The sequence below is a fragment of the Phaethon lepturus genome, unplaced genomic scaffold, assembly GCF_000687285.1.
Source record: "Phaethon lepturus isolate BGI_N335 unplaced genomic scaffold, ASM68728v1 scaffold37320, whole genome shotgun sequence".
NCBI lineage: Eukaryota > Metazoa > Chordata > Aves > Phaethontiformes > Phaethontidae > Phaethon > Phaethon lepturus.
In genome coordinates, this window is record NW_010510552.1 from 5,281 (window position 1) to 58,779 (window position 53,499).

The following is a 53,499-nucleotide window of genomic DNA, read 5'->3' on the forward strand; positions in this document are numbered from 1 at the left end:
CTAACCAGAATGATTATTTCTTATGAGGAAACAGCTATTTTATAGGCCATTGCACTTGTATAGTTGAAGGTGCTTTTCACTAAGCGCTACCCCAGATTTGACAGTCAACGTAGGTTCCGTAATCCTGCGTAACCGAGTATCCCAACATTTTCCCTTTCCTACTCGATCCCTTCTCCAGATCCAGCAGCACAAACCTCTGGATGACATTGCTAGCAACTTGTGGAAACTGGTGAAAAGATAAGAAACAGAACCAAGAATAAATGGTCACATACTAATCCTGATAGATTCCTCTTCCTATGATGACTAAGACAGCAATGAGCTAAGACTTTTTGCTAATGGACTTTCCTATATCTTCTGATAAGTGAAGTATACCATCCTTTGTCTGCATGATCATTCTGCATGATCATCAACTCCTAAGAACAGAGTTAGAAGTTATAACTCCTCTTTATCATAAATCTATGTTCTATTGCTGCATATAATAATGCTTACTTTTAGTTGTAGCTTGCAGCCCGTCCTACAATAAAAAGGATATCAGAGCAACTGTTGGATGGTCCCAGATGGGAATCATAAATTGTGTTTTAAGGAAGGGAACTCCAAATCAATTCTGTACTGTGAGAAAAGGGTTGAGTTGCTAGCTTTGTCTTGAGGAAAGACCTACCAATATCATCCCTTTTAACTTCTGAGCTGAAATACGGAGTTTATATTTATGTGTCAAGCCACAGTAAGTTTTACACAATTATCAATCAAATAAGAAGAGGCCACATATTTCTGACTTGCCCACAGATGACAAATAGGATCATTTGTTCCAGTACAGCTAACGGTATAACTCCACGTAAAACACTGAACTCCACAAAGGCTAGCAACACCGTGTGCCTCCTACTTCCCAGTGACTCCAAGTCTATGTGAAGTAAGGGATTACTAAGAAGAAATGGAAAGATGAAGTACTTTGCTGACCTAGGACGGTAACACCACGCTCATACCTAACCGGAAGCTTGTTGACCGAGCGGGAGCTCCAGGCAGCACTAGCATTTCTTCTCTTTAGAAAGGAATGGCTGGATGAGGCTTTAATCAGCATGCTCAAACAAAGCTGAAGTTACTGCAGTATCTTGTCCACACAACTGAATGTTTAGCTAAGTATGTACACAAATCAGCCAGTGGCAGAAAGCCCAGCGGGTGTTTCTATTCCCCCTCCTCCACTACTACTATCCCCACAGCATGGAGAGCTTTCACAATATTTTGCTTTTTCTCTCTTCTCCACCCACTGTTGTAGTTAAACGGTAATCCCTTGCCATTTAACCTCACTAGGATAGTGAGGTCCCAAACTAGGGCTCAGAGCACCTGCCCGCCATCGTTGCATTAATTGCTTAAGACCAAAAAACCAAGCCCTGAAACCACAGAGATGCTGTCCTCCTTAAATCCTCACCGCTTAAACTGCAAATACCGGAAAGGTTGTTGTTGCTGTAGCTATCAACACAAGTCAAGAGGATGTATCGGGGAATACAGTATTATATTCCAGATCTGCTGACCCTCTGCTTACAGTAATTACTTCAGCGTTGTTAAAGACATTTGGTGCAGTAGCACCCAATTTCTTGCACGCAAGAAAGAAACACTATCTGTAGGAAGGATGGGACTTAATATACGTTATGGCCCACCCCCAGCTTGAACCTGTCGTACCACGCAGGCTTTAGGTGCTTTGATAACAAGGGAAGAGAAGTTACCGAAGGTTTCCGACAGAACACGTACCGTAGCAGTCTTCGTCAGGGCAGCATGATACGCTTTGGATACCTAGTGCATTTTTATGTTTGAAGTAACCTTAAGACACCTCCTGCAACCTTGCTGATGTGTTCGTATCTTAAATGACAAGAGGTTAAGAGTTCTGAGAAGGGTAGACTGATGAAAACCCAGTAAAATGCTGCTTCTGATTTTCTGCTTCATGAACAGACAGTAACGCGCATCCTATAACTGCCAAGGAAAGGCACAGCAGCCTGTCTCCCTTAAAGGAAGGAAGTGAATTTGGGACATCCTTAGGATGGCTTATGTTCTCCTTGCTCCACCAAAACCAGCTCTGGTTTATATCCCTTTCTTTAATTCTGATATCCCAAACTAAAAATCAGACAAACTTACCTCAAGTGACCCCTTGTGCTGGAAGCTGCTACTTCCCAACAACTATTACTGCTGGTATGATCCAGAAGAGCATCTTCTGGTATTCTGCTTTCTGGTGTTAATCTCTGCCAATATCAAGGCATTCAGCCAGGCAATTTAGGACTGAAATTCAGAATTGGGCAGTGGATAGTAACCTCCTCGATTCAACTAAAATCTGGAAATAAAATTCATGATTATGTTATGACATGGAACTTCACGACCTACTTCTCCCTGCCTCTATAAAAACAACTTCAGAGATTTCACTAGTTAAAAAATAAATCCAAACTATTTCTTATAGCCTAAAATTAAGTATTTTATCATTGCAGTAAACCCTTTTAAGTTGAGCATTCATATTCTCTGAGGGGATGCAAATCTGTTTTTTTTCCAAATAAAAGTGCGAAAGTGACCTTTAAGAGCAGTATTTCAAATTACTACTATCTAATTAACCAAATGTGCATAAGCTAGCAATGTAGCATAGCTTTCACATTGTGGTCAGGCACAAATGTGTAGTCTGACTATTCTGCCCCTCCCCTTCTTTTAAAACTTTATCTCAAATATGTTTATACGGGATGCTTTCAAACTCCAAAACGTTAAAAAAATGCAGGAAACTAGAGGCATTAGAAAAATAAATGAAAAGGGATTATGTTAACAAAAGCTAGAACTAACCTAAATGTTTTTAATTTCCCCAGAATGAAGATTGCCGCTCATTTGCATGCACCACTACAAATCCTTTCTGGCTCTGTACTACAGTATATGAACCTGGTAGGGGCACTGGCCTTATCCATACCGGCACAACCAGGTATTCAAAAAGCCAGGGCTTCTCTCCCTCCCTGCAGACACCTTTCTACACCACCAAGTTCCCTGATGTAGGCACTGCAAGCAACCTACAAAGTCCTCCATCCCGGTATAAATCATTACGAGCCATCTTTCCCAGTTAAGTTTCAGTCCCTAGATAAACCTTCAAACCACTGGGTTTGGAAGTCTGCAATACCATGTAGGTTGGTCCAAAATAGATGATGAGCAAGAAAGTAGCAAAGGATAAAGGTGTATTGGATAAAGCATCCAAACCAAATAGATCATTTTATTACCTGAAAATCTGAACGGATTCTAGTACTTTATCACAAGTGTTTAATTTCCATAGCAAAAGCTTGTATAAACTGCAGGTATCAAATTAAGATACGAAATTTCATTTGAGCCTGCAACATGGATTCAAATATAATTGGCCAGACATTTAAAGCCTGTTTGTATGTATGCACATGTTGTAAGACACCTCCGTATTTACCAGACTAATGTTACCCAAGAACTACTTTCAAAATTACTGAAGGCTTTTAGATTCAAGAAAACATAGTAATGATGTGAGATTTTTTTTTTTTTAAATTGTTCAAAATCACTTGCCTTGCTCTGGAATGCAAGTTGGTGCTTCCCTGTGAAAGCCTTTGATTTTTTTTGATTGATTAGGATGGGGTAGTTTAATCACTTTTGCATTACCCCATTGCCTTTATTTTAGGATAAGGTATGCAGAAGTCCACAAAACTTCTCAGTGTTTAGGACCATAAGATGAAGAGTAACAATTGTTTACCGTGCTGTCCCCACAGTAAAGCCGCCTGTTTAGGCCATTTCCTGGCTTTGTAATTCACTATTTCCTCCATACTTTCGTTCTCTTTCACTTTGCAGGCTTACTTCTACTGGAAGTTATTTTTCAGAAGAGCACTCCCAAAAATCCCAGGCAAAGAAGTATCCGTGGTTTCTCACTGCCGCAATGTTAAACCCTCCTCCCCAAACTCAGGAAGCGAGACCCTCCTTCTGCACTGCAAATAAGGTTTACAGGGGCTGCTTCTCACAAGGGGGATTCTTCAATACAGGGACATTTGAAGTTGTTATTCTACATGTTTTTCTCTTAGGAATGTGCTCACGCCACTAAGCAGCTCTGCCCTACTTTCTGTGACTGATCGTGGCCGAGATCGTATATACCCCAAACGGACTATGTGTAGCCTGCTTTCCTGCTGGATGGTCTCTGCCTCCTGCTCATGGTTTCTTCTCCCTTGCTTCTAAGTTTGCGCAGGTCATGAGTTCAGTATTTTGTTCAGTTTCAGGAATACTCCCCGCTGACGCATCTGTAAGTTCTCTGGTTTCTCCCCGAAAAAGGCGCTCCCCTCACCCGCATCTTAAAGAAAAGCACATGAAGTTGAGGCTTCTGGTTACTCAAATTCCATTCCCACACTTGTGCAGAGGCAGAGCCCATCTCTGCCAAGGCTGAGGTCAAGCATGTTGTTCCTGTGAGCTACTTCAAACAGAGTTAAAAGAAACACTGAACCTTTCTTCGAAAAGCATGTGAAGCGTATTAGTTTCCAGGGTTTTACTGTTACGAATTAGACACAAAGAAGCTCCTCCGACCAATGCTGTCTGAAGAGAGACTGCAATTCAGGTTAAATTGAACTTAACACAAGAAGGGCCCTGCTTTCCACACCAATCTACAAATTGTCTCACCGATTATAAAGATTAAAATCACAGGATCTGACCGCCTACTTATTGTAAGCTGCTCATGCTTTCTATGAAGGTTGATAGACTTCCTGCTATGAGGTCTTTCCTTTCCCCCAGGAGTACAACATAGTAGCCATCATATTAGTAGACGACATCATTTTAACCTTTGCTATGTACTTGTTTCAGATCAGCTCTTTGGAAATTGAGCCAGAAAAGCTTAGATTTTTTTCCTTCCGTTAAAATTTCTGCAGTCCTTTCCCCAAAGGCAATTCCTTCAGTGTAAGAGAAAAAATTTTCGGTCCTTTTGTAGGCCAAAAAACTTGCATCCTTGGGACAGGGCTAGACTTGGTCAAGCACCAAGTATGGGATACTTTACCCTTGTTCAGTCTTTATCAGAAAAGGCAGCTTACACCGTACCCTTTTTCTGCATAGCAGACGTGCAACGTACAGCACAAATACACTTGTCATAGTGTTCCTCCTTTCCGATAACTTGAGATCAGAGTATCGGAGCAACCGCTGAAGCCAGCGTAAAGCAGCGCTTTGAACACCTCTCACAAAAAGCACCCTGAAAAATCCAGGCTATGCCTGTGTTTGTGGCGAGGCTGCTATGGTAGTGCTCTTCGCAGTCACAGGGTCTATCTGCTCATAGCTACTCAACTCTAACTGATAAACTGCCCCGAGTCCCGTGGAAGTTAAGAGAATTTGCTCTTTTGCACAAAACGTGTGTAGTGTTGTATGGGCGACTCAAAACACAATTAACTAGCAAGAAAAGCACAAACCTGCCAGTTTTCTAGATATTTTTTGTGTTTTTCTAAATGCTGTAAATTAAAATCTTTCTCATTTCCTGCCACCAGACGTTATAAATGAATACACAGAAGCGTTTAGGTAACTTTTTGGTCCGTTGAAATACAATGTTAGTGTGCTGCTTGGGGATTGCTGTGGCCTTTAACACAAGTTAATCAGACAGACTTGTTTGCATGGGAATTCAAGCAACTCCAAAACAGGCTTGCCTTACTGTCAGTATCAGCTTCTATGAAGCACTGAAATTAAATTAGGGACTTCATTTTGTCCTTCTCCAGGGATTGAAGTTAGCAGATTCCTTGGCAACTTTAAGTGAAGATTTTCAGCAGTAAGTTGACAATGCAGCAAGCAAAAAATCTACGAGGAGAAACCACTCAGTCCCAAGCACAAGGGCAGTCACGTAAGCTGCAACATCCTATGCTGGCATAGCAATACTTTTTTCAGTGAAGACCATCTTACAGGTTTCCTTTTTCAATTTGTAGAGGATACTTACATGTATTAATTGCTGTTCATTACAGTCTGAAGCTGTATTTTCTACTCAAAACCTCACACCCAAGTTTATAAGAGAATACACAGCTGCTGGTTTGGTCAAGTTCTTGCCAGCTCAGGATCTTGCTGGAAAGGAACTGAAAGTGGCCTGAACTATTCTTTCGAAAGGCTATACACAAGAAAAAAGGATCTGTTAGAGACTGGGTGAAATATGCAGTGTTTCAGGACAAAGAGGGAGGTTTTTTGTTGTTTTTCCCACTTTTTCAGTAAAGGTGTCCCTTGGGAATTTCGTATAAGGGTCTGTGTCAGTAGTAAGGAGAGACTAGACGTTATAGCTTACCCTTTGTTGGCAGTGAAGTCCGATTTCGGAGGAAGCCTTAAAATGAAATATAGATAACAATCAAGGAATAAAATTTGTTGTTATAATATACAAATAAAAATTAAGCTTGGGTATATGGGCCTCTCCTCACCACATTGGATAAGGTTAGACTATTATATTCCTTACCTCTCACCAATGATCCATCTATTTTGGCTGCTCTTTCACAACCACATTTTGGGCTTACTGGTGAACTTCATTGAATTGTATATTTTTGCTATGGGAATTAAAAACACAGACAGAGAAGCACCTGCATTGGGATGGTTTATTCATGCTTTCAAGAGATTCAGTCTTCCTGAGGAAGCTAATGAAACAGAATTTCTACTTCCAGATCTGTACCTGATCTTTCTTCCAAAGAACAGATCTCTCTCTGCATAAGGCTCTGTCTTTCAGTCAAAGTGATTTGGTAAGCTTCAGCTTCAAGCTGCATGTAAAGATTTGCCTCACTATATTAAGTCCATTTATTTTGGGTAAGTTTCACTGTCCCAACCCAAAATTTGGTTCATATGACTCAGCTAATAACTCTAAATGTTGTAGAAGTCTCAAGTCCTCACTCAACATTGACAGCATGGGTCCCAAAGACTTGTCCAAAATGAATGCAACTGGTTTTGTAATTTAGGAGGAAACTACTTTTTCTACTGCTGGAGCACTTAGAAAAAGAAAAAAAGACAAAACAATCCATGTAAACAGTACAAATAGCATGGACCATTGCTATCTGCTTTTTCTTCCTTGAAAGCAGAGAACTGAAAAGGATTTGTTCTGCTCAGAGATCTTCATCTGGGTTTGTTCCTCTTTACCATGTAAGAGCAGAGTTCAGACTGTATTGCATTTCCAATTTTTTCACAAAAAAGCTTCTGGTTTTCTTCTGTCTCTTTTCTTAATGTCAGACAGTCATTACAGATCAATGCCCTTTACAAATTTACCTTGGAGGGACAGACAAGGACAGACAAGGAGGTAGATCACTCATTAGAGAACACATTTGAAAGAAAGCAGACTAGACAATATGACTGCAATGTTTCTCTGCAGCAGTAAGTTCTCGTACCAAAGTTTGCCCGTTAAGTTTAATAGTTAAGGAAAAACAGAGTGGGTGTTTACTCACACACAATTTTATGAGAGGAACAACTGAAACGGCAGCAAGAAAAATGACACTTTTTAGACAAACTGATATTACATCACATTAGTAGGCCACAGAACTCTTTAAAAAAATAAACTTTTTGAGACATAAGAATGAAACCACATTTTAGCATGCTTTAAATAGCTGAACTGGTCTTCGAAGCACATGTTTTCAGCTATTGGCAAAGACAATGGTATCTCCTCATTTTGAAATTAGAAAGCATTTAGCAATAAGTTAAAGCTAGCCTACGTGTAAGTGGGCTAAATATTAGGCAAAGATTATTCCCTTTTCACATTTAAGATGATACTACAGTTCATCACTTCTGTAGCTTATATGTTGTTGTGCAATGCCCCACATCTACTCTGTGAAAGAGAACAAGAGTAAACACCTTTCTTTTAGTCACAAATGGTAAAAAGCCAGCGGTATTTGTTTGTCCATTTAATTAGATGTTTGCTGTTTGTCACAGAAAAGAACTGTAAGCAGAATCCATGGATTCTTCTGTGCAACATGAAACCTCATGGTTTCACACAAGTTCAATACTGCCTCTTTTTTTTTTTCCCCCTTTCCCCTTCTTCCTTTTAACTGCTGTTTTCCCCAGCTGAAGATATGTTTCCAACTACCTTCAACCAATTTTAAGAACCTTAAGGGAGAGAAAGTTTTACCACATGACTTCTAATTGAGAAACCCTGGCTCTGGGCTTTTGTTGGGTCAGGTATGTCTTAGACCACAGGAAGTTAGATGTTTTTCTTTTGAGGCACTAGAAGTTAGGCTAATAGTAATAGTCAAGATGCCCAAAGCTGAAGGGACAAGTAGGTCTCATTGCCTTCCTATTTAAACACATGGCCAGTGAAGAAATCTTTTCCCTTTTTTCCCTGAAATACGTTAAGTACAGCTTGCAGTAACAGATTGCCCATGGAGTCTTGCATTAATGCACCTGTAGTCCTAATGTACACTGTCTCATTTTACCTTATAGTCTCCTCAGCCTCACAAGAGAAGTTAACAATGGATCTCTCCACATTCAGATAAGCACACATCCTTTTTTTATCTCATAATAATTATCATGTTTGCATTTCTTCTTTCACATTCCCAAGCTAAGCCAAGACAAACTCAGTTCTATGACAATGTTTTCATGTACCTCTCTTCAGAGAGAGCTGCTGCAGCTGAACAAGACAATTGCAGCATGCTAGTTATACTTGGATTCAATATGCAGTTGAAGAGAGAATGATCAGTTTTCTCATTCATCTATTTTCAGACATTCAGAAAACCCCACTGTCAGCATCTTGAGTAAAAAATAGGTGACATCTTCAGATCCTAGTAAAATCACTTACGCACGTTAATTTGTTTAAATAAACATCCCCACCTCAAGTGACACAGTGGCCTGCAGTCTTCCTTGATCCATCCACAGAGCAAGAGTTATTTTTACTGAGTCAGTAATCATGCATTGTCTTCCAGAGGAAATACTAGCCGGGTACCCCTGCTTGTAACTTCATGATCTGCTGCTCCTAAATCATGTTCCAGTGCTTCCTCTGAACTACTTTTTGTTCTCCTGCCGTCAAGGCTAGTGGTAGCTGTATGGGGGCCAGAAGAACCGTTTGCCGTTATTGTTGTATCACCATATGTCACAGTAAGGTCACCATCATTCAGAATAAAATCAGAATCCTCTTCTCTAAGCTGTTCTTGATTCTGGAAAAAAAGCAGAAAAAAAAAAAAATCTTTGTACAGGGTACAACATCTGGTCTTTGCCAAGAAGGTAACTGAACACAAGAGTTTACCTATGTGTCAATACAGATGCAGTAAGTGGTAAAGTTCCACCTTATGAAATGTTAAAAACAACCTTGAACTCAATGTTTGCAAATCAGCTTACTGCTCCCTGTATAACTACTACTATTGTGGAGAGATGAGGGGAAGCTGAATCCAAGAACTAGATTATGAAACAGGTAACTAGGGATTTAATAGCACTGGAAGTTTACCAGAAGTACCGGAGAGATAAGCTGTATGCACTGGTTTTGGCATGACAATTTAGAAGGCAGTACAGGAAAAACACTGGAGACCAAGCACAATTAAGTCACAATTAAGTCACCAAGCACATTAAGACACAAAGAAGTCAGAGCTGCATCTGTTGCTAATTAGTCAAGTCCGTTAGTAAAAGATTCATGCAAACTGGTAAAAACTCATTAGGCCCAAATTCTTTACATTCAAGGTTTCCTCAACAATTTTTTGTTATAGTTTAAAAGTCTTTTAGCTAGGTTAGTTTTTGATCTATCTGTTTACTCTTACCTGGTACTAAATAGAGAATTACTTGACCTAGTTCTTTGGAACACTCCTGACCCATAATAGTACAAAAGACTGATACAAGAAAGTGCTTGCTTCATAGTTTTGTAACTAGTTTGGATATGTTTTCTTTTCAAAATAATTTAAAAAAGCGGCTCACGAAACCCTGTGAATTTATTTTGGCAGAGATGGGACAAAATATATGGTCAGAGACTAGAAATTGCTGAAGTGTAACAAAACACTTAATTTCTCTACAACAGCAAGTAATTGTACCATGTTTCACTCCTGTTTAACATGGTCTTGGTAAAAGGCAAAACAGCTGAATTGGTCAGAAAATGGGGCTTCCTCATATTTGAAGAAAATTCTACCCGTACTATAAGCTTGCCTTCTTGCAACTGAAAGCAATTATTTTCCCCCTGCTTAGAAAGAGCTGAAACGCAAGTGTCTGTTTTCCTTGGGAAGCTGGACATCAATCAGGCTACATTCTCAAAATATATAATTTTCTTCCACTTTGGTGAAGGAAGGAGGGCACAGGCTATGTGAGATAGAACGCCTGTGATCAGCCTGACCAGAAAGCCCCACCTGTATTGCAGGACCGGAGTTCAGGGCACTTAAGATTGAAAATTCTGATTAACCTGTCCATGATGAAAAATGCAGTGCCTGGCTAAATAAAACTTCCTGGCAAAGCTTCCTGTCATTATTTCAGAATGATAATCAGCCAAAATAAAGCCACAGAAGTCTCTAGATGATACAGAATATTTAACTAATGTGAAGACTGGAAGAGATGTCAGAACTTTACAAAAAAACAACGAAAGAAATGGTGCAGTTCAGTGTCAGGTGCAAGACAAGCCCTACTTAGGATGAATGCTAATTTCTCAGAACCTTCTTGGCATCCAAATTTATCATTGCTTATTAGAGACAGGGTTACTGTGATAGAAAGCACTGTTCTCAAAGAGAAAAATGCAGTTTAGGCCACTTGCTTTCTTTAATTGCAAAGAAAACACTGAACTGTTTAATATAGTGAACTACCGTCCCTATATTAAAAAGAAAAAAGGCAGAAATTAAAGGGTTCAGCTATAGTTGGCAGAAAAAGCGTTTACAAGCTTTCCATTGCAAAAAAGTGAAAGTCTGAGGGACAAGACCAAGATGATTAAAAAAGGTACACAAAATAATCAGCTGTTTAAGAAACTCTGACATTCCTCTACCTTCTGTTTTTGAAGAAGAGACATTCAAATAAAGATGAAAAGCAGAAAAACAAGTAAGCAGCAAGCAGTTTACGACTGTTGACTGGTTACGTTCTAAGAAGTCAAAGAAGCTGAGAAGCTGTATCACAAGTTGCCTTTCACAGTGTTTGCCCTTGGAGAAGCACCAAGGAGGGGAAGGCAGGGCTAACAGTGTGCCAGGAGGCATTGCGGCACCAGGGCCGCCTGTGAAGCAGCTGCAGCAAGCTCCTGAAGCATTTCCCGTCTTCACAATCCTATTTAACAGCAAATCGTTGCAGCCACCTATCAGGTAAGAACTGGTAAGAACACACACTACACTTGAGTTTCCCCAAAAGGCCGAAAAGCTCTTGGAAGCACAACAGTGAAAGGAGAAGGCTGCAGGCTTTATGCTATATGGCAAGTCCTAACTCAGTCTTTGCTGGTTTGTCCCAGGCTATACTTACATGTACATAAACATGATCAGTTCCAGAAAAAACACTGAGCTTTCTCTCAACACAGCGAACAAACATTGCCTTGTACGAGCCAAGTTCCACTTATTTCACTTCGGAATAGCGCTGTAAGCAGCAGGCAATTTATTTAATATATTTCCCTGGAGAACATCCATGAGCAATCCCATGTAGTATACGGATTTGCTATGTTTGCAAGCAGAGAGGATGGGTGAATAAACCTACTGTGCTTCATGCAGCATGAACAATTCTTTCAAGAAAGACAGGAAATGTATCCAAGTAGATCCCTAGAGACTTGAAATTCTTCCAAGAATAACCCTAAACTGGCCTCTGCAGTCCCCTACAGTTCTGAAGGAATAGCTTCAATTCACTCAAGAAACATAGGTTTGAACTTCACTACTTGAACTGACAAGCTAGAATGGCTAAGTACCTAAATCCAAAACCCTATGGAAGACTACATTTTACTTTGATGTGCTGACCATAACCCTGAGGGACCTCATATTCTGTCTCATTTGTGGTACAATCTACTCATGCTCCTAAAATTGCATGCTGGAGACGTTAAAACAGCTAAAACTTAAGAGTTACTGCTTACAAAGCCGGTCTATTTTCTCTTAAGGCAGTGCAAAAAGAAGCACATGCAAAGTACACCGCACATACAAAGCACTGGTAGTGCATACCACGTATGCTGCTGGTGCTGAATACAACACAGGCATCACGGATGACAAAACTTGCATCAGAAGTTAGTTATTTTGTAGCTCCAAAACAAAAGCATGAAGTAATATGCATGCAAAATATATTACTGATGCTCCGCTTAGAGTTTCTCTATCTCCCAGCTGAGTTCAAATTCGTCAGGGAAACTAAACAATTTTTGCTATGAAGCTAGAAACACTAAGAAAGGGGAGGGGGGGCATGACTGAACAGTTTTCTTACTCATTTTGAGAGTTACCTCCTCCAAGACTTATATAGACTGTAAATGAAGTTTTTTTACTGGGTTTGCATATTTAGAAAAATAATTCAATTCCCTCTACCTTCATACCAAGTTGTCACACTGTGTATGGTGCAAGAACTAAACTTTCAAAAAAAAAAAATTGGTGGGAGCATGGGTAGGACATGAAACACATCCCTGAACAAACAAGAGAAAAAAAAAAAAATTCCCCAGGAATGCTTCATCAGGAAGAGCAGGTGTTAACACAGCTGCTTCTTCCAAATGGGATAAATGCTTGATGAAACAGAATTACTAAAAGTTTCAAAGGACATGTCAAAAGGGAAGAAAAAAGTGACCTACATTAGTTTGGGATAAATTGTAAAGCCCTGTCAAATGGTCATGCACTAAAGATAACACCAGGAGAGAAAAAAATAGGAGTGAATTTCTGAAAATTATAATTTTAAATACTGTAACTACTGCAGCCTTTCATGCTTTTAAGTTCCAATTTGGCTTCTCTTTGGGTAGGAAACACTTAATGGTGAGCCTAGCGGCACAGCCTTAAAGCAATGGGAGAACATCAGCAAGTAATAGTAATGACAGCTCTGGAAAAAATCCTCTGTACCTCACCGCTGCATGCTGACTCAGAACCGTACATGTATGCCATGCAAATTCAAGCTTAGAGGACATGAGCTCATACTTAGGAATAGGTTGTAGGTGGACTATGTAATAAGATTATTTGACTTTCAGATTTTAAAACACCCCTTCAGCATCTAATTAAAAAGATGTACTCCCACTCATGGAAATTAAAATTATTTCTAAATAAGGTTGTACTAAAGCCAGAGGAAAAAAACCAAACAACAAAAGCTGAAAACAATACACAAATACACAGGCAGTACAGCCATATACTTGTGGGCTTTCTTCTCTATGCAGATGTCATAACTGCTTAGACATGCACTTGAATGAGATCCAGGAATTACTACTACTTTTTGAAACACATTTTCCAGCTATGTTACATTCTGTTGAGTATTTACAGACTTTTTTGTTTTTTTAATTCAAAGTCTTCAGTCTTTCATTCTTTCAGATGTACCATTCAATTTTCCTGGAAATATCTCACAAAAGCGTAATTATTCCAAGCAGTTTCTCTCCCCCCCAAAATATGGTGCTCTCAGTTGCTTTGCCCGCATTTAATAGGAAGGCAAAAAGATTCCAGTTTTTTAGCCAGTAATAAAACGGTATAGGCAAGTGCTGTAGCAAAGCCAGCCATGCAAAGAAAAGCAATAAAGCAGCTGCAGAGTTCCTAAATCTTGAAAAGAAACTAGAAAAAAAAATCTTGAAATTATATTCTTTCCCAAGACTAATGCAGCAATGCACTGAAATAGGAATATATATAAAAATGTAACTTGAAATTTCCACATTATATACCTTTAAAAAGTATGCAGCCTTGTAAGCAGTTTTAATGATGACATTAACATCCCAAGGAGGGTGTGTGTGGGGGTGTGTCACAGACCCAATCCAATTAAAGAATAAGCTTCCACATGCAGTAGCAGCTAAGAGTGAGGAATAAAGAAGAAAAAAAGAACCCAACTATTACAGAAAATGAAGGCCAAATCTTGCATGTTCATTCTGGTTAGATCCTCAGTTACTGGATAACTGATCTTACAAGATCGTACGTAGACGGACACGTGGGTAACACACAAGTAGGCTAACTGGTCTGATGGATGCCTTCCAGCCCAGATCTGTTTTAATATCTCCAGTGGCATTGCACAAATGGGAACAAGGCCAATTTCCTGCATCACTAATAGCTCCAAAATGGGCAGCAGACATATAAAACTTCTCTGAAATTTTTCTAACCAGGTAGAAGTAAGATGCTAATGATACAGAGAGAAATACAGGGAAGTATTTCAAAGTTACAAGTGGAATTCATAACCTTCTAGGAAAATTTTAATAGAAATCTGGTCCAAGACTACTTGAACATAGCAGAGATGTTACCATTCCAGAGAACCTGAAAATTTGAGTGATCTCACATAGTACTACGGTTTTATTTACAAGCGGCTCAAAAAGTTGTAGATTCCAGAAGCACTGTACAGATAAGAATAACATGTATCGGGATCCTGCAAGAATAATAGGAGAATGAAGCATTAATTATTGCAAGACATGGCTGTAAAGACAGTATAGTGGCCTGCTAGACTGAGATAAGTAACTGATTAACAGTTTCTGAAATGTGATCTCAAATTTCACAGTGGAAACAATGAAGGGAAGCTCTACCAGATTTCTTTCCAGCATGGGTAAATGTGTCAATGTCTTCTCTGAAGGAGACCACAATGCAACCTTAACACTAACCCGCAAAGAATTTTGTCCAAAAGTGTTAAAAAGGGACTGAATATTGTGAAGTGATTCACTAAGAACTGGCTTATTGATTAGGCCTGTAATTTTCTAGTATCTTTAAATATTATTTTTTTAATGTAGTATTTGAACAATAAGATCATCTCTATTTTCTACTAACAGAAGGTGTTGCCTTAGGGAAGAGTATCTTAACTCTTTTCTGCCTAGGACAAACCAGCGCTTTCTTGCAATACGCGTATCACACCAACCTTTTGCCTAAAAAGAAAAAAAAATGCTTTGATACCTGCTTTGATGAAGTTAAATAAAAGACAATACACAGAATTATTGAGTCATTTTACTTACATCATAAACCTGGGGACTTGTCAGACAGCGGGCTATCAGGCCACACCAGCTGGGTAGAGTTGTGGTTAACGGAGGGCCACTGTGAGTGAGAATTGGCTTTAAATAACTTAAGAAGTTAAGGAAAACACATCAGTGCTTGAAAACCACTATTGAAAATAAAAAGACAATGGTACAGAAATGTGGCTCTGCCTTTGATCTATGTACTGTGCAATAATTTTATATAAAATATCAATTGAAAAAAATCTGCCTTTGTAAATAAATAAATGAAAAACATCTTCCCCCCAACATTTTCCCCTTGATCCTTTCAAGGGCAGTTTCTTTACTCCCACATTTTCTGCAAGGGAAACTAGCTAACTCCCTTGTTAAAAGTTTCAAACAGTTGCAATGTTTCCAGCGGTAGGTTCTGTGGAGCCAAAAGGACCAAGCAGAAGTACAGGTGCTTTAGTGTTAATAGGTCCAAGGGTATTTCTGCTCTGAAGATGGGAGCATGGTGTCAAGACTGCAAGGTAGAGGTAACAAGGAGACACACCTATGTGGATCAACACAGGGAAATAAAGAAATACTGTCCAGCCAACATCCTCCAGGCAATGGAGCCACCTGAACTGTTCCACTGCTAGCTAGTCACTGAGCCACAGAAATGCAACCAGAGATCTTACTCTGGTAAGGCTCAAAGACATCTCTGCAGTGCACATATACATACCACACAGAGTCTCGAAAAGGCAAAGGGAAAACTGTATGGCAAGAACTACGTAACACAGCGTGGAAGGAACGCATCTGCCCAGGCAATGCTACCTAGGTTACTTTGAAGGGGCACAGGGGTGGGAAACCTGTCTTTACAGCTCTCCTCGTAGGTCTGCCCCCAGGTAAATCCATATTTGTTCAAGCTAGTATGCCAGACTAATGATATACATGAGGAAATTCCCTGGAGTCAAAAAAGGTGTCCCTGCTACAGAGCACTATGCTGATCTTGAGTGGCACAAGAACAGTGCTCAGGAGGAAAGTGCTACAACTTCCAAACATTGTCAGGAATCAGGAGCAGAAGGGTTGGTTTGTTTAAGTCAGTCTGATTATTTTAAAGGTAAATATATATTGCAGGTATTCTGGTTACTTTCTTAGGCCTCTAAGCAAAGAGAGAATCAAGTCCACTTCTGAAATATAACATTGTTTCCCTGACACTCTCAACAGATCAGGTGCTTTGGGGACAGAGGGGGTTAAAAAAAGGGTCTGTTTTAGCAGAGATGTATCCCTCTCCTTTAGCAGAGCCTGGCATAGCGTGTTTACTTGAGCACATAACAGCGTGATTATGCCACTGCAGAGTTATATTTCCTCCCTCCCTCCCCCAGTAACAGTGTGGCTACACCCAGTTCTGGAAAGAAATAAACTGTTCCCGTGCACACTAACCTACCAGCCTCTACGTTGTCCTGTGGCTGACAGGCACGCAATGACTCGGTTGTAGTAAACAAACCCAGTGAAAGAAATCTAATACTTCAAAGTTGCAGTTTGCTTCTTTTCTTGCTTCTAACTATTGTGGGTGAACCCAGGGAACAGCCCATGACATTGAACGAACTCTGCATTCCACAGGAATGAAGTTCCCGGTTATCCGTCCACACAGCGCTCTGCAGGCGGTAGCCAGCGTTGGAGCATGCTGCCAAGTGCATTTTGCTCGCATCTTTTTCAAGTTAAGTTCCCTTGCAAAGAGTGAATTTTGAGACAATCTGCTTTTATACCCACAAACCAAATGACTACATCAGCAAAAAATATTTTGACATTTAGCCATGGGTACAGAGGTGGCAATTCTAAAGACCATCCCTGCCATGCAATTTCAGCCCACCCAGCCAATGCCCCCTTGCAACAGATGGAGCGGAATTTTGCTTCTAACACACAGTAAGACACCTCTGCTTCTGGATGTCAAAGTTTTCTTGGGACAAACTTCACAGAAATCTTCCCCACAGATTGCTAGTCACCACTGAAAAAGCAAGGGCACTATCAGCATCTTTTAAGTTTCTGTGAAACAGCTAAGCAAGCTGTAATTTTCACCCAGCACTCCCCCTGCCCTTGCTGCAGCTGCTGGGGACTGCACTTGTGCTAGTAGCAGCCGAGGGGAAGTCAGCATTGCCAACTACTCTCCCCAGCCCATCAGGCACATCCCTTTTGTAAAGGCAGGGGAAGAGGATAGCTCTGCTTCCTTCTTAAAAAGGAAACAAACAAAAAAAAAGGCAGTCAGCCACAGACAGGTCCTTCTGTGCTCTTACCACAGAAGTCTGTTTTTTAAATAACAAAAATTGACCTCAACAGACTGACACCAGCCACTACAACTCAAAGGGTTAACCTGAAATTACTAACTTTTATGAATATTTAAAACTAGCACATACACTCCCTTCTGGGCTTTGGCCCAATACTACTGCCTCTGAAAGCATCAGTCACAAACAGATTTTATTCTGAACAGGCAAGTGCTATTAGGATCTGAATGCTTTCAGCACTATACCTGGGTTTCCCTGGGCAGGAAATCTTGATGCACAAGGCATGGAAGGAAACTACTATGCTCCAGCCAGGCCAGCAGTATCTCAACCACCAATGGACAAGACCCCAGTGAGAAGACTCACTTCTCAGATGCCAGCTGCAACAAGATTAAGACCCTGTCACAGATATTTACATATATTTAACTGCCCCAGAAGTTACTAGGACTCAAGAACTGAAACATCTTTGAATTTCCAGGTATAAGTGACTTGCCATGGCCACAAGATTAGCTTTCCCATTTTCGACTAAGTAAGTGTAAGCTGTTAAGGAGGGGCACCTGTATGATATACTGATTAAGAATATGCTAAGGAGATTAAAAAAACCACAAGCATGAAAGACAGGACAGCTACACAAAAATTGCTCAGAAGCTTAAACAAGGCTATCTAAATAGTATAATAATAGCTTCAGAAAGGTTGTACAGTACTATATACACACAAGGACACCCTCTGTTTTAACACCCATAGGAAATTCTGGATATAGTGAAGGGAATAGGCTGGGATCACACATAGATTTTTAGTTCCAGAACTTCCTCTATCAATGATGGGCTTCCAAAGAGGACTTCATCACAAAAGCAGATGGCTCCTCAGAGCAATGAGTTTGAGGTTAGGCATGTACAATGAACTGGAAAACTAGTTTGTGCTCTGAGCATCAGTGAAGATGAAAACAGCTTAATAGAACAGATCAGAGTATCAGAAGTAGTTAATTGGCTGTCTTATTGTTTAGGAGAGAACTTCTGCTGCTAGGACGGACTGATTTTCATCCCCTGGCAAGTGTGACATACCATGCATCAAAGAAAGGAAAGGTCCATCTTCTGAGTCAGCAAGTTCAAGCTTCAGTTCTGTGCCTTGAACCTGTCAAATACTTGATCTTTCTCATGTTTGACTCCTCGAGTGCTTAAGCCTACATATGGGTACACGGAAAAGAAACAAACTCAACAGTTCATGTCTTGAAGCTAAGCTGTGTTTTCAAAAGGATACTTATGGTCAAAGCTATACCATAGCCTGAAGAGCCAAGCACTTTCCTGTTTTGTCCTGTTCCTTCTTTCAGAATCCAGGCCATCCTAAAAATAAGATAAAACATACTGCATTATTTCAGTCAGAAAAAAAACCCAAATCATATATTCCAATCGTTCGCATTACAATGTCCTGTCCAAAAAAAGCCAAATTACTTCAATACTGTACTTAGATTACATTACTTACATTACTCTACTTACTCTACTGCAGAAGAAAGCTATTTAGAGACATGCTTATACTGAGAAGGTTATTTTCCCTAGAAAGACCAGAAATAACCGTGCGGAGAAGTAGGATCTCTTCATTATCCTAAAGTTACCTTAATAAGCCCTCTGCCACCAAGGTCCCTTGAGTCTAGAAGTTTATTGCACAGTTAACGCAGTAATGGAGATAGAATTAAGTCCAAACCTGACAAATAAGCCTCACTGATATTCTGTCCCCATAGCCCTCCCCAAATAAATGGAGTAATCCAGACTGATTCCTATTCATTGCTTGGTTGGCTTCCTTAACTCTAGGCCTATTTCATTTTCTTTCCCTAACCCTGTTGCTTCCTTGGAAGAAAAGAGAATTTACCATACCTGACAAACTCTCGCAAACCTGATGAAATATATCGCACTTAAAAGAAACATGCTTAACAGAGAATCCATATAAAATCACAATTGAGGAAGGTCATGCAAATTTCATAAGGGCTAGATCAACCTCAGAAGTGCTAACAGTGTTAAATATAATCCCTTTACTAGCTGTGCTGCAAGTCATTCCACCAGCTGGTCTGCAGCTGCATTTGTTTTTACTTTTGTTACTTTTTTTTTTTTCTTTTTTCTGTCCAGAGGCCAAGGTTAAATGCAGGAAAACAGATGAAATGACAACGCGTTGCATGAGTCATCTTCCCAACTACTGGAAAAAGAACAAGACGGGATTGCCCTGTGTACTTCTGATCTGAAAAAAATCCATGATCCACCAAGAGTTAAAGCTTAGTACATTTTCACACCCTCCCCACCCCAAATGATATATTTTCTTTAATTGTGACATGCTGCTAATCTTGGCTTGGTGAAAGAAAAAGTAATCCAAAGGGAACTGACTAATGGAGTTCATTAGGAATGCAACGCACAGCTAAAGAGGGAAACAAATGGGTAAGTGCTTTATGTTTACATGGGAAAAAAGCAAACAAGTTATTTCCACCCAGACACTGAATGAGAACAGAATACCCATGCTCTGTTTCCTGTTAAAGCAATTCCTCAAATACTGACAAGCTCAGCCTGAACTGGCCAAAGCCATCTTACCATGATGCCACTTCCTAACCTTGGTTTTATGCAGTAACTGTGGCCTTCATTGTAGAAGGTGTTTTGAGACCTGGCCTTCTGGTTGCTTCCAGATAGCTACAAAACCAAGTTCACCCCTTTTGGTACCCAAACCCACCATTTCAGAATCAATTTTTTTGTGCTGGACACAGCCTTCTTCAAAGAACACAGAGATGCCTACTGCAGTTTCTGCAATGAGAGAGATGCTTCCTGAACAAGTAACCCTTATCTGTACAATCTGTGACAAAAAAAAAGGCAAGGCAGAAGAAACCACTAATAAGAAAGCTGATCCCAAATACAGCAGGTATCCCATGCATGTCTGTGACCAGCCTGAACACCAGCATCATACAACCTGAGCTTTACAAAGCAGAGTTCACACACTTGCATCCATCCTCTGGGTCCAAAGTCATCTGTCTTTCCTGCCATTCAACCTCCTCTAGCAGGTTTCTAACACAAGCAACCAGCTGTGCTAGTGAACAGTTAGTGTCAAGCATTACTCTGGGAGAGTGTAAACTAAGGTCTGGACAGAGGAAGCCTCAGGAAATGTTCTGTTGTTTGGTTTTGGGTTGTTGGGTTTGGTTGGTTGGTTGGTTGTTTTTTTCCAAGACCTTTCACTACTCCTGTGAATTCACTCAGTTTATAGATGAAGAAAACTGGAATTTCTGCTATGAACAATTTTCTTTCATAGAATAGTTTGGGTTGGAAGGAACCTTTAAAGGCCATCTATTTCAACCCCCTGCCATGAGCAGGGACATCTTCAACTAGATCAGGTTGCTCAGAGCCCTGTCCAGCCTGACTTTGGATGTTGCCAGGGATGGAGCACCAGGGATGGAGCACCTACCGCCCCTCTGGGCAACCTGTGCCAGGGTTTTGATAGTCTTGCTTGCCAATATCATATTGCAGGGAAAAAAAGTCAACCCTTGGGTTGTTACTGACACATAGAAAGCTGCACTAAAGATTCACAGCAACAGTTTCCTGAATATAAATATTCTAGTGCTCCTTTTGCCTCATACAGGTGGTAGGTAGTACAGGTCAGATCCACCTGGCTTGTGGTACAATATACAGGAGCTGAAATCAGATTAGCGAACCTAATCTTTGATTCTAAACAAGTTCAAGGGCCAAAATTTGGTATCAGTTATTGAACAGAAGCCAAGAGGGATTATCTCTGGGTCAGTCTTGGGGAAGACTGTTTATGCTGTAGCATGTTAAAAGCAAGCTCGTTGGGTGGGTGGGGGTGAGGAAAGCATGTTGTTAAAGAGAGTGTTTTAGTAGATTTGGGAAGATTTTTGATGCCTTGTTATATATAGTACACACACAAATTTGAATGCTGCAGCATTATACCCAACACCACAGAATGTTTTTTGGTGGGCATTACTTGAATATTATAAAGTAAAATGCATTACTGACTCGCCAGCTAAGAGAGAAAAGTTTTATCCATGCACATCGCTTCTGCAGTTCTTTATCGTCTTAATTATAAAATAAGATCAGCCTAATTGAGAAGTTACGTAATTACTTACTCCTTGTAAGACTTGAAAGCTGTCATTAGTAGGTGGAGGATCCTGATCTGGGTCAACCCCAACCCTACAGAAACATTAGGAAAACAAAGCAAGTGGTGTTACTGAGGGTTGAAAACGCTGCAAGTTTGGCAGAATGCATTTTAAAAGCACTTTAAGCACCCAGCAAAGCTGCATTCAGAGAGGTTATAAGAATAGTTTGAGGAAGAGCTGTCCATTATTCCCCTGCAGTTACATAGTTATAAAGAAGATATTTTCACTCAAGCAGCAACTACCGGTAGATAACAGCTTTAACTCCATCTCAGCATCAACTTTAACTGCTTACCTTTGTTGCCAATTCTTTTAGGACACTGGCAAATGTTATTTTTGGCTTAAAAGGTGAACTGTGGTAGACATCCTTTTCAGTGGAGAACACCCCTCATGTCCAGCAGCAAGAAACCAGAGACTAAGGATAAGCCCAGCCTGAATATTTGACACAGCAAATAACTTAGCTGCCAGACAGGCCTGAGAATGGCTCAAATATACAATTTTTAAAAGCCACACACACACACCCCCCCCCGTTTTAATGCACTGTGTGAAACAATAAAAGTATTTTATAAAGACTGATAATATTAGTTTACTGCAAGTTTAATTCACCTGACACAACACAGCCACAGTGGATTAACAAGAGGTCTGTCTAGTCCAGCCTCCCACCTGTGTGAGGGAGGGTCTGTATAATGAGGTGGTGAATGATTGCAGAATAATGTTAATAAGCAACTGCCTACTCACTTTTGCATAGTTTGCAAGCATCTTATTACTGAACTGTCCTTTCACATAGTGCTGCTATCCAAGATGGATATTTAATCCTTACAATTATGTTCAGGTTTTTCTGGTTTGTTTTGGGGTAGCTATTTGTTAAGATTAGACTTGTCTAGTTTTAAATCCTATTCATGCTTTAATTTCTGTGCTCTCTTGTAGAACCTAGACCTCCAACCTCAAATGTTAGGTAAGATTGTCAGTCTCAAATGCGTTGCATTTCAGTCCTACCATGTTGCATAATAAGTGCAGGAAAATGCATACAATAACAAAAACATAGTGTCTGAAATGGCTAGCTTCATCTCCTCTCTCTTGGAAGGGACTGAGCTCGTTTAGTGCAATTTCTTTGTTACCTAGACTTTGTGTTAGCTATTTCTAGCCACAGTGTTTGTGCAACATCCCTGAGGGTCACCAGAAACCAGCAAAAGCTTGCTGGTTAAGACCATATAATTTGTGTGTCCAGGGACACGTGCTTGCATAAGGCAGGCAGTGATCCAGACATGATTTACCTTCAGGCAGAGAAGATGGCAAGGATTAAACGAAAAGGAAACAGCTTCAAATAACTTCCAGGGCAGCACTTTCTAATAGAACAAAAGAGGAAGAAAAGTAGGCACTGAACCGAAGTTTTAAGTCATCATTGTGGGCTCAAGACCAATCCAAGGCCTCACATGACTTAATGTAGTTCAGGGAAAACCTAGAAGGCCCCTCTAACACAGCCTGCAGCAGCCTCACACAGAGCTAGTGCTGACCCAGTCCTCTGCTTGGATTTTTTCCTGAGTCTCTTTTCTTTCCTCATCGCTTCCTTTTTCCACACAGAGTCATCTTAACCCTTAGGCACATTTGGCCTGGGAATTCACTGGCACTGACCAGCCTCAGGACTAAAAATCTTCATCAGTTTAAGGGAACACTGGACAGACAGATCGGGATTGTAACACATGCTAAAATAAAATGCCACACACAAGGTTACAAGGGCTTAGATGTTACTGCTTAGGCTATCACTAAGCAATGAAGACATTGTAAGAAGTGTTTGCTCCAGACAAACTAGTTACCTAATGAAGCCTCACGCAGAAAGCTGACAAGCAACATCAGGAAACCTGCTCAGTATGGCAACGTATATAAGATTGTGCATTCCTTTATAAATACACATAAACAGATTTGTGGCTTTCCAAACCCCAGCTGCACCCTGGGGAAGTTCAACACGCTACACACAGCAACACGCTCATGTTAGCCGTGCAGCTGCCAATAGTAACGGGGAGCTCAAGAAGCTTGTTCCAGAAGATGAACATAGTTTGCATTCCCTAAATAGTTTTAACTCACTGGGCTACCCATTTACTTCACAGTACATAAGAAAAACAAACAATACAGAATGTCTCAGCTTTTACCTGACTTACAAGGTTGTGCATTTGTTTTGGGGATTTTAACTGCCCTTAGGCAGGGGAAGGGGGCTTAGCGGAGGACCAAAGCAAGGATGACCACACTGTTCAGAGAAAGGTCATAGTACATCACAACACTGTTGGACTGGAGAGGAAAAGAGAGCTTTTCTATATTAAAAATGTTCAACTTTTAGAAAAAAATTCTTACTACAGACATTTCTTTCAATATTGAAATAGTACAATGACACAGACTTGTCCATTTTAATTTTTTCCCCCCAAAATTTATTCTTCAGGTGATTTTATATTTTAAGTATTTCTAATTAATTTTTTCTATAAATCACTTTTTTTTTAACTTCATGTTTCAAAGTGTGTTCCTCTGTTCACAGATTAACACAAAATACATTATTATTTTGAATTCCTATGACTGTTTTTTATAGGTTTTAACCAGCACAGTGTCTCTTATCCTCTCTCTAGCATGAATTGTATAGGAAGCTTTATTTTTTTGTAGCAAGTCTACCTGTTTAAGTTTCAAGGTATATACACCCTGGTCTCATGACAAGCCTCACATTTTTGAGGGACCTGCCCCCAAATTTCTAAGAAAGTCTCATCTTTATCACCTGAACAAAACAATACCAAAAACCAGTCAAGTCTCTCTCAACCTCCTTTACAGTGAAGAGAAGAACAGAAAACATTTAGTTACTTCATCCTTACTTAAGTGCTTCTCTAATTAAAAGTACAAGTAAAGCTGATGCATGTATGTCTTCAACAATTTTTTTCTGGTGGTTAAAAGAAAGAAAAAAATCCATCTCACATCCTTAAGTATTTAAAAAGCTTCCCATAATTTACATGTGCCGGAAATGCCAATATCAGTTCTCATTTATTTAAGCAGTTTTTAAGTTAAGAAAAATTTTTACTGGATTTATTTATGCCAAGCCCCTCTCAGAGCTCAGGAGCACAGAGAGGGTAGCCTTGCTAACGACTGTGGTGGTTTGCTCAAACCCTGTAGCAGAAAGGCAGGCGAGCAAGATCTAGTTGAAAAGAGTATTTTGTTGAAGAGGCACAGTCTATGTGGTGGGGACTGAGGGGCACGTTGGCTGCAGGACAGCCAAGGCCACGGCAGCGCAGGTGACAGCAAGCATTTCATTTTCCCCTCCACCCCTTCTGAAAGCCCATTGCAGCAGCGGTGTGTGGATTCCCTGAGGGTGTGCAGTAGCAATTCAAACAAGTAACTCTTAAAAAGCAGATGCTAGATGAAGAGTATGAGCAGTCTTTCAGATGTAACAATGCATGTATATCCCAAAACTGGTGAAAAAAATTAATCTATTTCCTCCATTGGAATCAACTCAGTATTTGACAGATACCATAATAATTCATTGCAGACAGTTACTAGTACATAAAGTTCAGCCATCTTTATTTTTACCTTGGGAAGTTTACTGGAATCTGTAGACAACAGTATTCTACACTAAAAATTAAGCCAATTTAAGTATATTACTTCACTCCTCCCTAATTAAAATACATTTTTGTTTTTAAGGCATAAAAGGCTTTACATGCTTTAAGAGCTCACTTAAGGGACTACCACTGAGCTCCAAATGCCCAGTACCAAAGCACCACGTCTCTGCTCCTAACTGACTCCTGACTTTCTTGGTCCTTACTCTACAGCTACAACTCCAGCATCACACATAGGAGAACAGTTACTCAGACCTGATCCCTCAAACACTAAGCTTATGTATAATACCAAAGTATACATAATACTGAATTTAAACAGTGTGGTAGAAAATGGTTAACACACAAAATGTGGAACGCAAAGTATATGGAAATGTATGGAAAAGAATGGTAAAAAAACAGATAGTGGAAAACTTGAAGTAGTTCTATGTCATTTTAACATGAGTAGAACCATGTCTTCTGATACTTCAAAAACCTTTCCGAGGCCCAGCAATACACAGATGACAAGTTACCAAAATACCAGGCTTTATTACATTTTAGCATATGTAATTACTGTGGCAACAGCCAAAAATGACTGTAAGAGATAATAGTTCTCAGATTCTCTATACAAGCTAATGTACTGCATCTCTGGCAAATTTAGCAGCTAGCTGTGAGCCTTCAAGTGTGACAGAATACATCAAAAACTTACTATTGCCCCATCCCAAAGAGTTTTCTTTACATAAATGTTCTGTATGTATTTTTATATACACGTATACACACACACAAAAATGCACATTCCCTTATACATGCCAGTTAGAGATTTATTTGTTTTTTTTTCTTCTCTCTCTATCCATACATCAGTTCTAGAAGCCATCAACCAGAAGAGACTAGGATTCTGGTTCATCTCCACTCTTATTAGCGTGTTCCTATCAAACAATGTGATAACCCTCTGTTTTTAAAATGCATCCCCAAAGAGGCTGGGCTAAATCACCTATGAAGTCCCTTGCAATCTGAACAGTTGTACAAAATAACCCCGAGGAATACTTAAGAATACCTGTGTCATTAAGGATCACAGGATTGCATCCATGATTTCTCGGCTTTCAAGTCTTCCCAGACCAGAGATGCCAGTTTTGCTTCATTAAGTACCCATATACAGAGTTAAAGGATGTGGTGTTTTGTGGTTTTTGTTTTTTTAAACTAAAGGCATGATGTGTGATCCACACTCTCCCAGCTCAGAAAAAGAGAACAGATTCAGAATTGAGGAACATCTACGGCACTCTTCTGCAGAAAAGAAGCAGCAGCAGCAGCATGCCATAGTATAGAAAAAGAGCACACAGTGTTATCAAGAAAGCCAAGCACCACGTTAATTTGGTATCAAGGAAAGCACAGTGTCACCTGAAGTACAGCCAGCGGCTTTCACTCATCTCTTCCACCGATGGAACATGGTCACCAACTCTGGTACAGTACAAGAATGCAATGTGAGTAACAAAATGCTCATGAGATGGTAGCTTCACAGAGCTCCCTAGCAAAACAAAGCAAACCAACAAAAAAAAAAAACAAAAACAAACAAACCCTACCCAATCAAAAAAGACAAAGCATACAAGAATGGCAGAACAATGACAAAGTGACAAAAATCATAAAAATTAACAAACAGCAGCACTTTATGATTGAGATATCCAGTAATATTCTTCATTCATTCAGATTCAGGCTGAAAACACCTGTATTCATGACAGGCTACCTCCCTCAGAAAATTAGATTCAATAGCTCTCAAGAGAGCTGCTACACAGACACAGAGCCAATCTAAGGTAATTCCTACCACTTCAGACCTGCACATAGTCTAAAAGAAAAAAAGTCATTAGAGAAACTAATCGCAGGAAGCTATGCACATATGAAAGAGGCCATCAATACTGCCTAGATTCAGAGCAGTCCAAAACAACTGGTAATATGTACTAAATCACTTGGTTGGTATAACTAACAATTGACTAACAATCTTTAAGACTATTAATCTCCAGTTGCAGCAGAGTGTGTTTTTACTCCTTGCTTTGCCTTTTTCATTTTTACTTAAAAAAAGAAAACCACAAGAGAAAGTATGTTTGGTTTCTAATATCTTCCATATAAATTCCTTAGCAGCTTCTGGGGTTTTCCCCTCCCCTGTTTTTCAATGAAGGCATGCTACTTGAACTATATATTGCTGTGTGAAATAAAAGCCCAGATGACCAGAAATCCAGAGGCCTCACTTTACAAAGAGCAGGTGTACACACCCTGATTACAGGCTGACATCTTGACGAACCAAATATTTAAGGCCATAGCTTGTGCTATGAAGAGCACGCACTCATCTAATCCTTGAAGGCTGAGGCAAATACCAGACTTTGGATAGATTTGTTTTGGATTCCTGGTTCAATAGCTCTTCTCCCATACTGACATACACTCCAGGTCACAGCACTCTGCTCCAAAAAGCCAGCACTGAGACAGCTCTGCATATTCAGCAAAACCTAAAATTAATAACTGCCCAATAACTTCCCTTCTACAACTTTCCCTTTGCTGTATCTTTGCCAAGTTAGTATACTGAAGTTTTCCCAGATGTCTATAATGAGTGCAGCATTTTTTTGAAAATTTTAGCTATTTTGGAAGAGTTCAACTGTTTCTCAGAAGATGGCTGAGGAAGAAGAGAATTCCCACCACGATGTTTTAAAAAAAAAACACAACACAATCACTAAAAAAACCCTAGAATTAGGAAATGTTGTTTCAGGTTAGTTTTAGTATGCCTTTGGATATTTCTTTACTTGACCTAACCAAGATAATGACTCCAGAAACTGCTGGAGGCTTGCCAGAGCTTGGCAGTTAAACCTATATCACCCATGTGCTCTAAATATATCTCAACCCACTTCCTGCAGGGTCCAGGCCTTCCCCACACTTTATGTCTCTGGTATGAATTGCTATGTTTCTAAGCACAAGAAGAGAGATAAGGCAGCATCTCCATGCATACCTGTAGGCATCCAGAAGAGGAGGCAATCTCTCTCCTACCAAGAGAAAGACCCAGAGGGGTGAGGGTGAAGGTTCAGGGGCTGCACTGCACCTCCGTTAAGAGAAATGCAAGACTGATGATGAGAAACTAGAAACTGGGAAAGGAGGAGGAAGATGGGAGAAACTAGATAGGGAAAAAAGAGTTATGAAAGGTGAAAAGGAAAAAGCCAGTAACAAAGGGCAAGAAAGAGTGGCCCGTGTCTGTGCATCTGCCCTTCGATGGCAGCAGAGAGCAGCTAGAAGGCAGTGAAGGATCTAAATTGTAGAATAAGGGAAACGGGCTGCAAAACAGACAGCTGTAACCTCCTATCAGACATCCCCCACTCCAGTCCAGAACATAACACAAAGCTGGATCCCAGCATCAACACTCGCCTCCTGCCACCACAGCACACTAAAGCATGGTATTTAAGAAATGCACATTTTATTATGGGATCACCCTGGGCAAGATAATAGAGTATAACCTGAGACTGCCACCAAGCTGTCAGTTTTACCACCATCCCAGATAGTTAGGTAGCTCACATAGCAGCTATGTGAGAGTTAGTGTTTCCAGATTTCTTTTTCAGTTTGCTCATTTAAAGAAAACAAAAAAATCCCTACATAGAAAACTCTTAAAAAGATTGTATTTGCAAAGTCAGACATAAGACAGTAAATATCTAAGTTGACATTGTCTGTACAACCTTTAACTTTTATGGTAGAAAGATACCTAAAATATTTTAAATTGAAAGGTATTTAAGATTTAGGAAACGGTTGCTAAGTGTAACTGGAATTACTTCATTAAAACAAACACAAATGCCCTCATTTGAAGCAGATTATAAAGGAGAAGGCAGCATTAATCTACATGTTGCTTCATTCAAGGTGAAAAGAGCCAGGTCAGTAACCGCTAAGGAAAAATGGAATAAAGATTATTTTGCAATACAAATGCTAGGAGTTCCCTTTTTTCTGTGACAGATAAATGAAATGATAAGTCAACTACTTTTCTGAAAAGAGGAACTTTGCCAGTGGTTTTGATTTACAGGGCTCTCAAGTTTGCTGAAATTGTTAAAATTTCAGACAGGAAATTGTTTCTTTGTTTTATTCTCAAAGGGTGAAACTATATTTTTAATATCCAAGTCATGCTTTGCCTTCTAAGAAAAGGATAATCTACTGCTAGAAAAGTATAACTGTTTACCACCCACATGCTTGGATACATCTCAGTGACAGCCAGAAAATTCAGACACATGACATCATGGCTTTAACTCTAGCTTCTAGTGTTATTTTTTAACTTGCTCAGCATCACATGGCAGAAATCAAAAGCATCTAAAGATCTCATTATTTTTTACTTGGTTTTGCTGTCATGACCTCACTTTCCCAACCAGTTAAGCAGTAAACTAAAGTTAAGTCTCTGCTACAAACCGTAGGTCCTCTGCTTATCTGTACATTCAAGACCCTGGTACACTGGTAACATGCCCTGTCTGGATACCTGCATACTTGAGACATTCAGAACAGAGCAAGGGGAGGCAGAGGGCATTTTTGCTTATTTTCCTCCTTTTACTGCTTTTTATTTTACTGAAACTTAATTTATACATTTGCCTCTCTATCCTTTACCTACTTTTAATACATTTCACATCATGGGAGAGAAGGGACCACCAGAAGTAGACAACAAAGCATTTGCATCCCAATTGCTAATGCAATTCATGGTGCAGCCAGAGGCATGGGCCTCTGCCTCTAAGCCACAGCAGACCAATTCTGAATCCTTACGTAGCCATTGTCTCATGCATGTATGCACGCAACTGCCTCCCCATGAACGTACCGGTATCAAGCCAGGCTGAAAGCCTTGGCTGAAGTCAGCTCTCTGGTACTGTTCCACTTAAATTGCGCAGGCACAACCTGACTCCTTGGTGTTGACTGTTGACACCTGTCTTAGCTCCTCTGGCCTCCTCTGACTTGCCCAGTACAACAGACATGCGCCTGCAGTTCCTAGGGAAGAAGCACAGCCCCTCACAGCCCACAGGAACTATTGAAGGGGTCACCCAGAAGCCCCACTGATGGGCAGACCAGTACCCACAGGATTACAGTAACAACCCTCTGCCACAGAATGACCAGGCAAGCTAAACCAGTCTAAAGGGTCAGTCAGCTTGGTCGACTCTTCGTTAAAGCACGCCTTTGTCTTCTTCTCACATCCACACTGCAGCAAGGCCAGCTATTTCCTGAGGACTTTGTAATGCTGACTGGCTTTCCATCTTTACTTCCACAAAGGCCAAAGTCAACCAGGACACAACTGGTGTGAACTTCACACCAGAGCTGGACTTTTAGGAGTCTACACAAATCCTGATATTTAAGTCCAACACACAAATGGCATTAGTTTCCTACGTCCCTTCACTTAGCATAGGAAACAAACTACCTTTTATCTTTTAACCTATTTTCTGCTAAATAATCCTGTATGGCAGCGCTACTTATTTCCAGCCTCTTGTAGTCTAACCTAATGGACAAGTGCCAAGGGGCAGAAAGCATCCCAGGGACAAGTTATCTACTGCACAGCCTCAGGATTGTATCAGCACTATACACTGTGCCGCTGAGCGAGGCACTGGGACAGCATCTCATCTTCATCTTCTCCTGCCTATCTCTTCCACTGAGTCAAGGGATGAAGAAGAGAAAAGCAGCATATTTCTAAAATCCAGCTGGAAACTAATTTGTCTCTTTCTTAAATCTGTAAGGTCAGACAGGACTTCTTGCTTTCCAGCAGAAAGGGCTCTATCACAGAGGGTACTTTACCAGCAGAGTTTCTAATTCTCGCTCACTTGCACACGGCTGCCACCTCCTGGCACAAATCTCATTTCATCTGGTCTCATAAAGTCCAGTCTTCATATTTAATAGAGCAGTGCCTATCAAGGCTCCTGTAGGCAGACCCATGCAGTTCTCTAAAATACCTCCTATGTAGAGTTCCCTTGTTTACATGACCTCCTTCCCTTAACAGGAAAGTTAAACATTTATTTTCTGTCAACCATGCTAAACAAATGACAGTTAAAATTACTGCCTACTAGCAAGGGTGGGTAAATCTCCCAAAAAACTACAGCTAAACACTCATAACTACAGTTTGGCCAACTGCCTTTTGGCAGCTGCTCCTCTAGGAATGGTATCAGGGCCTCTCCAGCTGTTCTGCCTTGTTGGCCACATTAATGATTTTTGCAAGTATAGCCTACCCAAAGGGCAAGCCTGGAGTGGAGGGAGTATCAGCCCTTTCTCCCTTCAGGAGCAACTCGTCAGCCAGGCTCATGGAGTCTCATTACTGAACCAGATTACTTCTGCTAAAGGAGTAAGTGCACATTCTTGGATGCTTTCAAATGGAAAGCTGCACGTGGCACCTGTTCCAGGTACCTTTTTAAAGTTGTTACACAGCTCTCACGTGGAAACAGAAACCAGTCAGGCTGGGCTTCGAAATGTCGTTATGATGTGGTATGTCATGATCATTAATGACACAGCTGCACTGGAACAGTTTTGTTGTCGACTTCACACCAGGCATTGCACTACCTGCTAGCAACATGACCTTCAGAGAGCCTGACTACATGGAAGTGATGCTCCTTTCTGGTGTGCTAGCCAAACATCTGGGAACTTGCATTTAAAGACAGTTTTTAAGGTTAGAAATGGATTCATTAGTTAACAAAAAAGGAAACATGATTTCCCAATGTTTGCTGTCAGTCAGAGCTGAGATACTGTAAACCACTGCTGTAATGCTTGCCTGGCTGGAAGCATGCTAACTTCAGTGAGAAGTTCACAAGCATTTCTGGGACTCCTATCCATACTTTTTTTGCCAACCTAGAAACCACCTGCTACCTATTGCCACAAACAGTTCACTTAAGTTTTCCAAAAGCAACACCAGTCCCTAAGAGTGATCAGCTCTTCCAAAGACTGAAACTGGTTTTACATAAGCTTGTTTTTTCCTATCCTATCACAAGACAACGGGATACAAATTCTGGTTAGCACAATTAGGAAGGAAGACAAAGTAAGCTTTCAAGTGCCAAAGAGCACAAATAATTTACATATGAAAAACATGCTGAAGGGTTTGTACAGTGTGTATTGTTTTAATTCCACTCTATTTACCTTTGCCTCCCCAACTACAAAAGCTTTCACAGAAAGATAACAGATGTGGTCTTTAACACTGATTGATTCACGATTCTGTAGCACTTCTGTTGATAAATATCCTCAAACATGACTGTACTTGCAGCCCAAAAGTACTAAGCATTGGCCAGGATTTACAAATGTCTATAATCACACTACTTGACCATTTTCACAGGTGTTCTCAACACAGAAGGAAACACACCCAGAAGATTAGCAGGATCCCATTTATCCCAGTTGTTTACATAACATCAGGTTTGTTTGGACAGATGTTTGAAGTGCATTCAGTTTAGCATCGCCCAATACAGACTCCATTTAACTTAAAAAAATGTAACAGGGCATTACCAAGAGCCAAAAGACAGGGAAATGTCATAGCATAATAGGAAGAGAAGTTTCTGTGGGACTAGAAAGATTAATTCTTTCTTTTCAATATAGGGATTGCTGTATCAGGCAACATTATTCCATATCCTACTGGGTTGACAAGGACCTAGATACCTACTGGCAGAGCATCAGAGAGCTTTAGGCTGAATCCCAGCATCATCAGTACATTTTCTTCACCAGCCTACACGAGCACCTTCCTCGATAAAACAGCATGTTCTAAATACCTAGAACACCTCTAGTAAGCATCAAACAAGTCCTGTAGGACTATGCCCGATTAGCACAGTTGCCACTTGAAAAGTGATGTTTCCCCAGCACACAGTTGCATACTGACCTGATGTTCAGCCATGACAGCATGGGAGTTGTACCTCCACCAACAATCCACACAGTGAAAAAGACGATGAGGAGAGTTGTTGAGAACATCATTTGATGTGAGTAGGTAGCAGTATCTCGTATAGCCAGAGCAAATGCCATGGCTCCCCTGAGACCTATGCAAAAGAATGAAATAGCAGAGCTTCAGAAGTGCAGCTGCACCTATTTATAACACAGCATCTTTCCTTGCTCCCTCCCTGCCACACAGGCACAAAGTGACAGGCAGAAAGCATGGAGCTCCATCAAGTTTTAATTCCCTTGGTTTCCCTGCTAAATTATGCCCTGGGATGATTTAGAACATAATTTGCCCTGGTACATTTCTGCAACTTGCAGAATCCACTAGTGCTAAGAAAAGGTGTAAATATTTCCAGAAACTAACATGAAGGAAATCCAGAAACAAACAAGTTGTGGACAACAGCAAAACACATTGTGGAAATTAAGCAGCTCCCTGAGTCCAAATGAAAATGCACACTTTTCCAGTTGATTCCATAACTGAAGCATGAGTTCTTGATATGAAATTGTTATCAGCTGGAAAAATATTCTAGTTAATAATGTGTTCACAAGCAGACTATATTTCCCCCCTTCCCCCGCCCCCAATTACGAAACTCCCCTAGCAAGGACAAGCCATGGCATTTGGCCGTCTGCAGGCTTCTTTAGTAGGGGGAATCACGGCATGGCTGAGGTTGGAAGGGATCTCCAGATGTCATCTGGTCCAACTCCCCTGCTCAAACAGGGTCACCTGCAGTAGGTTGCCCAGGACCCCATCCAAATGGCTTTTGAGTATCTCCAAGGACAGAGATGCCACAGCCTCTCTGGCCAGCCTGTGCCAGTGCTTAGACACAGTAAAAACTCTTTCCTGACGTTGAGGGAACCTCCAGTGTTTCAGTTTGTGCTTGCTGCCTCTGGTCCCATCACTGGGCACCACTGGAAATAGCCTGGCTCCCTCTTCTTTAGACCCTCTTGTGCACAGAGGCATCCCTGGCACTTCTTGAAGATGCACATGTTTAGACACAGCCTCCATGATTTGCTTCAAATGACAAACTTCAACAGTTATCTGTGTGACAGAAATTGTAAGGGAGTTTTAGTTGGAGAAAGCAAGGTATTTGACTTAGCGGGAGAGGGCACCCATAAACACGCCTCGATTTTCTCAGCAGATATCTGTTTCTGCACAATGTGTACATCATCTCAGCTAGAAGTAGCCTTCTGAAAGAGGTACATCTCAATTCCCCCATCCCCTTCAGAGGAACTTCAAATGAAAATACTCTATGCCCAACATGAGGTGACTGCTTGCTGTCAGCAGCTGGCATTTCAAGATGACACTCTTCCCAGATAATGACACGCTTTCTGTAAAGGTTGAAAGATACACGATGGCACACTGCAACAACCATTAAGCCTTCTATTCAGGACGCATGGATGTGGATTATAAGAGCAGATGGTAGTAGTATAAATTGCTTATGAGTTAAAAATAAGATTTTTTTGCTTTACCAAACATTTTTGCTTTTACCTGAAAACATCATCATGTGCTGAAAGTTCCAGCTGATCTTATGCCTTCTGCCCAGATTCAGCAAGAAAGAAAGGGGGTAGACGTGTGCAGCTCTGCCCAAAAAGATTGCAATCTATTCACAGCTGAGGGTTAAGGATTTCACTTTCCTGAAGTATGTACTCTTGGGTACCTGGCTCTAACATGAAGCTTCTGTTTTAGTGAGAGGTTTACATCATGGTATCAGGTGGTTTTGTTCTCTCTGTCTATATAAAACAGACTTTCACCAATATGTACATACAGAACTCACTCCATAGAATGCAAATTTTAACTAATAAAACCAAGTTTTTTAATGCACAGTGAAATTATACCTAATAATAAAACTACCAGTGGCACAAATAAAGACTTCAAAAATTCACACTTTGAACAGCTATTGCATTCAATTATGTCTTTCAGACCAACAGAAATGCAGTCCTATGTACAGAAGGAAAACCAACATAAGGCCAGTAAGTAGCCACTCCATTACTGCTCCTGCAGAGGCTGGCAAGCACTTAAGAGTACAGAGTTACTAAGATGATAAATCCAAAAACCACTTGTCAGTTCCAGAATAGTAAGAGTATTGCAGAAATTCATGACAGTAGGTGGTAAGCTCCTTCCCCCCCTTACTGTGGTGTAAAACATCCAATGGTTCTAATGAAGAAGCAGAAAGCTGAATATACTCTCCACGGTCTAAGGACCACTTTGGGACAAACTAGAGTGATGTGCTGAAATCCTATAAAACATCAACACAACCAGAAGCCCACCAAACACTGATCATTTGCTGCTGGGATAACAACATTAGAAGAATCAAACAGCTCTCTTATAAAAACGAAATTAAACCATGTAAGAGCTCTAGACAACACTGGGTTGTTGCCATAGCTAAAGTAAAGCAATACTGTCTGCAGGAAATTATGTCTCTTAAGAAAAGAAGATTTTGATTATTACTTCATACAAAAAGTTTCATATAATTATTACAAACAACTTTTATAGCAGTCCTTTTGAGGAGTGCAGAAATCAGTCATCAGAAGCCATTGTGACCAAATGTACATAGAAATAACGGCTAGGATTTTGTCAATGACACTGAGGCTTTAGCTCTGCTGTTGCAGTCCAACCTTTCTCCCTCAACAGGTAATGATGCCTCTGCATTTCGCTCCTGCAAGGTCTTAATGTGATCAGTAACTGTTGAGGCAAAATGTGGGTGCTAGTACTAGCTGCCCTCCTCACAAAGCTAGAAAAAACACTCAAGAGGCAGCAAAGGTCAAGTGCAGTGGTAGAAAAAGATGTGAAAATGTAATAAAAGGTTGGCAAGTAGGATGAGAAAGGAACAAAGTAAATACTGAAAACAAACCCAAGACAGATAGCACAACCTGAGACAGGACAGAAGGCCACAAAGATAAAATATTACAATGCTTAGTATACCTGATGCAACTATTCCGTTAATGTCTTTATCCAATAGCTGCAGGGCTCTGGAACATTTTTTTTTTAGGTCAGAACAGAGGTAAGGAGACACAGGATAAAATTTATTACTGTTTAGAAAAAAAGTAAATGGCCAAAGGAAAATAAAGACAAGTGATAAATTCCTAGAAAGCAGTACAGAGATGAGAGAAAACAATAGAAAGAAGGAGAAAAAAGAAATACATTCTGGATTAGGCCACCTTTAAATGTCCTTTCACTGGGTTTTATCTCATTGCCGATAGCCCTCCTCCTGCAGCAGGCAGAGAGAAATCACGACTGTAATTATTAATTAAAAACCCTTTGCTTCACACACACTTTTAATTGCTCCAAATTTTCAAGCAGCCAGGAATATAATGAAGAAATTGGTACATAAGCTATTTCAACAGGGCGCAGAGAGGCATCTAGCAATTCTCAGGTTACATGAGTGTGACTGCTACAGAAGTGTTCAGTTTTGGGGAATTCAAGAGCCAGGTACCAAGTCAGCCAGGGACAATAGGAACTGGATAGCCGCCTCCAACTCCAGCACCTTTCAGCAGTGTGTACCCTTCACAGAATCATAGGGTTGAAAGGGACCTTGTCAAGGTCTGCACCACAGCTCAGTTCCTTCCTCCTCCCATCACCTGAGAACTTGACCTCTACCTTTGGGGCATTGCTCAAAGATTCTCTGTTTGCCCATGATCCTCTTTTACTTGAAATTTGTTTGTTTTCTTCAAGGGACTGTTGGAAGTGAAGAGAAAAATTAATCCTTCCTAGGCCCCCAAAGCTCACATACAAGAGCAACACAAGCATTGCTGGCTGTCAATAGCCAAGTCACACAATAGAGCATATTCATTTATCTATCTATTGAAATTATATGACTTCTAGCACTTGCTCAGGTGCAGAGCCAACAACTGTGTGGCACAGAGGCCTTAGCAATTTGATGTAAGGGGTAACCAAAGATTATTCTCAGAATTATTGTGCCTGCAAGATGTGAGGGAAACTTAGGCCAGCCGCCATCCTCTGCTTGGTAAACCCAATAGACACCAACAAGTTTTCAGGCACGTAAGACAGAGAAACTTCACACAAAGCAAAAAAGGATACAAAAGCTCCAATGATGAAAACTGGGCTGAATATGTGTTTCTGGAAAGTAAACAGAGCCAAACCCATATAAGAAAATATGAAGTTCTCTGCCAGGAAGTGCAACACCTCAAAGAGCTAGGGAGAAAAGAGTCACATGTTAATGGCCAAGCAATAAAGCTGCTTTTCAAAAACAATAGTATGCAGAAAACTACAGCAATACAGTGTACAAAAGGTGAAAGACGGTCTTGCCTGCTTAGTGCGACTTCTTGATTCAACTGACAAATTATTGTACGTATAATGCGCCTGGGTAATTCCACAGAAGAGGACAGCCACCACACCTGTGAACAGAACAACATGTAAAAATCAACCTGTTCACTGCGTGAGCTCAACACATTTACCCTTCTCAAGTTCTATTAAATGTATACACAATCCTTAACCTTGAGATTTTATGGACCTTATTTTCAACAGAATTAGATTCCAGGTTGGAATCAGGGGGGGGCGTTGGGTGTGTGAACCAAACCAGTGCTTTCAAAAGCCACATAGTGAACTGCACCTTCTATGGCATTGTACAGAACATAGAAAAGTTTAAAGCACCGACATCTTGTTTCTCATGGGAATGTTTCAGTAAGAAAGTGGAAAAAGGGCTGCTAAGACAGACAGGACTTCTGTCTCCCATATGCTTGAATCCAAACAACTCACCAGTAAATCCACAAGCTTCTGCAAGCAAGAAAGTGCTCCAGGACATCAAGAAGAAGAGAGCCGTTTCCAGCAGGGGGAAGTAGTGCAACTTGGTAAACTTTGTCACGTTAAGTCATTTGTTAAGGGATCAAAAAGTAAATCCTTTGGCTTTTCTGTAGCTGGTATTTATGAAAAACACTTTTATACACTAACAACCAAGGGTAGTTGGAAATCAGAACACTTTTAGTGCTGAAAAATATCAATTTCATCACATCAAGACAGACTTCAGAATCAAGGTCTCCCCTTGCAACAGCCAGTTTTGGATATTTTTGCTGCATATCCATGGCATAACTGTGGCTCCACCTCTTTGAGGTAATATCTTACTCTATGCCACATTTCCCTGCAAAGTGCCAGCAGGGAAGGGATAGGTCCTTGGCATTCCTTTTAGATTATGTGTCTTGTTTTTTCGAGTTTTTTGTTTGTTTGTTTTGCTTCCCCCTCCCCCCAGTAAAGATATCCCCACCCCCAACTTTAAATAAAGCATTAAATAAATTCAGAAGCACTTAATTCACAGGGCTGTTCTTGACTACAGGAACCCTAAGATGAAGTAGATTTATCAGAATTTTCCTGCTCAGATTTGCTGACAAATCTTTTTCAGCAAGCATGGCTACTTCTGTACTTTTGAGGCAAAACAGAAATCCTGCCTACGATAAAATATATTTCCTCTCCTTGTGTTGATGTGTTTTAGAGTAAAAGACAACTCAATCACAGCAGCTCAGTCTTTCAATAGGAAGAAAAAAAAAAAGTTCATCTTCCAGAGAACAGTAAAATTTGAGGATCGTCAGGCACACACTGAATTAACAGTTCATACAGCTACTGAAGTGGAACAGATTTCAGTAGTGTTAAATATAGCTCTTCACCTACAAAAAAGTTGTTCACATATTTATAGAACTTCCCGCCCCATCACTACTCAGGCAGCAGGTAAACACTGTACAGCTCACTGTACCTGAGGTGCAGACAGTTGCGTGCAACTCTACCAGAAGATACAGAAAGAAACCATGTGCTAACAGAGGTGTCAGAGAGGTCCCCAGACCTTCCCAAGGCTGATAACTAGTACAGTCTCTCCTGAAATTCAGGCAGGAGGGCAGCAAGAGCACGGCAAAGATACCTGAAATAGCATAGTGGTAGCACTCTCCTCTGCCCGTATGGAGGCAATCGGTACCTCGACGGACACATCTAGGCTGCACCATCGTCCACCATTGCTCTCCACGCATAACACAGCTGCATCCTGGGCTCCCTGCAGCACTGCGCAATCTGCAGCTAATGGCGGCGCTGCTGCTTGGGGAGCCATGGCTCAGCGTGGGGCAGGGACGTTAGAAGTCATGAGCAGCACTGTTTTCAAAGGAAATTCACAAATCCTGGGAGGTCTTGGGCTCGCAGCACTCTTAACTGTCTCTTGCAAGCAGCAGTCAGGTAGCCCAAAAGACTTGGGGGAATCAATCTCCTGTGGGCTTTATCACAGAATATGGCATTCACAACAAGCCACACGTGATTAACACCAGACGCAAACAGCTGGCAGCGTTTCAGTGGGTGCTGGTTAGGATGAAGCAATCCTGAAGCCAGCCACCCGCTCCCACCCACACCTACTTCTTGTTGACATTCTGCGCTGCCTGAAGAAGGGCGAAACACGCTGCAGCCACACCTTCAGCTGCAACCCTACTTTGTCAGAAGGCTGCACTCTAAACAAAAGCCCAAACTATTGTAAGAAAAAAAAAAGGGGGGGGGAGGAGGAGAATCTTTCTCCATGACAGTTGACATTACACCAAATATAAAACTCAGCATTTTTTTAAACAGCTGTTACTCTCCACAGTCATTTCTCCATAAAAACCATCTCTACAAAACTTTTGAGGATGTAGTGTTACACTGAGCTAGATTATATTTCCCCCCCCTAAACAGACCCACTTTGTAACATCGTACTTCTGAAGCAGCAACAGCCACCAGAGCAGCAATTAGAACCCACCTTCCCACAGAGTGCTCAGATAATCCCACCACAAGTTTATCCCAGTGGCTGGCTCCAGAGACATTCGTGGATGCTTTGGAAACTGGACAGCCATAGTCACTCCACCAGAAAGGAAGAGGTTGAACCTTGTTCCCCTGAAGTTAAGCAAGGGTTCTTGTCAGAACTAATTCCTTGTTTCCAGTCTTTTCTGGCAGCTTTGTGAATTAAATTCTTTATTCCTCTTGCTGTTATTATAAGTAACCATACCAAAACGTGTAATTAAATCTGAAATGAAAACCTGTGCTCACCATTCTGGAGCAAGAGGAGGGTGAGAGAAAGGTAAGGAGAAAAAAAAATCCTTTCATTATTTTATGTAACAATTGACAAAATTGGTATGTGAATTCAAATTAAATTATTTCCATTTACTTAATTTAAACATTAAAGCAAAGACCAACTTTATTCTAAACTAACTTTATTCCTTAGGCATGGCCTTCTGTTTCACTTAATTTCAATGAAGCAGACTCTGCAATTTAGAAAGAAAATACAAACTGGTACAATACCTTAACTGTTATAAAAATAACCACAGATAGTGAGGCCAGAACAGCTTGCTGAAAGCCAGAACAAGTGCTTGTATATTATCTGAATCATATTTAGAAACTAAGTATTCTGTCTGTTTTCAAAGGACAATGCATGACTGCATGAAATCCCTCATTCACAGAGATGTAGAGTTCTAAGTACTTCAAAGCTATCTATTAATTTCATACTTCAGTTATGGGTCCTATTCAGCTACAAAGAGTCAAATGCAAATTTACAGTTTGCTTCTACAGTACTGCATGACATTAAGTATTTTTCCAAAAGGAAATAGTTAAAGTTTTATAACTGAGCAACAATTTATAGATTGTTTGTTTATTATGTTATTTTCTTTTTGAAAGACAAGCAAAACCAAATAACCCACAGCCTTCTGAACAGCCTCCCTGCTCCCAGCCTCATGCACCCTCCTAAGTACAAACATTAGAAACAGCAAGAACCAACTGATGCTTCAGAAGCATAATTTTACAGAATGGATCTCAATGCATTTCAGCTGTAATTAGTAGCCAACCAGCAAGCCAAAAACCACAGCAACAGCATTTGATCAGCAAGATATAGATGGCTGGTAGCCTAAAGGCCAGATGAAGAATCATGGTTCTGGGCCACAGTGGTTGCAGAACAGTAGAACTGGAAGAACGAACATTAAAGCATCAATAGCTCATCTTCCCCTTATACTTGAAGGGTTACCGTTATGCAGACATACATCAGACAAATCTGCATGGTTGTACATATAACAAGACACGGTTGAGACATTATTACTTAAGATGAAGAATCACAGGTTCATTATTATTATATAAATTATCACATTCTACCCCTTTTAGATTAGTTGTCATAAATCTAGGCAGATCAAAGCAATCTGGGATGTACACAAATATACTACCCAGTCTAAAAGCAAAGAATTTGAATTTTTTCCTGAAGAAGCATCACAATTTCTGGAGCACGTCAGGTTTAATACGGTCTACTACCTGAGCCTAAAACAAAACCCACACAAGATAGCTCGCTGAGTGCCTCAGAGCTCTAATCGAATAGTGGCAGCAAGCTTCAAGAGAGCAAGACATGCTGTGCAAAGCACATCATGTTATGATGTTAACAGTCTTATCCACAACAGATGATATTAGATTTCCAGCAGAAAAGCTAAATGCAGGAGTCTTAGGAAGAACCCTGTTAGATCAGAGATAGCTATTAATGATTTTGGTGACAACAGAATCAAACACCAGTTATGAAATGTCTTTCAAGCCTAATAATAAAAAACCTTTTTTTAATTTCCTAAAAAGAAACTGAATATTAGGACATGACCATTTTGGGCCTCTCCTTGGCTTGCAGTATACAGCAACATCACTAAAATTTCTAGTGTGGCCAGAGTTATATTGTAAAAAGGGTGATCTCTGTGGGTACCTATAGATCTTTTTATAGACAAAGGTTACATGAATACTGATCACATCTTCACACTCAGATTAGAACGAAGTTAGTGTCAACATTGCTATAGTTGGAAATAGTTGAGCCCTGATAGTACATGAATGTGGCATCCAGTCTGGAAGAGCTAAACATGAAAAAGGATATCAGAGCTGTCACAACCCCTGTCACTGCTCCCATCATGAAAGAGCCACTGAATATTCCCAGGAAAACACCAACAGACTTGAAAAACGCTGCTGCATCAAAAGCATGGGTGTTTTCACCTGTTGGCTGGTAGGCAACTATAGATCTAGAAAGAGAGTAACTCAGTGAGAAGTTAGAAGCAGCATCAGGAAAGTTCTCCTCTAACAGCAACACCTGAGCAACAGAAGAGACAATCCCATACTGAAGGCACATTCGCCTTTCCGGCATATGTATGCATGAGGGATCTCAGCAAATGTTTGCAATGTTTATTAATTCAGTTCAAGAAAATCCATTTAAATTTAAAATAACATTTCTCAGAAAAAGCATTTGTTTTAGACAACTACCAAAAGCAATTAAGTACTTTCAGAGTAGAAATTCAGGTAGTTACTTACGAAGATAACACAATGGCAACAGCGTCATTCAACACGCTCTCCCCAAACAGAAGGGCATAGAGATCGACATCAGCATGCAGCTCATTAAATATTGCTAGCACGGTAACTACAGAAAGAAAAGAGAAAAAACACAGTGGCTGACTTCAGGAACAACTGCGTGAGCTGGAGCAGACTTTCCAGTTTGCCAAAAGCAACAAAAATGAGGAATTGAAGCACAAGATCAAAATTAAACTGGGAAATAGAGTAGTCACGTTTATCTATAGGCAAGTAATTCCACTATCAGTTTTAGGGCAGCTTCATTAGGAGGTGGCTCTCTTGTCCTCCCATTTGCACAGTGTTTATGGGAAAGCCCCTATGATCAAGGGGCATGGGGCAGTCAAAGCACTTCTACCAAAGCCCTGATCTTTTTTTGTGGAACACGTTCCATACAAGATAATCAACAAAACGTTGTGCAGCTCTTGCTACTTTTAAAGGCTGTATGGATTGCTGACATAGCTATATTATTTCAGCCATTATAAAATAGCGCTAATAATTCTAAGTGTTCCTCAAAGCACATGCTATGCCACAGGAGTGTGCATTTGCACAGAATTTGAAAAGGGCAAGACTGCTAAGTATTTATAACCATCCTTTCAAGAAACTTCAGTCTGAGATGAAAGACTATGATCTTGAAGGTGTTCCCATATATAAGCTTCAAAAATCACATGGTGTTTTTTTTGCATAAATTGTGTGCAACCACCACCTGTTCAGAGCTCAGCTCAATCACAAGAGCTACTTCCCATTTTTGCACAAATCACCGCTGAGCACCTCAAATAAGCTGTTTTAAATTTCAAGCTTCATACTTCACCACTCCCTATCCCATCCCCTGACACACACCAGCTCTCCAGGCTGACCTGTCAAGCAGACACCCCTAGGTGAGCCTGCTGGTCTTTGAAGGATGACTAGATTATTTTGGCAAAAGCTCAAATTACTTCACCAGAAGAGCATTCTTCCACTTAAACTTGTAAATATAAAGTTCATTTGAAGGGGGGAAAAAAAATTCCCCACACTTAAAGAGCCTAAAAACCTCAAATATTGCTCTGAAATTATCCAATGTCCCAAGCAACGTAGCTAAAAAGTTCTGCTATGCAGACAATGTAATAATTTAATCTATTTTCAGTCTTAAATTTGATGCATATTAAAGAAAAAAACACTACCGGGGGAAAAAAAAATATTTTAAGTATTTGAACAGCAAAGTTACACTTTTCCCCAAACATACCATCATGTCATACCAGTCCAGCACCAAACAGACACAGAACAGCTTTCACAATACTCAGAATTTGCACGCATTTCAGAGAAGAGGATCAGAGATACTAGCATAACATAACTGAAAATAAAGTGCTGTTAACATGTTTGTACTACGCAGCCAAAAGTCCTAGCAATAGGATTATTTTGGAAGGTTATTAAAAACATTCAGCAAGTTACCTGGATCAGTGGCAGATATTATCGCTCCAAAAAGGAGGCAGTCTGTATAATAGAATTTATCAGAGAGCTGACCCACCAACTTCATTAGTTTCACAACCCCATACATGAGATTCCTGAAGAGAAGGAGGAGAAAATAGTACAAGTCACACAAGTTGGTGCATTTCAGTCAGGCAAAGGAAAAGCACAAGCAAGCATATTTCAGGTGGGTTTGGTTATGCTACAGCTCTCTGGGACACTGCCACAGTTTAACACTAAGCTCTCAAAATTAATTTTCCTCTTTTCGCTATGAACTGAGTCAAGTGATACATGATCCAGCAGATATAATTTAAAACCAGTAAGCAAAGCATGAAATCTGTTTGCACAACTAGTACAAAGAATCAACGAGTTGTTTCCTTTTTCCACAAGAGAGCATTTCACTGCTCAAAATTCCCCTCAATATTGCTTATCCCAACACAGCACATAGACCAAAAGCTCTAGGCTAAGAATAGCCTTCAAAATACTTCTCTAGTGAAATTCTTTGAGACGCAAACCAGGGTCACCTATGCAATTCAGGATTTCTGTATTTGAGAATATCCACACACCACACACAGTAGTATTAGCAGCATAAGAGATTGTATGCAAGTAAACCAACGTGACTAGCTATCTTAAACTAAATGTGTGTGTACATATGCACATAAAATCATATATACACATATGCAGAGAGAAAGAGAGCACGCACACACACATGTGCCTCTCTTTAGTACTGTGGACTTGTCAAGTGATTCAAACTTGACAATATCATTTCAAGGGACAGTATTTTTAGAAGTGGGATAAGTCTCAGAAAAAAAAGTTACATTTGCATTTTGTCTGGAGGATACATAAATAAAATCCTCAAACAAATTACAAAACTGAGGCAATCTGGAAGGCTCAACATACACTTTATCAACTTAAACTTTAGTATAGAAAGGAACAGATATCACTTACAGATAGTAAGTGTAAGACAGTAAGAAAGACTGTAAGTAAGTAAGATACTTACAGAACAGAGTTCACTTACCCAATAATAAAACAAGAGACTGCTGTTCCTAAAAAGGCGTAAGCCAAAATGGACCCCAAGTTCCTGAAAAAGTGTCTCTGCAAAGGAAAAACAGGTTTATATACTTATTTAAAACAAGTTGTATCACCTGTTCAAAAACATACAGCGCACTACTAGACTTGCATTAATACACAAAAAACCTCCTCCATTTCAGAGAAGCGCTTCAATTACTACAATGTAAATTCTGTCCAACTTCAACAAATTGAATAAACCAAATCTGAACCATGTATTAAATGCTACATGTAGCTTACTGACAGGAAGCTTTCCACACGGGCATTTTCATAAGAGATGTAAGAGTTAGCTGCAAGACTGAAAACCAGCACCAACTCATGGTGTCTTCAAGCGAGAGCAGAATCTGGGCCCTTCTGCCATTCAGAGTCTGGCAGATCCCTACTGCGATTCAGGTTTGGGTCCACTTCTCAGCATAATTTACTGCATTTTGGATATTTGAGAAGGACCAAAACAATTCACAGCAGGATATCTTTTACTTTTAATGAAAGTGATGTTAACCTCTGGTAAAGTTCAAAGGAAAACAAATCAGCAAGATTAAATAGTTTAATCTGTTAATAGTAAAAAGCACACATATTTTCTCTTAAAACAATATGACCTAACCATCTATGGAGGAAATTAAATTTTTCTTACTGCCATAAAAAAAAAAAAATGCTTGGAATGGAGACTGCACTTCTGAACAAATCAGTCTCATGTTAACAAAAAAAAAGGGGGGGGGAGGGGGGAGCTATTCTCCTCAGAAATGATTACACTTACTTTCTTCAGGCTATAACCAGCATGAAAAATAATAGGAGGCAACAGAATGTTGAAAAAAACTTCTGGGTCAAATGTTACCTAAAAAATAAAATATGAAACTTCAATTAGAAACAGACATACATAAATTATTAGGTCTTTCTCCTCCTTCATTTTCTGACAACTACTATTTTGGTTGTTGAAATAGCTATGTTGACCCTCCAAAATACTGGCCAGCTCTATACATACGCAGCAGTGAAAAGCTGCAGGTCTTCTTGGCAAACGGCATCGAGAAGAAACAGGCATTACATCCATCACCAATGATAATCTTGCAGCAGTCCCAAACACAGTCCCCTTTTTGAAATTAAAAAATTCTAATAGAAATTACTCTGAAGAAGATCTCTCATTGTGGTACATGATCTTGTGTATCTGAGGATTAAATGTTATTTTGGCTTATGGGTTTTTTTGCAAGTCTAGCCACTGCACAGTTACTGTAAGCCAATCAAATCAGATACAAGACTGGTTTTCAGGAACTGGGATCATACATCATTTCCATGTATTTCAGTAGAAGCTCCAGATATCCAGGAAAGACTACACTACAGTAAGGAACAAAAAACAACATTTAAAATCCAAACAGAAGACCTGCACACATGTGAGACTAATCATGCTCTCTTCACCCCTTCTCTAAGCACCGGTTAGAAGACAAACACAAGTGTGCACTCCCAGAATAGGATTCATTTCAGCTACCTTTATGTACCTGTCTGCTATAGATATCTATAAACAGACACCTAAACTCTCTTCATAGTCAGCAGACAGTAGTATTTTTAGGTTACAAAGCTTAAAGTCTCAATCCTATACTTCAAAGTCTAGCTTGGATACATGCAAAAGATGGTTAATTCCTTACACTGAATAGTGTAAGCAGCCAAACAGCAGATCCCAGTAACAGTTCATAGATAAATTTCACTTCCAATACCAGACTATCTCATTTGGTGGATTATAGGGATGTAAGCAGTAACTATTTCCTGACAATAAACAGATTAAAAAACCCTAAGGAAAAAAAACACCAACAAACAATCACTTTTTCACTAAGAAACTATCATTTTCCTTATATTGAATTATACAAGGCAGCATCAGGCTTTTTTTGTTCAGCTGGTCTCCGTGAATTGTCACGGATGTCAGAAACGTACATTAAGTCTTCAAACAGCAATCAAGGGCTTTGGGAAAGCATTACATACATGCAACAGAGCACAGTTTCACTGGTGGCAATATAATACTTGTGAATTAAGCATTGGAGTGCTGTTACTATCAGGAATACAGACACTTGATACTACCCAACATTCAAATGGGATGGAGGGGGGAGGAGGGAGGAAGCACAGATAAATGAGAAACACTCAGCCAAGCACAAGAAACCATCTACCCTCACCTTTCGCAACATGTCATTTTGCTCCACGTTGTGGATCTTCCCAGGGCTTATTTCCCCTTTGAGCGTATACTCAAAGAACTTCCCACTGACGTTGACCAGCAGGGTTGTAAACGGCCTGTCCTCCTGCGAGCAGCTGAACGGCTTGTCATGGCCGCTGGTGGAGGGAGTCCCATATCTCAAGATCACCCCAACTATGAGTCCTGGAAGAGAATTAAAAAAAAAACCACAACACAAAGCTATGAGGCTGATCTGCTACTCCTGTCCCTAACCTTCTAGTTTCAAATAACATCCAAGGTACAATGCATGAGCGCTGCAAGCGTACGTCCATCATAAACATTTTGCAGTGACTAGTTACTATCAGTTCCCTGCAGAGGAAGAGAGGCTCTTAGCACATCAAAACTACCAATGAATTTATAAAATCCGGTATCCCCCTGAAGCAACAAACAAAATACCCCATTTTGTGTTTTGTCCTCCTCACTCTCATTCACACCTCTAACGCTTAAACCCCGAGTTACACGAGAAGCTAAGCACTAGGACACACGGAATGCATTTCACCTGCCCAAGGGCAGACCCGAGCAGTTCCACCATTGCTGGCAAGTAACAACTGCGGAAAACACATGACCATAACTGAGCTGAAACCCTGGTGTTTGCCGTAAGATTTTATGGCTGCAGCAAGGATGCAGCTTTTTTGCCTGGCAATTCTAAGCAAGCAAGCAATGCTTGTTGCACGGTCTGCCACATACCCTGCAAACTTCACAACTAGAATTCAGATGGCATGCACAAAGAAGCCAGCTACATGTTTTTTGCAAGCACTTTCCACATTTCACGAAAACAAAAATAAAGTACGGTAAAAAAATGAGAAATCGTAAGAGCACTGAGATTCAGGAATATAGGAAGAACTACTCAGCCAGTCTAGATAAAATCCAACCAGAAAACACTATCAATAAGGGATGCATCAAACACAATGACAAAAAATAATTTGTAGCCTAGTGGAAGGGCCATGCCAGGAGGCTGGAGAAGCACAAGGTTTTAACTGAGCACCGTTCCTTTTACAATGTGCTAAGAAAAGAACAAGACTCCAGTTCTGCAGAGAAAACATAAGAACAGTCAAAGTGGTTTTGGTCAAATCAAAACAAACAAATCAAACAAATTGATACCCACTTACTAAAGGCTCCCCTGTCTCCTTAAGACTATCTGCAATTTAATTCTCATTCCAGACAACTGCAAGACGAAGATGGATGTTTGATCCATTTATTGACAAGTCAGTAGTCAATGCTGGTTTTGCTCTTTGTGACACTCAATCTGCATCCATAGATCTGTTTCCCCAGGTGGCAAATGAAGTTGATGGGTAATAACCAGAGAATAAATGAGATATAACAAAGTAAAAAATCCTACCACACACCACAAAAAGCCCTGAGACTTATCTTTATGGCATAGTGTGAAGAGTAACCAAACTGCACCCGACAAAAGCCAACCAAGTTCAGAGTGGAAAAATAGTTTTAAGGCAAGAGAAGGTACAGCAGGTAGTAGCTGTGACACTAGCGGGCCACTTGCCTCCGGCCCTCTTTCTCTACGCTCAAGAGAACACAGCAGCAACAAGGTCATTAAAAAGTAACTGGAAGATTAAGATGTGTTTTATTTTGAAAAGAGAAGTACATACTCAAAGAGAACACAGGGGAAGAAACCCCCTCAGCAAGATAAATCTACTTACTGAAATTTCAAATGCTGACAACTTAAATAGGGAGGTTTATACAAGCGGGCCCCTAATGACTCCGGAGCATTTTACAGCTACACATGACGGATGCGGCAGAAACAGCTCTGCACAAAGTGACAGGTTAGGGCCAGCCACCTCCGAGCTACTTGCAGTACCAGTTATGGCCAGAGACATCATCACCAACCCAGCCAGGTAAGCACCAAAGCTTGCTTTCTGCTGCTCTCGCGCCCAGCCTCACAGAATACATCAGGAAGATCGTCGGTGTAAAAACGGATCTAACCAGCATCAGCCAGAAATCCTGTAGTAAATCAGAAGCTGGAATGAAAACGGTACAGAGGACCTTATACATAGCAGCGGCACAAAGCCGGCTCTATACTGCTGCTGAGCTGAAAAGAGAGGGGGACACCGACAGCTGTAACAGCTTCTTAGCTCAGAGGCTGCCCTTGGTGAACTCACTGCAAAAGCAGATGGGGAACCCCGTCGCTACAGCGTTAGTAAGAGACACTGCAGAGCAGGATGTGATTGCATTATACAACTGGATATAATCCACTCATACATTTCCCTCCGGTAATAAAATATACCGGTTATTTTAAAACAAGTTTTGAAGACGTGCCAATTATATCCGTAACTGATACATAGCGTTTAAGTGAGATGTCCTTTAACCCTCAGCGTCCCATGGCCCAGCTAACAACAGGGAAATACCCGGTTTAACATGCACCTTCTCCCGATAAAATACCAAACCGGACGAGCTTTGCACCAAGCACCACAGAGCTGAGGGATGGCCGAGAGCCCTGCTGCCAGGCTGCTGTCTCGCAGCAGCTGGGACCAGCGTGGCCAGCGTCGAGGCAGGAGGCCAGCAGAAGCAGTCAAGTGGCTAAAGCTACCCATGGCTCAGTCGTTAAGGGACATAGGTATGAAAACAGAAGGGGCCCCAAGGAGGCCACACAGATTCCATGGCCAGCTTCATTAGCAAAAAATACCAGGCACCTGGTAGTTCAAAAGATGAGTTAGAAGAAGGGGAAGTTCCCTGACCTTACAAAGGTACAGGCATACTGCTATATTTATCATACAGTCCCAAAATAACAGGTTTTGAACATTATAGTGAAATACATCAGCTGGGCACATTTGACAGAGACATGAGCTGCAGAAAGGCTGAAGTCATTAACGCTTTTCCAAAAAAAATTTGAAGTCTTTATGGAAAAATATATGGAAGTATTTTCAGTTTTCCCATGAACATCAAGTCTTTTACAAACTAAAAATTTACTGGACTTGTTAGACAATTTCTACATTCTGTATCACTTCAGAAAGCAACATTAAAAAACTTATATACTTAGTCAACCCCCAAGGTACCAAAAAACCAAAAAACCTAAGCACTTCTCAGGCAGACCAAACAGACTGATTTACAGCTTCAGAAAGGATGCCCTTCTAAGCTGCTTGCCATTAGGTGTTATGGAAAGCCAGGGCACGCTTTATAAATTCTCTCTGGATACCCGATTTCAACCATTTCCAGAATTGCAGCTGCAGAACAAAAACAGAAAAGAGAGAGAGACCTGGCATTGCTCAATGGACAAACCTAGTGGGATACTCTATAGACTTACTTCTAGGCTGCCAACAGTCATAAAATCAGTATAGTGCTGCCACTTATTTGGAAGCAAGGGGAGGGATGGATGCTGGAGGCTAGGAACAGATACAGAAGAGTTAGCACACAATCTCTGTGTTACTTGTCCTGGTTTTGGCTGGGATAGAGTTGGTTTTTCTTCCTGATGGCTGGTACAGCGCTGTGTTTTGGATTTGGTATGAGAGTAACGCCGATAACACACTGAATGTTTCAGTTGTTGCCAAGTAGTTGTGGTGCTTGTACTCGGCCAAGGGCTTTTCAGCTCCCCACGCTCTGCCAGCGGGGAGGTGCACAAGGAGCTGGGAGGGGGCACGGCCAGGACAGCTGGCCCAGGCTGGCCACAGGGCTATTCCATACCGTATGATGTCATGCTCAGTATATAAACTGCAGTTGGCCAGAGGGTGGGAATAGCTACTCGGGGCCAGGCTATGGGTCACCAGGTGGGGAGCAATTGTTGCATTGTGAATCACTTGTTTCTGTATATTCCTTTATCAGTAATATTATTATTGTTATCATTGTTGTGTCCTCTTCTTTTGCTGTCCTATTAAACTGTTTTTATCTCAACCCCTGAGGTTTTTTTTATAATTCTCTCCCCCATCCCACCTTGCAAGGGGGGGAGGTGAGCAAGCGGCTGCGTGGTGCTTAGTTGCTGGCTGGGGCTAAACCGTGACACATCTGTGCCACAAGGTCTCACTGGTGAAGAGTTTATGGAGAACCTGGATCAACAGAGCAAATACTTATCTGACTGCTTAAGAACATTTTGCCCCTTCAGAAAGAAACCTCTAGGACCAGTAATCCAACACAGTCTTTTAATGCAAGACTGTCACAAGTGAAAAAAAGAAATGGGCTACAAATACTTCAAGATTTGAAAAAAGCCTTACTTTCAAAGTTTTGGTTTGTGGTAACTGTTGCAAGGGTGAGTTTACATCACTGCTCAAAGACTCTCAGGAAGGATAACCTCAAAAATTAATACTTAATGCCCTGTATGCATGACTTGCATTCTGACTTTTAACAAAGAAAGCATTTATGCCAGTATCTTGCCTGTACAATGCTGATCACACAGCTGGTACACAAAGGACATCTTACTGGAAATGAAGCATTAAAAAGCTGGGAATATTTTTTCCCTTTTAAAACAAATCACTATTGATTGTAAAAAAAAATAAAAATTGGACTTTGGACATATCATCACCAATCTAACAATACACCATTTAAAATGGCATATTTACTTTTGGTTTTGTTTGAGTACAGAACTCACTGTGAGTGAAGTGAGACCATGAACTCAGATAAGCACGCACAACCGCAAGCAACTGTCCCTGGTCAGAGCTGACCTTTGCATGGTTTCCATCCCAATTCTCTGCTGAAGAACCAGCCCTGAGGTTCCATGGAGCTTCAGCAGGCTGCAGGAACCGGAGGTATTTGCACGCCACGACACACAGTTCAATCAGGGAATGGAGACTCTGAATCCGTGGACTGGATCAATCTGTGAACTCAAACCTGTTTTGGTACTGTTTCTTTCATACGCTTCTGGTAAAGACCCAGGCACCAAATACTGAGGGTCTTTCTCTATGCAGTGCAGGTTGCATTAACCACGTTTCAGCCTGAAGGAGACTCAGCAGAGATCTTATTGCCCCTTGCAGATATCTAGCAGGAAGACAGAGAACAGAGGGGAACACTTTTCTGAAAAGTGCACGGTGATTAAGGTTTGGGTTTGTTTTTTAAAAAATGAAGTGGCTGAGGACCAGAAAAGGCTGTCCAGAAAGTCTGTATAATCTCCATCCTTGCATATTGCCAAAACTCACGTGAGTATGGCCCTGAGTGACCCAATCTGTAGGGGCCTGCTGTGAGCAGAGGGCTGGACAAGACTATCTCCAGATGTCCTTTTCAGCCTAAATTATTCTGCAATTCATATTCTTTCCCACAAACATTTGGACTCCTCAGACAGGTACTTTACACTGCAGAAGGTTTCTATAAAAGCAGCTTTGTTGCTTCCTGGGTCAGCCTTGGGGATTTCTGTTGCTTTGGAGGTGGGTTTTTTTTGTTTGTTTGTTTAAATGACAGACTGCACTGCTGACTCTAAAGCTAAGACAGAGGAAAAGAAATGGCAATATGAGTCTGATCATAAAAGCCAAAGTGATCCAGCAGACGAGGAAGGGGACGCTCTTACTTCCTCAGTTAGCCCTGACTTGCTCCCTGCCCTGGGCCACAACTCACCCTACAGAAAGCAGGCAGAAGGAGTGACCAGGAGATGTCCAACTACTGTTAGTGACACATAAATACAGAAGAGCAGGTACTGTGATACAGCAGAGAAAGCACTTGCTAGTAGTGGGGTTTTTTTTTAATGTAAAAACAGTAAGTTTTGGAAGCGACAGCAAACCATCGACTGGTTTGCCAAGCCCAGCAGCACTGTCAGTGGTGAGACCCAGACTCACCTTGGCATGCAGCCCACCTCCCCTTAGCGCAGCCCACACAGAGAGGCAGAGTAGCCCATTTTGGGTACTTGGACACCAGCTTCCTCGTGGTGCAAGGTGATGGTGAGTAAAATACCTGTTCGCTTTTGAAAAACCGCATAAAGAATATGTAAAAAGGATTTCTTACATTTGAAAGTCTAGATGTTTCCTCCCTACTGCCAAATTGAGCTTTTTACCAGCTGGAAGACAAAGAAACAACAATAAAGAAAAACTTAGTAAGAAAAGAAAGCCCTGTAAGTATTTTCAAGGCAAAAGACTAATAATAACACACAGTATTTATAACACAGCTTGTTTTACTATAGGATATTTGTGTGCATCGAGATACCACAGTTGGAAAGTTTTACTTTAAATAGCCTGAAACACCAGAGAAAGTATTTTTCCTAATAGACGGTCAACCTTTGAACCTCACAGTCCACACCATCAAATTTGACAGTGATTTATGAGGACATTTCAATGCTTCTTACAAAGTAATTCAAGCATTGTTTCTGATCCAGAACTGAGCCAGTAATGTTGCACAATTAAAAAAAAAAAAAAATCAGATCAAACATTACATACCACCTCCAGAAGCGCTAGCAACCCACTCTCTATACCACTTGCCTGCCATTCACTGTACTATCCCGTAGAGGAGTGCAGAGGAACACGGCTATACGACCCCTTGAAGAAGGGTTAAGCAAGTGACTGCAGAGCTCCAAATCTCTGTTAGCATCTTGCACTCAGCATCGCTAATCTATTAGTTACTTAATGGTGCAATGTTGCCAGCATGGCATTCATCAGCCTGTCACATCACTGCAGAAGATTTGAGACATGAAAGCCTGTTTTGAAATTAAACCTTGTCTTTGGCAGTTTATGTTCAAGAGCATAAACACAAGTCCTCACTGCATTTCAGTAAATGAAAAAAAGCATTTTTGCATTTTTTCAACAGGGAATGGAGGTAGGTTGTACTGGGTTTGCGTGGGAAGGTTTTGGTA

At 40.6% G+C, this 53,499-nt stretch overlaps 1 protein-coding gene across 1 annotated transcript; it reads right to left on the reverse strand.

Moving 5' to 3' along the window:
* Window positions 1-8,837: 8,837 nt before the first annotated feature.
* Window positions 8,838-46,931, reverse strand: LOC104628752 (sodium/hydrogen exchanger 7; the record flags this gene model as incomplete). The annotated part of the gene is made up of 16 exons (XM_010297434.1): window positions 8,838-9,086; window positions 14,954-15,059; window positions 18,448-18,530; window positions 21,296-21,359; window positions 26,278-26,337; window positions 32,711-32,864; window positions 34,253-34,364; window positions 36,803-36,916; window positions 37,031-37,119; window positions 37,481-37,586; window positions 41,607-41,748; window positions 42,035-42,140; window positions 43,496-43,608; window positions 44,529-44,605; window positions 45,333-45,410; window positions 46,732-46,931. Coding segments are annotated over 16 exons (1,853 nt in total), but the record flags the coding sequence as incomplete, so codon positions are not given.
* Window positions 46,932-53,499: the final 6,568 nt, after the last annotated feature.